The following is a 72,089-nucleotide window of genomic DNA, read 5'->3' as shown; positions in this document are numbered from 1 at the left end:
TGCTTATGCTTTCAAAATGCCCAATGAGCCAAAGCCGACCACAATAACTGCAGAACAGATAAGTTTGGCTCTCAAGGAAGATGAAGCAGCCAAGAAAAAACAAAAGGCTAGTGCACAAGGGGTTCCAGTAGCAGGTTTGGACGTCCCCGTAGCTTACAAATTTGTGGCTGAAGCGGTTAGCCTAAAAAACAACCCTACGTATGTGTCAGAAAAGTTGTTTTCTATGTTGCTCGCAAAAAGATTAGATGCTACAGCCAAAATCGACTCATGTCAAATCTTATTGCATAATGTGCTCCAACAGACTACCAAGTGGAAATCTTAGAATGTTTTCAAAGCTTGGTATGTCTGGCAATTTCTCTACTAGGAAACTACTCGAGATGCTCATTATCACGTACGCATGGCTTGGAGTCAGAAGCCCATTCCAAAGACTAATAATGTTGAGCTCTCTTTAGATGAAGAGGCTCAGGTACTCAGTTGGCTTTAACTGGACAAAAGAGGAAGGCTACATAGGTGGTGGGCAGTAGTTCGAAGAAACCGAAGGCTACATTGGCCAAAAGCAGTGCTTTTTCTTAAAGCAACTAGAACGTCAGGTTAAGTCTTTGCCTACTACAAAACTTTCAGTAGGCCAAACTTCAGCCATACATGAAGAACAGACTCTAGCACACACTTGAAGAACAAACTCCAGTACGGACCACTGTTGGGACCAGCCAGCAGGAAAAGAAGATTCCAGCAGACACCATTGCTAGAAAGGACCAGCAAGAAAGGTCCAGTGCTGATCAGCCTAGCGGTTCATACTGACAAGAAAAAGGGTCCAGAACCTGCCAGTCCAGCCAGCAAAATTCCTATTCCTTTCAGTGAATTAGCTTTATCCTTAGTCAAAAAGGACAGACTACAACAGTTGTTGCAGAATCACACTCTCAAAGGACAACTAGTTCTTCAAAAACATGACTTCGCAACATTACCATACATGGCTCCTGTCACGATTTATGAGCCAATTCTATCTGACCCGGCAATAGTAGTAGATGGTTGCTCAGTGCTTATCCAATCATCATGGAACACAATTGTCAATGCTTTGGGAAAAATGATGGATGCCTCAGCTTCCACTGATGAAGTGACTAAGCTAAAAGAAGACTAGGAAACATCTAGCAGCAAATTCAAAAATTGAAGCAGGATATAAGGGCACAATCTTTGAGGCATAGTATTACTGAAAACCACTCAGCCAGGACAATTCAAACACTGGAAGTGATACTGTTCAAGCTTGAAATAGAGAATAGGCAGTTAACTGAAGACAAGGTAGAGGCTGTCAGAAATGCTGACAGGTTTGAGACTATGCTGAGAATGAAGAGGGTTGATTTCAACGCGCTACTGACTAGTCACACTGCATTGAAAGATTCTCTAACAACAGAGAGGTATATATATAATAACTTGGTTGATATTTTGAATCCAAAAATCAATGTTGCTCTGAATATGGATAATCTGAAGGAACTTATGGAGACCATGCGGAGTGATTTTCAAGATAAGCTTTCTAAATATAATAGTGCTTTAGCAAATCAAGCTATCCTGGACTATATTGATAAGCAGAATGATCCTGATGTGGATTCTGAGAAAGAAAAAGAGCAGGATGAGGAACGGGAGGACGAACCAGCAGACAAAGCTGATGATGATAATGACTTTCCTCCTTCCCCACCTGTGGGTTCTGCTGCTGGTGGATCAGTTGCCACAAGGGGCAGTTAGCCCAACAAAGACCAGCCAAACCAGCAGTCATGAGAGCAGCGGGCTGAGGATCAGCAACTAGGCAATGAACAGACGGACAACACTGGAGGCTATCCAGCACACCAGCCACAACATAGTCTAGATGGGAAAGGAAAAGCCAAAGCTGTGATTGAGACCTTAAAGGGTGATGAGAAACATTCACTACAGCTCATCACATTGAACAAGAGATTGAGACATAAACAAGCTCCTATTACTAGGATCAGTTGCCTTCCACGATCAAGAATTGTGTCAATTTCTTGAGCATCCCAACAGAATCTAGCTGCTGGAAAGGGTACTTGAGTGGGCGCTAACTTTTGATGATTGGATAATCAATCCACACTGGCAGACCGACATTCTCTAGCCCTTGAACTAGATCTACTGCTTGGAAACAGGCCTTCATACAAGTGCATGAAGGAAGTGCGGAATCATTTGAAAGAAGTTTTACTTCAAATGAAAATTGCCAGAGGAGTTTTGGACCAAAGGGTGCCAGATCTCATTGAAGATCAGACTTCTAGTAGTAAAGGACCTCGGACTCAAATGACGGTAGGAGAATAGGCAACTACTCTCCGATGACTCTTTCAGCTAGTCCGAGCTACTAGGAAGATGATGCAGCAGGAGAACCAGGTTGTTCTCAATTTTTTATAATTTGTGTCCGATTCACCACTTCTCCTATATGCCTTGCCTGCTAAAGAAGCTGAACTGCGCCAGATTTTTCTCAGCTCTATATCCTCAGCATCCAGAACCAATGGATCGGCTCACCTACTTCAATATTATGAATGAACTTCAGGACAGGTATGAGCGAGCCACTGTAGAATGAAAAACCTGGCAAACCCTGATCAATGATGCTCTCAAACTGAATGATGTCATGGAACTGCAAGGAGAAATGCAGATAGTCAAACTCTATATGGGACAATGGAAGATCCAGCTCTGTGGTCTCACAAAGATCACAAATCAGTTGCTTCAACTGACTGTGGAATCCTCTAAGGTCCCTGAAAAGTATTTCACTGCTAAACCAGGACTGGGGCCACAGTACAAAGAGATGGTTGAGATCCTCTTTGAAGCAAGAATTAAAACAAATCAGCCTCTTCCGCAGGGATGGATCCACACAACCTCGCATTGTCATAAATTGGCTAGAACCCGTATGACAAAGGGTAGACAAACTTTGTATGATCTCGACACCAAAACTTACAATCCTCTCATGCCTTATGAATTTGAGATGTCCGAAAGGCAAGATTAGCTTGAGTAGGAGGCCATTTAAAGACTTATCCAGAAGGACAATGCTCGCACCGGGACTTCTGAGGCACCAGCACAGAAGAAGGGCAAGAGGAAGCGGTTTCAGTGGAAAGATACTGGGTAGTTCCATCTCAGGATTAGACGGTGGATTTTCCTAGTGAGACACTGGAATTTATTTGGCTAGGCACCCTTGGAATTAAAACTATAGGGGTATCAAGCACTCGACAAGCATGGAGTAAGGTATAAAGCTAGCAATACCAAAAGTGTATTGCCACGAGGAACATCGGCCATACCATGAGGAACATCGGCCAAATCAGCAACCAGAAGGATTTAGGGTTTAGGGTTTAAGCCAACCAGAAGGCCAGATGGTTTCCTCAACAATCAATCAAAATCAAGCCGTGGATTTTTTTCAGAAATTTTGGAGTTATACCAAAAATCAAGAAAGGAGGGAAGGACGTAGAAGGCGAGGACAATCCCGACAGGTGGGAACTATCGCTTAGAAGGTAGAAAAGTGGAACAGTCACGCCAGCAGTAATTATTGCAGGTAGTTACTACAGTAACTCCTGGGAGCTATAAATAGGACCCGTTCAATTGTAATTGGGCTTCTTAGCATCTTAGTTGTTTACTTCTTAGCTTGCTTTGGCTTAAGCTCTCTAAGCATTCTCGAGTTACAAGTTCTTTGCCTATGGCTTCACTCTGTAATCATTGCTTCTGTAACCGTTTGCACTTAATCTCATTATACACTGTACTGGTTGTCCTTGAGCTCTTAATTGGAATGTGCAAATACTCATTCCAGTCTTTCAATATGTCTCTCATTTTAGTATAATCTTCTAGTCTAGTTATCTATTTCAGTCCAGTCAGTTCTCTATCCCAGTCTCGCTAACTGAACTAACAACATAACCAATAGCTTTAAATTCTAACACTTGAATTAGTTGTTTGAAGAGATTAGCTCCAATTCCAATGAGTAACTCCTATAACATCTTCAATAGGAGAATCCTCAATAAAAATTATTGGAAACAAACATCTATTTTGAAGTAATCTTGCAACTAGATTGCATGCATATACCATCTTGATTTGAATCTATCATGGTGAATATCAGGCAAATAATTGATCGATAGGTGGCAGCAATGTCCTTGACCAAGTATCTTGCATTGCATTGGAAGCATAAAAATTTCTTGGGTGGAATTAATTCTACCTTACTGGAATGACTTGCATGCAACTCATAAAGAATAGACCGATAATCCCTTGGCCACAATGAAAAAATCTACCTCTATGATTTAAGTCTACCTTACTGGAACGACTTGCATGCAACTCATAAAGAATAGATTGATAATCCCTTGGCCACAATGAAGGATCTACCTCTATGATTTAGGCAATACTCTTAAGTGGCTTGCACTATCCAAAAATGGTGTTGATGCATTCAAGTACGATTCAACCTTGTTGTACGTAAAATGTGAACTTGTATTGCAATTAGAATGCTAATTCCTTAGCTGCATGGTGTTGTGTCATAGATCCTAAATCAACGAGAAAGTCTTTGGATGTGGCAAAAAGCCTTGCTTCCTATGATGGCCTTCAAAACACCTCACTTAGCAAGTTATGATCCTTGCCAAATTAAAGATAAGGAACACATAAAGAAAATTAAAAATAGGGTGTTGAGGTGTAATTTACCTTTGGAATCCCTTACTATGTATCTTGTAATCCCCTTGGCTTGGTTCATGCCAACACCCATTGGATAGCTGGTTGAGTACAATTGCAAAGCCCCCCAAGTCTGTATGGTGATAGCATATCTCAAACTCTTGAAGCTACCATTTCATATTCGTAAAACCGAAGCCTTGCTTCAAATATTGACAACTCAATAATGAAACCTTTGTCGAACTTCTTTGCTCAAAGCCTTCTCTAAGTCATCATCAAGACGTTCACATGCCATGCATGATAAAACTCTCAAGGGCCAAGCCGTTATAGCCACATTGTAACCAAACTTGCCTTGCTTTCTTTGCTAAATCCAATGCCACAATTCAAAGGTGTTGAAACCTTTAATGATTTAGTATGTCTTGAAAAACATAATCTAAAAAAAAAAAAGCAAATAATGCGATGTACCTGGTTGACTAAGGCCTCTGCCATGTTGTCCTTGCTCCTGTCTTCTTCTTTGACATCCACTTAATACATAGGCCTGGTGCTTGAGTAGCCTTGTACATAGCCTTGATCCTTATAATATCCCCTGGGGAGCTTTGGCCCTTGGTCCACTCTTGCAAGATCTCGAAAGAGAAAAATTCACCCTTGATGTTGCTAAGAAAAGGACAATTGTTCATTGATTGGTGAGTTGATTGATAACCCATGCTTGCTCCCTTCCTCCCTGCTCATGTACACTATGTGGAGAGGAGACATGTTATATGCTCTTCTTATGTAATTGCATGTATGTAGTATTGCTTGAGGTTGCCAAGAGCTGAACCTTACTCCTATATGGCCATGCCAAATCTTTCTATGTACTCAAACATGACACGTCATACCAATTATAATGACATATAGAGAGACTGAAATAAGGGTGATCGTAGCACGAGAAGATTGGATCTTAATTATTCTAGTAGCTTGCAATTGATGCATGTCATAATTGCATTGACAAATCAAACCTTAGATTTCCCAAGGCTAACCGAATATCCAAAGGTAAAGTATGAACTTGTTGTCGAATTTTTTGTCAGGCACCACCTTGCAAAATTGGGTTGAAGGGGCATGTGGTGTTCCCCAAATCCATAAAGTAAAAAAACTCCGTATTTTATATTTTTTCTCCTCTAACATTTCCTTGCTAATATTCACATTGGAGAGTTTCCACAAAGCCTTCCCTTGTTTCCTTTGCCTTATTGTGGATAAGGGTGGTTTGTTTACCCCTCCAAAAGGCCAAAATTCTAAGGTTATTGTCCTTTGAGTGTGAGCTCAAACACCTCAAGAAGCAGCAATGGAAACAATAGAGATGTGAAGGAGAAGGAGAAACGATAGTCCGCATGTGATGCTTGGATGAGAGTGCTATAGAGACGACAGCTTGTCCTCAAGCTAGTGAAAATCTGCCAAGATCACTCGCACTTGAATTGATGTAGGCTGCTTGTGGGGCTTGGGTATGTGCTAGGGATGATACCCACGCACTGTTTCACGAGTCTCGATGAGGATGCCATAGAAGCTTTTTGTCCCATGCACATGCAAGTGTCCACAACCCCCTCTATCCCAAAAACAAAAAAGCTCTAATACCAGTGAAAGCCCATAGGGACTTATGCATCCTCATATCCACCCATCCGTACTCCTTTATAAGCCACCTAGCACCTCTTTTGGAGATCCAATACATGTTTAGCCTAGGGCCGTGCCACCCTGGTCCTACCATTACCACAAGAATATGGATGATGTCTTTTGAATCAATAATTCATAGTATGGATCATCAATGCTATGTGTTATTGATGACATTTGAATTAGGTGGATCCAAAGAATTCATGAAAGCATATTCAATATGGCTACATGATGTTGGATGTATGCCATGGTGGTATGTTTTTTGAAGTATACATGATATTATACGCAATTCATGATTCTTTGATGTCATATAAGCTAGAAGGGTGCTGTAATGATCAAGAATAACATCTTCATTTCAAGACATATGATCCAGGAGGATGCCTTTATGTGCAAAGTCTATGGTAGTTTATCCATATGCTCTATGAAGCGGGGAATCTATTGATTATTGAAAGATTATGTTATGATGGCAACAAATTTTTAGGTTACCCATATTTTCCTGGGGAGGTTTTGCTTACAACAAGACAAAGACTCGATCTTATGATATAATGATGATCCTAACCCATGTAACCACTCCCAAATTAGCATCACAACTGCTCTATCCATACCATCACTTGAAAATTCAAGGATTTCTTAGATCTGAAGAGGTACCCCCTTAGCTTGTGTACCCCACACTTTAGCATCATGGCCATCTAGCTACTTTGTAGTGGTGGGAACTAAGGATGTGGGATATATTGAGATGTTTCACTAACTTGTAGTTAATGAAATTGTGAGATGCTCCATCATCTACTAGGATTCTCACCTTGTGACCGCGGACAGAACCATGCATTCTCACAAGCTCATGTGGGCCAAAAGTCAGTTGCCACACATAGTGGTTGTAATAATGCACTCATCAACCACTTAAGTATGTGTACTTCTACATTAGAATAACAAGAAGATGATTCCAAGGGAAGAAATTACACCATGTGCACAACTTTCTCCTTACCTTAGGCATTAGATTTCCACTTGGGACAATCCTTTTTGCCATTCCCACTCCCCAAACAGTTAAAACATAATTTTTCCTTCTTTGCTATTTCCAATTCCTCACTTGACAGATGGCCTCTAGGCTCCTTGGGCTTCTTGGACACATTAGATGAGGCTACTGCAAATTCCCTCTTGCTATGACTTTGAGATGTACATGCCTTTGAAGTGTCAAGTATTTGTGTGCTATGCAATGCTATTTTATTTGGATCATCATGAATATGAGCTTTCACTATAGCTTCCTCAAGTTTCTTGGGTTCTTAGGTTTTTAACATGCTTCTTAAGCATAGGAGTTAATCCACGGATGAATCCACATACCTGTTGGAAGGTGTCTAGACCCTCTAACTTGAGGATAACATCTATATCCCATGCATTCTAATTTTTTTCCTTCTCATTAGTGAGTATACATTCTTTTCTAAACACATCCTTGAAGGCAATCCATGTGCATGGTACACTGCCATTCACCTTGAGTGACATCCACCATTAATAGGCTTTACCTTCTAATATTAAACTAGTTTACAATGAATGCATACAGATTCCAACGTAGATTGTGAATATCATCCCATTTACTCAGGATGATATTTATTGCATCCTTGTTGTGCTCTTTGTCCTCCCCTCAAAAAATTGGCAGCTTTGTGTTTTTCAACAACTCATCCACCTCATTCTGAGTGAGAATTGGAAATGGGTCTAGATTGGAGCATTGCTTCAACATGCCAAGGGTGGGATTTTTAGGCCGACAGCTAGAAAAAACTTGAGGCCACTCACTTGCAAATACGTTGGCCTATTGATTCAAGAATTGCACTATCATATTAGACATTCTAGTGACATTTTCATTCAAGTGTGCAAACGTTGATTCCAAAAAAGACATGCGTATTTGAAGTTTTCTTAACTCTTGTAGATGAGACAATTCTATGGTGTTGCTTGTGCTAGTTTCCGTGTGGATACCTTCCATGAGAGTATCTTGTTATAGTCGAAAAGTATGCTAATAGCCACAAAGTTTTTGAAATTGAATGCGTGGTGCATGTCTAAGTCTGAATCCATGGTGCAGTGCTATGTTAACAAGGAAAAGGTGAATACCCTAATAGCCACCATGTGAAGCGTTTTTGAAATAAGGTATGCGTTGCTGATAAGAAATCACAAACCAGAGAGAGAGAGAGAGAGAGAGAGAGAGAGAGAGAGAGAGAGAGAGAGAGAGAGAGAGAGAGAGAGAGAGAGAGAGAGAGAGAGAGAGAGAGAGAGAGAGAGAGAGAGAGAGAGAGAGAGAGAGAGAGAGATTGGATGTGTGAAAGAAATTTACAAATTCAAAGAAACTTGGCAAAATCAAAGCGATGCAAATGCCGTTTCCAAAGTCCCTTCTCAAAGAACAATTAGATGACTTGCCTTCAACTTTTGCCGATGTCAAAATGAAGGCCTTGCTCGAGAGTTTGCATGGCTTGACGGTAACCACCTTTACCCTGCCAACTTCAAAATTCCGTTCAAAATGACCTTTTGGAATTTTTGAGCCCAAACTTGAAATCTTGATGAAATCCATTGCCGAAAGTATTTGGAACAAAACCTTGCCGTGAATTCTTAAATCATTCTTGACTATTGCCCAAAGTCATTAGTACAATACACCTTGCAAAGGGTGCAAAGTCATTCAAATCTTGAAAAGAAACACAAAAAGTTTGTAATTTCTATTCTACTTCATTAATTTCAACAATTGCTGCCGATGAATTTGTCAAGAGTGAGTGTTACTGTACTCGAGAATGGTGCAACAAACGATGCTTGAAAACCTTTGCGGAGGAACTTTGTCGATGAATGTCCCCTTGACCAAGTCAAAACTTATGAGATTTGGCCTTGGTTGTGTGAAAACACCTTTGAACCAAGGCTATAGTGTGCATTTGACTGTGTAGGGGAGAAGAAGAAGATGGCGGCCCATAGCATATTCCTCTTCTATCATTGCAAAAACAAGAACAAACCCTATACTGAGTGTGAATCCGTAGTAGGAAGAGAAAAAAGTCAATTTGGTGATGGTCAAAATCTGCCTAAGTGTGCTAGAGACTCTATACATGCCATCTTGCCAAGTCCGATTGCCTTCTTGCTCACCACAATTGTGCCACCACATTTTGTATGCAAAAATTCCCAAAAAAAGAACTTAGACTCAAGCTTTGATACTGCACTAAAGGAAAGGGGTTTGGAACATGATACTCCACCTAGCCATTGCCCTTTCTGATAGGGCAACCCCTTGATCACACAAAAATCACCATTTCTAGCCATTAAAATCAACTATTTTAAACATCCATCCCGATCAAAATGCCACCGCAATCCTGATGATCCTCTGATTAAAATTAGAATTGGTTGGCATATCGATCAAAAATTGTAATGGAAATGGCCTATGAACTTTGAGAATATAGCAGAATTAGGAGAATTAAAGAGAGAATTTTTGTGAGACTACTTTGAGAACATAGAGGGTGATCTTAGTTAGCGGTATCAACTTAGCCATAATACTTAATTAACTTGCCAGAACAATACTTTTGCAAGAGAGAGAGTTTGAAGAACTTGACAATAGTTGAGAACCGGATTTATGTGGAGCCAGCGGTCCCCCTCCTATAGGCTTTCGTATTATAGATTCTCCCATCAAGAGAGACTTGGTAAAATACAATCTTTGTGTTCCTTGTGACCTAGGTGATGCAATGAAGGTGGAAAGATTCATGCATCACGAGCAGAACATAGACTTAGGCATTAACTATCCCCAGCCTCAGTCCCAAGGCCTCAACACCTTCAAAGGTGGAGAGAGCTAGCGGAGAATGAGGACAGTGAAGAGGAAGAAGAAACATTCATAAGAGAAATAAATAGTCCCTCACTTATCATCACTCTTCTTGCAAGTATACATACTAGCATAGTAATGAAGACGGAGAAGATGGAAAGCTTAAGTTGGCTCTTGGCTATGGATTTGCATTCCATAGCCAAGAGTGGTGGTGTAGGCTCTCAACTTCTCTACTAGCTTGGAGAAGGAGATGGATCTCTTGCACTTGCAACTTACACAATGAGTGTGTGTGTGTGTGTGTGTGTGTCTGGGAGAGCATACCCCCCAAGCTTGCTTTGGTTGACCCCCTCTTCTAGCACTTTCTAGCACTTGATTGGACCTCCTCAATCTTGTCCAATCACATGATTAGTGCATATCAAGCAACAAGGGTAGCCTTGGGACAAGTGTCCCCCTTTCCCCTTTGAGAGAGAGGACTTGATAAATGCATAGATAATTAATTAAATCAACTAAACTATCATTGGACCCCTTGGGAGGCTAACCAATAGGCTTTAGGCACACTATGAGGGTAACATGAGGAGGAGGTTGACAAGTGTCATTGCTGCTTTCTTTGTACCAAGGATGCCTTGTGTGAGGGTGTTTGTGTTCTCTCTCTAGCCCCTACAACGAGGGCTATCCCCCCTTTGTAGGGATATGCATTGACTTTTGAGTACCTTAGCCCCTCAAGCACCTTAGCCATGGGCACCTTAGCACCTTAGTCATTAAGCACCTCAAGCACCTTAGTTCAGCAAGCACGACAACCACCTCAAGCTTGGGACGGGTTCCCACCTTGAGCACAACCCTAGCTTGCCTAAGGTCAAATGACTTTTAACACTAACCATTGGAGGTCTTTAATAAAGCTAACCCTAAGGTCTTTAAGCTCCATTAGATAACCTTGCTCTTTGACATATCATTTCTTAGTTGGATCCCTTTACCATTGGCCCCGTGTTGAGATAGACCCATAAGCACATTTATATATTCTAACCCTTGTTCTCAATTATTCTCCCACATTAAATGATCAGTTTAAGATGAGAAAATCATTTGGTTGGTTAGATATTAGATTTTATGAAATTACTTCTCTCTTGAAATCATAGTCGTCCTCGACTACTATGAGTTAGAAGAGATAAAGCCTTAGTCATTACTCAATGTTTCTGAGCGGGTAAAGGATCCCCTTTTACCCTACGACATCATTTCAAGATGGATGACTAATCTATTTGGTGCCTGGGAGACGTAGATGCCGCAAGCATGTCTGCTCTTTAGTCATTTCATTCTCCCAAGTAGAGTGACAAATTCTACTTGGTGTTTGAGAGACGTCGTCATCACAAACATGATTCTAAGCATGCATACTACTTAAATTTGTGCACAACAAAAAGAGAACTAGTCTTATAAGAGAAAACATTGATCATTTAAAAGAAACATGTACATTTTGTTACTATACTAACATAGCATTATAAGCACTGACAAGGTTTATACTATCCTTTAGCTGTATTCCTTGCATCCATCTAGCATCTTCAAAAGGATAATTTTTGAACTGAATAAGATACTGTCGGATAATCTTAACATGTCGTAGTACCTTGTCTTCATGCTGAAGGATAGCTTCGGGTTATAGCACCTCTTCTTGGTCTTCTCTTTTGGGAGGGTCTTCAATAATTGTTCACTTGGTTGCTCTCCTTTGTAGGGCTTAAGTAGGCTCACATGAAAACCATTGTATATGAGTCAATGGTTGGGCAACTTGAGTTGATAAGCCATTTCATTGATTGGATTCAAAATTTGAATCGGACCATAGTATCTTTTTGCTAGTTTAGCATAATACTTTTGATGGCATGTAGGATTTTTGCCCGTTGTTTGCATCAATCGAGCCTTGGGAAACTTAAGTGAGACCCAATAATTTTGTTTAGACGTTAAGGCCCTTCTATGCTTGTGAGCACAAAAACTTTTTGCCTTTGTTGAGAGATGGATATAGCCTCCTTAATCTTTTGAAAAGATTCTTCCAGGTCACGGATATACTCATCGGCAGCGAAGATCTTCCCATGTACTTTAAGTAGCAAGGGAATTTTATCTCTTCCCTCAATGATTGCAAAAGGTGCTTTTCCTGTAGAAGTATGGACAATATTATTGTACGCGTACTCTACAAGAGGTAAGTACTTTTCCCATTGTGAGCGTTGATCTACTTCTATAACATAGGTCTTTATAGATCAAGAATCGTAAGATTGTCTATCTCACTTTGGCCATCCGTTTGTGGGTGATAGGCCAAAGAGAAATTCAATCTTGTACCTAGATTTTGAAAAAGACCTTTCCAAAAATTACTGGTCATTCTAGGATCTCTATCTGACACGATGTATGTTGGCAATCCATGGTGTTTGAAAGTCTAGGATATGAAGAGAGTTGCCATTTTGTATGCCTTAATAGTCTTTTTTGATAGGAATAAAGTGTGCTTGCTTGCTAAATCTATTGATTATTGTCCATATTCCCATATTCCCATGGATATACTTGGATAATCCAAAGATAAATCCATGGATAAACTCTCTCATGGTGAATTAGGGATTGGCAATGGCTGGAGTAATCCAGGTTGCTTCCCTGTATCATACTTAGTCTTTTGGCATACCACACATTTTGAAACATAGTCTTGTATGTCCGCTTTCATGGAATTAGGGATTGGCAATGGATGGAGTAATCCAGGTTGCTTCCCTGTATCATACTTAGTCTTTTGGCATATCACACATTTTGAAACATAGTCTTGTATGTCCGCTTTCATGGTAGGCCAATAGAAGTACGTCTCTTCTCCTCAAAGAGTAGGTTGAATATCTCTATGCCCCACATAGGGAGGAGCATGGGATTCATACATAGCTTTGTCACGAAGGGAGTGGGTAACACATAGCCTATTGCCATGGAGAAGATAACCATCCTGCAAGGTGAATGGCCCCTTCTTTCTTCCCCAAAGCAAGGGTGGACATTATGTCTAACATCAGGGTTAGTAGCATACTCATCTATCATAGAAGATAGATCATTGCGAGTTGCTATAGACACCACATTAACTTTTGGTTGTCATGAAAGTGCATCAGCCACTTGATTGTCCTTACAAGCAATGTGAGTAATATGAAAATAAAATTGCAAAAGAAAAGCTTCCCACCTCATTTGTTTGTCGGAAAGCTTGGTTTGCAGACTTTGGTGGTCAGTTCATAAAATAAATGGAGTCCCCAATAGATAGTGCTTCCATGTGTCTAGGACATGTAGAACAGCTAAAAGGTCTTTTTGATAAATTCTCGAGGCCCGTTCATCCGTATTGAGCCTTCGGCTCTCATATGCTATGGCATGACCTTCTTGAAGCAAGACTGCTCCAAGGCAATCACCACAAGCATCAGATTGGACCTCAAATGGCTTTCAGAGATCCAAAAGCATAAGGACTGGTTGGGAGGTAAGCTTCTCTTTGAGCTTGTCAAAAGAATTTTGCTCCTTAGCAGTCCCTGAGTACTTTAACGTTCTTCTTTGTTAAGTCATGTAATGGTCTTGCTATTTGAGAGCATTTTGCTATGAAGCGTCTATACTATGCACACATACAATTAGAGCTTCTTAGCTCATGTAGATTCCTTGGATTAGGTGATGCTTTTATTACCTCTAGCTTTGATGGATCCATACGGATACCATCTTGAGAGATAATATGACCTAAGTATTGAATCTCTTCAAGGAAAAATTCTCTTTTCTTTGATTGATAAAAATCTTGTTCTCCTTTAACACTAGTTCTGAAATCGGACACTCAAATGTCGTGAGACACTAAAGTGTCCTGTTTTTCTAGCAACTTGTCATAATTATTTGGTGAATCTAGAAAAAAAAATCATAGGTCACATTCATATCTTAGGTCAGCTATGAGGTCAAGAACATAGCCAAATTTTACTTTTGCCAAAATTAATACCAAGTTAAGATTATAATGATAAGTTTTAAGATGAAAAATGTTGGAATTAGGGTTGCAGAGAAATGCACACAGCTTGGAGAAGATGAAGGAGGCTCAAGGCACACAATAGAGAGTGTATTACTTAGTGTGCAATGGAAAGATAGATAGCCCTAGAGTGATGGGCATATATACAATGCACGGGGGGAAAAACCTCCTAAAGAGGGAAAAAATGCCCCGGCGGTCCTAGTATGCTCACACACATCACTACCACATGTATATGGTAACAAATCCCCCCTGGAGTGATGCGTTGAATGAGAGCTGGCACATGAGTAAAGGGAAGTTCCATTCCCTGAGGACATGATCAGTCCACAAAGGGGAGTAAGCCCAAAGCTTTGCGGAAAGCTTCAAGCTTCTCACGAGACAATGCCTTTGTGAAAAGATCTGCAAGGTTGTCCTGTGTTGGCACATAAGCCAAGATGATCTCTCCTGATGAGAGCCTCTCCCTGACATAGTGGTAATGCACCTCAATGTGCTTTGTGTGAGCATGAAAAACTGGGTTCCTCGCAACTGCCAATGCGCTCTGACTGTCAGTGAAGATAGTGTTGGTAGTGTCTTGTCCAACACCCAAATCAACCATAAGGCATCTGAGCCATACACACTCAACTGTATCTGTAAAGACTACCCCGTACTCAGCCTCACAAATCGAAGTGGCCACAGTAGGTTTCTTCTTGCTCAACCATGACATACATGAACTGCCAAGCATGAAACAAAAACCACTTGTGGACACTCGCGTGTCAAAACAACCAGCCCAATCTGAGTCGGAAAAATCATGTAAGTCTGGAGACAACAATGATCCCCCCTTGGGATCAAACAAGCCAAGGTGTAAAGTGCCACTAAGGTAGCAGAAAATCCTCTTGACAGCCTACCAATGCTTAGACCCTGGGCTATGCATGAATCTGCTGACTTGTGAGACTGCAAACTAAGTATCTGGCCTCGTGTTTCATACATAAATGAGGCAGCCAATAGCAGTTTGATAAAGAGTGACATCAGAAGGATCGCCAGCATCATGTAGACTCAACTTCAAACCTGTTTCCATGGGAGTGGCAATAGGTTTGCAATCCTCAGGTCCAAACTTACATAGAAATGTCTCTATGTAACTTTTCTGACACAAGGCAATACAAGCTAATTGAGGGATTTTAAGAAAATATGGAGAAGTCCCCTAACTCACACACGCCTATGTACAGTGAAATAGTAGGGATAACCAAAATGTTTGAGTGATTTGATAGGGTGAGATAGCTTACTATGGCAATTATGGAAAGCCAAAAAACGGCTATCATTAGCACCCCCCCCCCTTAGATAATGGTACATTCATGTACCATTTATCCGACCATACAACATGTAGATTGTGTAACGTCTGTCTTTGTCTACTCTCATCTTTGAAGAACCTTTGTTGTATGAATAAAAAACCTTGTGTGATATGAAAGGTTCTCAGAGCCAATAGCAAGATGTAATGAAGTGACTGACTAAACCTCCTCCATTGAGAAAGTTTCCATAAGAACCCCCCAGGATCAAAGATCTTGAAATATCTTTCCCAAAGAGAGATGTATGGTATGGAATCACTTACTGATTTCGGTTGAAGAAACTTGTAGATTTTATTGTTGTCCATCATTGCATCTATCACTATGAATGTGATATAAAAGATTGGTTGCTCTTCCTCCTGTGTAAAGTTGATGTATCTGCTACGATCTTCAAGAGCTGGTATGAGCAAATTCCTGAACTGTAGCTCATAAAATTCATTCAACCTGGGTAGGCTCATCAAGTAAAAAATTCTATGACCTTCATGATTTATGAAAGCTTGATCCATGCTTCCAACCGCTATTGAAAGATATTGCAAATAGTTTACCACATACGTAGATAATAGAGGAAGGTTTCTATTGCTTTCAACACATTGGAAGAGAATAGAGTTTAGCACTGATTGATGAAATATCTACATGTAGCAATCAACAAGTTTTTCATCTATGATGAAGACCAGAAGCATCACAATGTGCGACCTCCATACACCAAATAACCAAATGAAGAAGGTTTGGAAACATCCTTTCATCACCAAGTATTCATGTCCTCTTCCACTTAAGAAGGTATGGTGCCCCTGATGAAAGGTATATGTGAAGAGAGGAGAAGTTGACTTTGAAGAGGTGAAACCCAATGTGAAGATGATTGGGACTTCAAAAGCTTGGATTTTCTTGCTAAGAGATTGTCCCATGAATGAAGAGCCACCCACTAAAACACCATTGGAGAAAATGATACCCTTATGACAGTTTCCTTTTATGATTTTATTTTTCACTACTCTCCCATGTTCTTCATCCCCTTCTAAGCCCCCCCTTTGACAATGTTGTAACTCCTCACATTGTACCATCTCAAAGGTTGATGGATTACTGTCTGATTTTGTGAAAGCTTTGGCTTCTTGGATGATAGGTTCCTCCATGCTTAACATACATGGGTCATACAATGCTTTTCAACATCCTCAAACACTTCTTGAAGATTATCCTCACATGGATTCAACTTGCACTCTTCTACTTTGTTTTGGAGTTGGCATTCCATGTACACAATCATCTCTTTATGATCAATGTGGTCTATGATCTCCCCACCTATGATTTCATCTTCTTCTTCACTCTCTTCTTTTAGACAAGATACACTTTCAGAACATTCCATAAGATCAAGGTTACCTTCAAGGTCTTCATTCTCCATAGAGTCATGTTGCATAAAAGCTTCGTCTGCTTGGACTAGAAATTGATCCTCTTCCAAAAGGTTGGATGTATGCATTATTGAATCATCAATGCCATTTGAGATATCTTGTGTCGATTTTTGCATGCTTGTGATAAAGGTAGAAGAAAGAGATTCCACTTTTGAATCTTGGCCACACACTTTAGCACTTGAATAATCAGTTGGCATGTAAGTAACTTCTTCAACACTTGTCGGAGTAGAAGGAGACAAGTATGGCAAAGGAGATGACTCCTTGATATAAACACTTTCATGATGGTTGGTTCTTCCAGCATGATGGAAACCATTTTTGATGTAGAAGTACTTGTGAAACTTCCTTCGGGCAATAGTGACCGCTTCTTCAAAGGTTAAGGGTTCACTACAAGTAACCTTAGTCTTTAGGAAAGGAGACAAACCCGAAATAAATTGCTCCATTTTTACAGAATCTGGAAATGTAGAACTAAATCCATATCCTCCCCATTGACGAGAAAAAATATCCTCATAAGCGTAGTAGTCTTCACCATGTTGTTGAAGGCTCCCTAATGAAGCCCATGCTTTCTCCGTTGTTGAAAATTTAGAGAATCTGGTCTTCAAAGCTTTGGAAATTTGGGTATACCCATCTTCAATCTGAGAAGACATACTCCAAAACCATTGCTCAGCGTTTCCTCTAAGGCATAGCAATAGAAAATCCCCTTTTTCAATGTCATCCCTTTTACCAAGGATACAACAAACCATTCTAAAATCAGCAAGAAAATCATCAACATCTTCTTCTAGATTTCCGAAGAAGATTGGGATATCATCAAAGGTATAGCGTGTCATAGTCTCTCAATGCTAGAACCACACAAAGATTAGTTCCAAACAATCATTTTCTCTCATGACATCAACTAACTACACAAAGTTTTGAAAGGTCTAATGAATGCTAGATCCTTATGTGAAAATGTTTTTTCCTTTCTTATGTTATGCTAATCCAAACCATATTCTAGATCAATTTTTGTTGGATTGAAATTAAACTCAGTCATACAAGTTTTCATGATTCATATAATCTTCTTGAGTATGCTAAATTCAAGCATTCATGCAATACAACAACAATAAGCACAAAGTCAGTCCTCAGTGGGGGCACCAATTTGAGGCGGTCCGGGGCGGGCAACAAGAAGAGCGGCCTCTAAACACCCTTGGAGGCTCCCGTGCTGCTCAATTGGGGCTGGGGCAAGCACAATCAGAGACAACAACAACCCACAACCAGAAACAAAACAAGAAAAGGGGCACCACCTAGTTGTAGATGTGAACTAGGACGCACATGATATCTCCTTGTACTCAAATGCACAAAGAGAGGGGAATGCAAGATATCCACACACACCAAACACAAACATTCACCACGCCAGAGAGCGGTAAAGAGCACAAATCAACTTGAGCAACTCAGTCTTAACCTTAAAGACTAGATGCACACAAAGCTTGATGAGAAATAGAGAGACAACACAAAACTTGACCTTGTTGCCAATACACAAATTATCTTAGGGTCACGAGAGCCCTCTCACCGAGCACCCTCTTACAATTTACCTTTTAGGCAAACAATTCAACAAGCCCTCAAACCACCAAGCATGAAATGACACAACAAACTTCAAGGAAAATATACCTTCAACCACCTGATGAGCCAACTTATCAAGTCAATTTGGAGAGAAGAGTGGTAGTTGCACCATTCAATTGCACCCAAAACTATAAATTTTATTTATGCACAAGAGTAGGCTACAAGTGTGGTGAAGAGTATGGCACACTCTACACAACTAGGCTTGAAGAGTGGTGTGTTGTGTTGAGAATGGTGTGGTGTAGTGTGATCATGTGATGTTTTACAAGGGAGAGAAGGGCTCTATTTATAGGTTTTAGAAGCCCCGATTAGGATTAGGCCTAATCAAGTTTATTTGAAGGAATAAAAGATTATGCATATATTTTTTTTTTAATGAGGGTGGGTCTCTCTTGTCCTTTGAGTCACATGGATATGGGCTCAAGGGAAGAGAATTATTGAGGATGAAAGGAGAGAGGATTGAGTGAATAATTGGGGAGTGCCTACTCTAGTAGAGGGTGCATTTTACAATAAGGTTAGTGGTTAGTAGTTAGTAATTATCACTTAAAAATATTTACAAAATCATTCACCAAATGGTGAGATATATGATGAGAAAAGTTAGAGAAGGGATGAGCTTGTAAAGAGAGGTTGAAGCTTTGGAGAAGTTGACATTCACCTCTTTACAACACCGGAAGAAGAAGCGATCAACATGGCGAAGCAGCGCGTGTCGATGAAGCTATGTTATCTTCAAACCTTGGAAAATTCATGATAAAAGCCTTCATTTGCAGAGGTTATCCTGGGATTTTTGCTGATTTTTTGAAGTTCTTTACAAAGCTGAAGAGAGTATGGTAATATGGACATATATGTAGAGAGAAAGGGGGACACATAGGGTGTAGAAATGGAGGATGAAGGCTATGGAGGTGTGAGAGATGTGGCAATGGTGAAGAGGGTGAATTAGGACATGGGAGTTGCAGGTTTGGGAGTGGGAAGGAGAGGGAGGAGTGTGTGTGAAAGAGGAAAATGATAAAGTGGAAGAGGGAGTGTGGCTGCATAGCATGGGCAAACTGGGGTCCACCAATAAAATCATAGCTCACAGCTCGTAGCTCAAAAAAATATGAAACAATTTGAGGTGAAAGTTCAACTCAGGAGCTACAACTTTTGTTTGTATCACCTTTTCAAATTCGGGGAGCATGTGATCTTTAAAAATTCAACAAAACTGACTGTTTTTTCCACTGCACAAGGTCCTTGTGAGGTCCTTCTTTGGATGATTCTTTTGAATACCTCCAAGAGTGAGCTCCCCATGGTGCATGCATGCATGCCACATACCCTTGACCTTATTTGGTAGGTCTATAATTGAAGATATTATTGAGATCATGATATAAATGAATAGTACAACTAAGAAAATCAAATATTGAGGGGTCTAAAAAAATATGTACATGTCAAATATAAATAATATAGGTGAAAAAAATATAAAGGGGTCAAAATAAATCTCTCTCATTATAAGTCTACCATAAAAAGATGAATATTTTTGGTGGTCTAATTTATGAGAGTAATAGAGAATAGATGTAGGAAGGAAAAAATGACAATAGTGAAAAAATATACACATAAATAAAACTAATTTTTTTGGATTTTTATTGGGATGGAGTTACACCAAAAATAAGACAAGCTTGCATGAAATTATTTTTATATGGAATAAAGAGTATGCAAAATGGTAAGAAAAAATATGGTAATGGTGAGTCAATGTACATAGCATAAATAACACACACCTAAGTATAAATATTTAAATAAATACCAAAATAATTATAAAAAATCATTTTATTTAGGCCCTATATACAATAAAATATTTACACACAAATGGGCCATAATATACTTATATTGCTTTATTTATTTTTGGCTCAACTAGCCCAGTGACTAGCTAATTGAGGGTTTTTAAGAAAATATGGAGAAGTCCCCTAACTCACACACGCCTATGTACAGTGAAATGGTAGGGATAACCAAAATGTTTGAGTGATTTGATAGGGTGAGATAGCTTACTATGGCAATTATGGAAAGCTGAAAAACGGCTATCATTAGCACCCCCCTTAGATAATGGTACATTCATGTACCATTTATCCGACCATACAACATGTAGATTGTGTAACGTCTGTCTTTGTATGCTCTCATCTTTGAAGAACCTTTGTTGTATGAATAAAAAACCTTGTGTGATATGAAAGGTTCTCAGAGCCAATAGCAAGATGTAATGAAGTGACTGAGTAAACCTCCTCCATTGAGAAAGTTTCCATAAGCACCCCCCAGGATCAAAGATCTTGAAATATCTTTCCCAAAGAGAGATGTATGGTATGGAATCACTTACTGATTTCGGTTGAAGAAACTTGTAGATTTTATTGTTGTCCATCATTGCATCTATCACTATGAATGTGATATAAAAGATTGGTTGCTCTTCCTCCTGTGTAAAGTTGATGTATCTGCTACGATCTTCAAGAGCTGGTATGAGCAAATTCCTGAACTGTAGCTCATAAAATTCATTCAACCTGGGTAGGCTCATCAAGTCAAAAATTCTATGACCTTCATGATTTATGAAAGCTTGATCCATGCTTCCAAACGCTATTGGAAGATATTGCAAATAGTTTACCACATAAGTAGATAATAGACGAAGGTTTCTATTGCTTCCAACACATTGGAAGAGAATAGATTTTAGCACTGATTGATGAAATATCCACATGTAGCAATCAACAAGTTTTTCATATATGATGAAGACCAGAAGCATCACAATGTGCGACCTCCATACACCAAAGAACCAAATGAAGAAGGTTTGGAAACATCCTTTCATCACCAAGTATTCATGTCCTCTTCCACTTAAGAAGGTATGGTGCCCCCGATGAAAAGTATATGTGAAGAGAGGAGAAGTTGACTTTGAAGAGGTGAAACCCAATGTGAAGATGATTGGGGCTTCAAAAGCTTGGAGTTTCTTGCTAAGAGATTGTCCCATGAATGAAGAGCCACCCACTAAAACACCATTGGAGAAAATGATACCCTTCTGGCAGTTTCCTTTTATGATTTTATTTTTCACTACTCTCCCATGTTCTTCATCCCCTTCTAAGCCCCCCCTTTGACAAGGTTGTAACTCCTCACATTGTACCACCTCAAAGGTTGATGGATTACTGTCTGATTTTGTGAAAACTTTGGCTTCTTGGATGATAGGTTCCTCCACGCTTAACATACATGGGTCATACCAATGCTTTTCAACATCCTCAAACACTTCTTGAAGATTATCCTCACATGGATTCAACTCGCACTCTTCTACTTTGTTTTGGAGTTGGCATTCCATGTACACAATCATCTCTTTATGATCAATGTGGTCTATGATCTCCCCACCTATGATTTCATCTTCTTCTTCACTCTCTTCTTTTAGACAAGATACACTCTCAGAACATTCCATAAGATCAAGGTTACCTTCAAGGTCTTCATTCTCCATAGAGTCATGTTGCACAAAAGCTTCGTCTGCTTGGACTAGAAATTGATCCTCTTCCAAAAGGTTGGATGTGTGCATTATTGAATCATCAATGCCATTTGAGATATCTTGTGTCGATTTTTGCATGCTTGTGATAAAGGTAGAAGAAAGAGATTCCACATTTGAATCTTGGCCACACACTTTAGCACTTGAATAATCAGTTGGCATGTAAGTAACTTCTTCAACACTTGTCGGAGTAGAAGGAGACAAGTATGGCAAAGGAGATGACTCCTTGATATAAACACTTTCATGATGATTGGTTCTTCCAGCATGATGGAAACCATTTTTGAGGTAGAAGTACTTGTGAAACTTGCTTTGGGCAATAGTGACCGCTTATTCAAAGCTAGAGGGTCGACTACAAGCCAAAAAGAATGCGGCAAAGCTTGACTTTTGACCATACACCGTGCCATTTCCGTAAGTGACCTGTTTTTCCTCTCAGCAACACCATTTTGCTGAGGTGTATAAGGCATTGTACATTGGTGTTTTATCCCACGACTCACCAGAAATGCATTAAATTCATGAGACCTCCCCTCCTCAATTGGAATGGAGGGTGCCCATAGTACATTTCGAGAGATTTTCAACCATAGCGAGAAATTGTTTGAACCACATAAAAACTTCGGACTTCTCTTTAAGCGGAAATACCCATGCATGCCTGGAGTAATCATCAATGAAAGTCACAAAGTACAGGTAATTGCCCAAGGACGGAGTTTGCATGGGCCCACAAACATCACTATGCACAAGATGCAACCTGCATGTGGCCCGAATTGAACCATCCTTTGGAAACTTAGAATGCTGCATCTTACCCAAAATACAGCCTTCACAAACATGTTTGACAGGTGCTTCAAGAGGCGGCAAAGAAGCAACCATATCACATTTCTGCAAACACAGCAAACTGACAAAATTCAGATGACCAAAACGTGCATGCCAAAGTTTTGCATCTGAAATAGCCCTTGAATCTGCAACAACATTTGCAAAATTTTGTCCACACTTGTCATACAAAGTGAGCTTATACGACCCACGACACAAAAGGCCAGATGCAACAATTTCATCACCAAAACCGAGATCATGAACTGTACATCTCTCATCCACAAATTTGACTACAAGTCCAAGTCTAGCAAGTGTGGATATAGACAAGAGATTCCTCTTGATCCCAGGTACGTAAAGTGCATCAACAAGTGTGAAGGAACTGCCATTTGTAGTAGTAAGCACAATCTTTCCAACTCCCTGAACCGGATAAGAGGCATTGTTGGCAAAAGTGACTGAATTCCCATGAGGGACAGACTCGAGAGAGGTAAACAATTCACGATGTGAGGTAATGTGCTTTGTAGCACCACTGTCTAAATACCACCCATATGAATCATGGATAGCAGGATTGTAAGTGCACTCTGCGCTAAAAGCCCATTCTGGGTCAACATCATCATTAAAGTTTCCTTTCATAGAAGACTCAACAATGGCTGCATTTGTAGTGTAACCAGCATTTGCAGTGGAACCACCCTCTTTCTTCTTAGCTCTTTGGCCTTCAACTTAGGACATGACTTGATCAAGTGATCATTAGCTTTACAATAATGGCAACGCATCTTCTTTTTGCCCTTATCACTAGAATTTCCAAACAAATTGCTGCCAGCAGAAGCATTAGGAACAAAATTTTTTCCACTCGCAGCAGAACCATAAGAAGTGGCTGCATTACTGTTACCACCCTTTCTATGAGAAGCAATAAAATCCTGTTCAATTGCACGCTGCATAGTCCTATTTTTTCTAGAAAGTGACTCTTGCAATAGCAATGTGTATAATGCATCAAACTTGACAACTTTAGGATTTCCTTGGGTCATCAGTCTCCAAGTACTAACAAAAGTATGGTAGGAATCTGCTAAGACATCAAGAACAGTCTGCACAAGGGAACTGTCTGAAATGACTTCACCTACATAAATAAATTGCTCATTTATATCCTTGACACTAGCAAGGAAAGTGTCCATATCATCTTCCTCATGCATAATCTTCAACTCCAGCTATTTAGCAGCAAAGCAATTTTAGCCTCATTGCGACTTGCATAAAGACTAGCCAAAATATCCCAAGCCTGTTTTGCAGATTTTGTTGAACGGATATGAGGAACAATGGTGCGCTTCAGAGACAACACAATCAATGCACGAGCTTGCACATCCTTAACATCCCAATGAGCTTGTTCTGCCGTAGGCAAAACAACTCTAACAGCAGCAATCCTTGCAGCAAGACCTGCAACATCCTCAACATAGCCTACATCCTGAGAACCAGGACGTACATCAATGCCCTGCACAATGTTCTCGACGCCCTTTGACACAAGAACATGTTGCATCATATAAGCCCACATAGGGTAGTTGTCCCCATCCAACAGGTCCTCAGTAGCAAACATCTTGAGCACATCTGTGTTGTTGTTGTCAGCCATGGTAAATGTTGCACCTGATGTGAAAACTGCCCGAAAATAGGAGAAATAGAGCGGGAACAACACGTGCTATATAGCACAAACCATAGAAGACTATAAGGCACCTGTTATGCAGAAAACGATACTGACAGAAATTCTACACAAAATGACGAAATAGCCTTTGCACTACTACCTATAGTGGAAACGAAGGCCGAAATGAGCCCAAATCAGAAATCTGAGTAGACCAAACTCTACGAGCTCTCTCGAAATATTTGTCGACCTGCGAACGCTCGCCAAAGCTCACTGATATTAGAGAAAATGAGCAGGAGTATACTGGAGCAACTAGCGACTAAGCCCGGGAGGACACAACCTGCTCTGATACCAATTGTTGGAATTAAGGTTGTAGAGAAACACACACAGCTTGGAGAATATGAAGGAAGCTCAAGGCACACAATAGAGAGTATATTACTTAGTGTGCAATGGAAAGATAGATAGCCCTAGAGTGATGGGCGTATATACAAATGGGGGAAAGAACCTCCTAAAGAGGGAAAAAATGCCCCGGCGGTCCTAGTGTGTTCATACACATCACTACCACATGTATATGGTAACAAAAAATCATAGAAATTTAGTGCAATTTTAACAAAAATTTTATAAATTGAATATAACTTCTCATCAAAATAAGATTTTGCATAGATTTCAAGGTGTATGGATAGAAAAAAACTTATTATAGCAAGAAATTGAGCTTCATAACCTAGTTATGAGACTAGATTTTTGTTATAATCAAAACACAAAAATATTGAAAATGCTGACAAATAGAAAAAATTTGGTCTTTCCAAGCGTCTTTCATTAACATGATGAGGTTATGGGACAATACCTAAGGTGTATAATGTATCTATAGGTCAATACCCATCAACTAAGCATTTTTCAAGGGTTCAAACTCATAGGCATCTTGTAGTTTAACCTCATTTTAAAACATTTGTAGTGCGTAATTTCTTGCAAAAAAAAAATGCTATGAAAAACTAATGAAAATGTGTATATAAATCTCCCAACTGTTTCCATATGAGGCATTTGTATACAAATAAGTGAGATGAACAAAAAAATCCAAAAGTGGACTTTATTTTAAGGCTTATATTTGATAAATAAAAAAACATAATTACAACATGCGCAGTTTTTTGGATATGCCATAAATCACCAAATGTGGCTTGCATAACCATTAAAAATTATCACCTTATCTAATGGAGTAATAGATCTAGTATATATGCATCATAAGAAACTGTAAATTATAATGAACTAAATGTTTTCTATGATCGTTAGTTGAATTTGTGAATGTTGCATATTTGACCCACAGGGCTTTCTATAATTAATTCTAGTCACAAAGGATTTTTTTCTTACATGACAATTGCAAAAATATCAAACACATATATAAGTAGTTACCACGGATTATTGCATGTGCCCTGCTCATTTTTTTCTTAGGCTAGAGTATGAGTTTTAATGAAACATTGAATGTTGTAATTTTGCGTAGGTTCTTTTTATGAGTGTAGTTACTATTGAGGTTATGATCAAAAGTGAGGGATTATAATTTCTATGAGTACTTTGAATAACATTTTATAAGTTTGCAAAAGCATTTCTTGAGATGTGTTCTAAATTTCATGTACCATTTTATTTAAATTCTTGACAAAAGGACACTAAAGTGTCCTTTTTGGTACCAAACTAGTGTTAAAGGTTGAAAAATCACGTTGGAGATGTTGCTTGTGTTCCTCCAAGGACTTGAGTAGATAATGATATCATCAAAGAACACTCCATTGAATTTTTAGGAGGATCTAAAGATTTTCTCCATTAAATGATTGAATGTGGTTGGTGCATTAGTCAAGCGAAAAGGCATGACTAGATATTCATAAAGGTCAAATTATAGCAACTTATCAAGTATATCTTCTATCCAAGGTATGGGAAATTTGTTTTTGATAGTGATATGGTTTAGTGCTCGATAGTCCACACACATGCGGTATGTACCATCTTTCTTTTGAAATAAAAGGACTAGAGAACAAAAGGGAGACGAACTAGGCCTATGAACTTTATGAATAGCAAAATTAGGAGAATTAAAGAGAGAATTTTTGTGAGACTACTTTGAGAACATAGAGGGTGATCTTAGTTAGCAATAACAACTTAACCATAATACTTAATTAACTTGGCATGAACAATACTTTTGCAAGAGAGAGAGTTTAGAGAACTTGACAATAGTTGAGGACCCAATTTATGTGGAACCGGTCCCCCCTCCAATAGGCTTTTGTATTATAGATTCTCCCATCAAGAGAGACTTGGTACAATACAATCTTTGTGTTCCTTGCAACCTTGGTGATGCAATGAGGATGGAAACCTTCATGCATCACGAGCATAACATAGACTTTGTAAAAAGCATTAACTATCCCTAGCATCAGTCCCAAGGCCTCAAACACCTTCAAAGGTGGAGAGAGCTAGCGGAGAATGAGGGTAGGAAAGAGGAAGAAGAAACATTCGTAGGAAAAAAAAATAGTTCCTCACTTATCATCACTCTTATTGCTAGCATACATAATAGCATAGTAGTGAAGATGGAGAAGATGGCAAGCTTAAGCATTGAAGCATGGCTCTTGGTTGGATTTGCATTCCATAGCCAAGAGTGGTGGTGCAGGCTCTCAACTTCTCTACTAGCTTGGAGAAGGAGATGGATCTCTTGCACTTGCAACACACACAATGAGTGCGTGTGTGCGTGTGTTTGGGGGGGGGGGGGGGGGGGGGGGGGGGGGGCATATACCCCCAAGCTAGCCCTCTTCTTGCTTTGGTTGACCCCCTCTTCTAGCACTTTCTTGCACTTGATTGGACCTCCTAAATCTTGGCCAATCATAGGATTAGTGCATATAAAGCAACAAGGGTAGCCTTGGGACAAGTGTCCCCCTTTCCCCTTTGAGAGACAGGACTTGATAAATGTATAGATAATTAATTAAATCAACTAAATTATCATTGGACCCCTTGGGAGGCTAACCAATAGGCTTTAGGAACACTATGAGGGTAACATGAGGAGGAGGTTGAGAAGTGTCCCTGCTACTTTCTTTGTACCAAGGATGCCTTGTGTGAGGGTGTATGTGTTCTCTCTCTAGCCCCTACAATGAGGGCTCTCCCCCCCTTGTGTAGGGATATACATTGAATTTTGAGTACCTTACCCCCTCAAGCACCTTAGCCATGGAACACCTTAGCACCTTAGTCATTAAGCACCTCAATCACCTCAAGAACCTTAGTCAATAAGCATGACAAGCACCTTAGTCACCAAGCACAACAAGCACCTTAGTCAGCGAGCACAACAAGCACCTCAAGCTTGATCCGGGTTCCCACCTCAAGCATAGCTCATGTTGAGCTCTTTAATAAAGCTAACCCTAAGTTCTTTAATCTCCATTAGCTAACCTTGCTATTTGACAGATCATTCTCATTTGGACCCTTTACCATTGGCCCCGTGTTGAGATAGACGCGTAAGCACATGTCTATATTCTAACCCTTGTTCCCGATTATTCTCCCACATTAAATGATCAGTTTAATAAGAGAAAATCATTTGGGTTGGTTAGATATTATATTTTATGACAAAAATACACCAATTGAATAAGAAGGTATTAATTTGGCATTCTTGGTCCTTCACCCTATGGTTGAAAAGAAACATGACAATGCTCTAGTGTGACAATTGTTTTGTACATACATAGTACACAATATAGCCTTAAGCCAAAACAAATATGGCAAAGCTTGGATTTCGACCATACATCTTGCCATTTCTATAGTGACCTATTTTCCCTCTTGGGTGTGCATGCTTAAGAACACTTTGTATGGTTTAAATCAAGCTCCATGTGCTTTATATGAAAAGATCCATATGCTTCCTTGGCTTTACATGGTTTTCATAATAGTCCAACTAAGATCAAGTGCTTTGTAGGTCAAGCATACAGATGATGGAATTTTGATAATTTTTCTCTAGGTTGAGATGTTGCTCACTAGACCACATAAGAGACATAGTACTCATTTTAAGACTAATTTGAATGCCTCTTCTAAAATGTCAGATTTGGGGATTTTGCACCGTTATTTGGCCATATAGTTCAATGCCAAGCCTATTATGACTTCTACAAAGACAATTTTGAAGCTTAGTTTGGATGATGCTTGAAACTCCATTGTTGGTACTCTCTATCCACAAACATCTATGCATTGCTGATAGTTAAGTGGATGTTACACTACTTGAGTGGTACTATACATCTTGTGTTGTTTTATCCCAAGGGGATATCATTCTCGCTTGATTTAAGTGATTATTTCAAAGTTCGATTTGGCTTGTTTTCTTTGACACATGAGTGTCTACTAGTGTTTTTTGTTTCATGCTTGATAGCTGGTGCATGTCATGGTTGAGCAAGAAGCAACCTATAGTGGCTAATTCTAGTTATGAGACTTAGTATAGGGTAGCTTTTACAGCTCATGTTGAGGGCATTTTACTCGGATGCCTCTTGATTGATTAATGGGAATAAGAAAAATGAGTACAATAGATGAAGGCTTAAACTCTTAGCATGAGTGATTCCAGGTTTTACAATGAGAGTCGTTTCAAGGATATAAGGTAGCCTTAGGGTTACACTACCTAGATTTGTGTAGGCTAGAAAGACTATGATAACTTTATTTAGAGCTAACTCCTCGATTTTAGGATAATAATTTTCCCTTCATCTCATAGGTGGTTGAGCTTTCAGATAAGGTGAAAAATACAACCAAAATTGATGGCTAAGGTAGATCAAGAAAAGAAAAAATGAGAGGTTCAAAGGTGATTGTCCAACATGGTTCAAAGAGAGTGTTACATGGCGCAGAGCCTGATCAGCTACAAACAAGGCTCAAAAGTAACCAGTCTATGTCTTGGACATTGAATTACATAGCACCATTATAAGGCCTACATGTCCCCAACTTCCCCCCCCTCCCCCCCAAAAAAAAAAAAGCCAAAGGAGCAATGCCCCCTCAAAACTAGACTTGCCGATAAAACCAGAGAATGGAGGGTTAAATAGGGTTATTGATAGAAAACCATGCAAATAATAATCTTACCTTGTATAAAGAGAAATGGAAATGTGGAAACCCTTGAGATAGAATTAAATGAATATAAACATGTGAAAGGGAAAAATAACTAGAGGGGGTCTTTTAGGTTATAGATGCTAATGCAAGGAAAACTGAAAGATCCTTCTGGTTTTTCAAATTTTTAACAATGAGCTTCCAAAAATCTAAAGATTCATCACCACTAAGAAGATCAATGGTCACTATTATATACTCTATTTTTCCTCTTTTGTAGCCTCTATCATTTTGTTGTTTGGAACTACATGATCAACATGTTGCTTCTCTTGTTGTTGCTTGGCTAGATTTTTCGAAACACTGGTCAATTGTGTGACCAAGCCGCTTGCAAAAATTACACTTCTTGACGTCTTTCATTAAGAGGGTTTTTGTGGTGAAATGTTGCTCAGGGATAGTGGCATCCTATCTATTAGCTTCGATGAGGATGCCACTCATTTCCTCATATTAACACTAGGTTGGTAATGGGACACTTTTATGTCCTGTTAAGTGACCATTTTCCTTGAATTATGTCAAGAGTTTCAAAATGGATTTTGAGGTGCTATATATCTAGAAAGTTGCCTCGTGAGCTGAAAAAAACTCGACATTTTTTGGAATATCAATTCCATCTTTAACCTTGTCCTTACACAACATTTCACAACCTAAACTTTGTGAAAAAACAGGTCCTGTTTTTGGCTTTTTTCAACTTTTTGCAACTATACCACTCTACAATTCATTTTTGTGAGGTCTATAATGCTAGAGAACTATCTTTAGTAGTCCTCAACATGTCTTGATGCTTCTAGGGAGAAATAAATATTAAAGTTGTAAGTTATGACCAAATTACAAAAATTGTCAAATCCTGTTTTTTAGCCAATTTTAGCTCTTCTATGATTTTTTTGGTGGATTTCATGATATCCAAATGCATTTTTGAATTTCTATGTCGCATATTGTAACATAAAGCTAATATTCCTTGAGTTTTGGGGCACCTAATACCCTATTTTGCATAGTACACAATGATGGTTGATTTTTCAATTATAGAAGAAAACAAAACATTCTAGTATATCAAGTATAGCTTTTTCAATATTGTTAGTTTCTTGTGACAACTACATGCATTTTGTAGGTAGTAACCATATCTAGTCATAAGGATCAAATTTGGCCAGATATTGAATAGTTTCTATGGGATTCTACAACTCATAATGTTGAGCCCTGTTTTTTTATGTTTGCTGTATTTAGCACTTCATCTTTGTCCCCAAGATTCCCCTTGGTAAGAGATGTATTATTCTTTTGACATGCTCCATGGCTCTTTATGAACATAAAGGACAATATGGAACTAAGAAAACATGCATATAATATTTGTATTGAGCGTGGCTATAGAAACTTTGATGATAGGTTTGCAGAATGGTAAAAATTCAACTTTTTTGTACCTATTTATTTTGGAAAAACAAAAAATAGTGAGTGAGAATCAATCATATGTTCTGATCACCAACCCATTGAGGTTAACTAGGGAATTTATCTCAAGTCCTACAAAAATCCCTAATCTTATTTTTATGCAACAGAACGTAAGAAATGACTGTTTTGATGAAAATGCACTGGTCCATCAACTTTGGAGGCTTGGTGTGACCAAAAGATGATAAATTTTACAAGTTTCTTATTTTTTCCATGTGTAGTAGTCCTTGAACTATAACCTCATGAAAGGATTTTACAAAATGAGTGGATCTACTATGGTTTTGGAGGTTTTTTTCAAAACACTGAAAGGACACTTTTATGTCCTGTTAGGTTACCAACCTAGTGTTAACCTATCTTGAGAAGTAGTGAGGACTTTGACAAGCCTATCCTCATTTGCAAGACTACTAAGGAGTACAGCCTCCTTTTCGTCACCCTTTGGAGAACACTTTAAAGTAGCCAATTGTTGGAACGAAAGACTAAGTACCTTTTAATATTTTTTTTAAAGAGTATTGACACATTGATAAGTAGGAGGGTAAAGATGCATTTTAAGAATTTTTTTCATATTACCATCAAAGGTTACATGGAGAGATACCCAAACTTCCTTCGATGTCTTGGTAAAATCTATTGGAAATAGGGTTGTAGGGAAATAGATAGAGCTTGGAGAAGATGAAGAAGCTCGGGGCACACAATAGAGAGTAGTATTACTTAGTGTGCAATTGAAAGATAAGTTAGCCCTAGAGTGATGGGCATTTATACAATGCACGGGAAAAAAAACTCCTAACGAGGGAAAAAAATATCCGGAGGTCACACACATCACTACCACATGTATATGGTAACAAATCTCTCCTAGGATTGATGCTATGAATAATAGCTGGCACATAATGTGTAGGGAAGTGCCTTGCCTTGAGTGCATGATCAATCCACAAAGGAGAGTAAGCCCAAATATTTGCAAGGTTGTCTTATGTTGACACATAAGCCAAGATGATCTATCCTACTGTGAGTCTCTCTATTCCTTGCAATTGCCAACACACTCTAACTATCAGTGTATATGATATTGGTAGTGTCTTGGCCAACACCCAAATCAGCCATAAGGCGTCTGCATCATTGTATATACACCCATCACTATAGGGCCATCTATCTTTCCATTGCACACTAAGTAACACACTCTCATTTTGAGTGCCTTGAGCTTCCTTCATCTTCTCTCAGCTGTGTGCATTTCTCTGCAACCCTAATTCCAACAATTGGTATCAGAGCAGGTTGCGTCCTCTCGAGCTTAGTCGTGAGCTGCTCCAGCAAACGCCTTCTCACTTTCTTCGATTTCAATGAGGTTTGGCGAGTGTTCGTAGGTCGACAAATATTTTGAGATTGCTTGTAGAGCTTAGTGTGTGCAGATTTTTGATTTGGGCTTATTTTGACCTCCGTTTCCACTACAGGCAGGTTGCACATGCAATTTTGTCATTTTGTGCAAAATTTTTGTCAGTGCCATTTTTTCATAACAAGTGCCTTACAGTCTTCTATGGTTTGTTCTATATAGAACGTGTTGTTCTCGCTTCGTTTCTCCTCTTTTTGAGCAGTTTTCACATCAGGTGCAGCATTTACCATTGCTGACAACGACACAGATGTGTTCATGATGTTTGCTGTTGAGGACAGGCTGGATGGGGAAAATTACCCTATGTGGGCTTATATGATGCAACATGTTCTTGTGTCAAAGGGCGTCTAGAATATTTTGCAGGGCATTGATGTATGTCGTGGTTCTGAGGATATAGGCGATGTTGAGGATGTTGCAGGTCTTGCTGTAAGGATTGCTGCTATTAGAGTTGTTTTGCCTACGACAGAACAAGCTCGTTGGGATGTAAAGGATGCACGGGCTCATGTGTTGATTGCATTGTCTATAAAGCACACCATTACTCCTCACATTCGTTCACGATGAAATCTGCAAAACAGACTTGGGATATTCTAGCAGGTCTTTATGCAAGTCACAATGAGGGTAAAATTGCTTTGCTACGTAAAGAGCTGGAATCGAAGATTATGCATGAGGAAGATTATATGGACACTTTCCTTGCCGGTTTCAAGGATATCAATGAGCAACCTATTTCTGCAGGTGAAGTCATTTCAGACAGTTCCCTTGTGCAGACTATTCTTGATGCCTTACCAGATTCATACCAGACTTTTGCTAGTACTTCGAGACTGATGAACCAAGGAAATCCTGAAGTTGTCAAGTTTGATGCATTATGCACATTGCTGTTGCAAGAGTCACTTTCCAAAAAAACAGGACTAGGTAGCGTGCAATTGAACATGCTTTTATTGCTTCTCACAGAAAGGGTAATGACAACAATACAGCCACTTCTTATGGTTCTACTGCGAGTGGCAAAACTTCTGTTCCTAATGCTTCTGCTGGCAGCAATTCGTCTGGAAATTCTGGTGATAAGGGCAAAAACAAGATGCGTTGCCATTATTGTAAAGCTAATGATCACTTGATCAAGCAGTGTCCTAAGTTGAAGGCCAAAGAGGCAAAGAAGAAAGAGGGTGGCTCCATTGCAAATGCTAGTTACCCTACACATGCAGCCATTGTTGAGTCTTTTGTGAAAGGAGACTATGATGCTGATGCTGATGCAAATGGGCTTTTAGTGCAGAGTGTACTTACAATCCTTTTTCCATGATCCATGCATGTTAGTTGCTGCATATTCACATATATGGTATTTTGACAGTGGTGCTACAAAGCACATTACCTCACATCGTGAATTGTTCACCTCTCTTGAATCTATCCCTGATGGGAATTCACTCACTTGCACCAACAATGCCTCTTATCTTGTTCAAGGAGTTGGAAATATTGTGCTTAGTGCTGCAAATGGCAGTTCCTTCACACTTGTTGATGCACTTTATGTACCTGGGATCAAGAAGAATCTCTTGTCTGTATCTGCACTTGCTAGACTTGGACTTGTAGTCAAATTTGTGGATAACAGATGTACAGTTCATGATCTCAATTTTGGTGATGAAATTGTTGCATCTGGCCTTTGTGCCGTGGGCTGTATAAGCTCACTTTGTATGAAAAGTGTGGACAAAATTTTGCAAATGCAGTTGCAGATTCAAGGGCTGTTTTAGATGCAAAATTGTGGCATGCACATTTTGGGCATCTGAATTTTTCCAGCTTGCTGCGTTTGCAGAAATCTAATAGTGGTTGCTTCTTTGCCGCCTCGTGAAGCACCTATCAAACATGTTTGTGAAGGCTGTATTCTGGGTAAAATGTAGCGTTCAGAATTTCCAAAGGATGGTTCAGTCAGGGCCTCATGTAGGTTGCAGCCTGTGCATAGTGATGTTTGTGGTCCCATGCAAACTCCGTCCTTGGGCAATTACTTGTACTTCGTGACTTTCATTGATGATTACTCCAGCCATGCATGGGTATTTTTTTCTTAAAATGAAGCTCGAAGTTTTTATGTGCTTCGAACAATTTCTGGCTATGGCTGAAAATGGCTCGAAATGTACTATGGGCACCCTCCGTTCCGATCGAGGGGGGGAGTATATGTCTCATGAATTTAATGCATTTCTCGCTAGTCGTGGGATAAAACACCAATGTACAGTGCCTTATACACCTCATCGAAATGGTGTAGCTGAGAGGAAAAACACGTCACTTATGAAAATGGCACGATGTATGGTCAAAAGTCAAGCTTTTCCGCATTCTTTTTGGCTTGAGGTCATCATATGTGCCACTTATGTACTTAACAGGTGTCCTACAAAAGCTTTGCAGTCTATTACTCCATATGAAGCATGGCATGATAGAAAGCCTTCTATTGAGCACATGCGTGTTTTTGACTATTTGGAATATGATTTTGTGCCACAAACACAACGTAGAAAATTGGATGATAAGGCTGCCAAATGTATTTTTGTTTGTTATAGTGCTGAAAGTAAAGGTTACAAGTTGTATCATCCGCAAACAAAGCGTATTTTGGTTTCATGGGATGTAGTGTTTGTGGAATATTCTGTTTAGCCCTTGCTATCATGTACTAGAGACAGTAATATAAGCTCACAGGACATTTATGACACTTTGTTGCCTCTTTTCAGTGGTGGAAGTTCGAATGTAAATTCCAATGAGTCAAATGTACAGCATATGGGGGTTTCCAAAAATGTTACAAATCAGCCTATTACTGATGCAGATATACATGATGTACTTGATGAGGAAAGGGCTAAAAATGAGCATGCTAGAGGTATGCCAAAATGGTTGGTGCATACATTGATAGTAAATTGGATGCACCTTTGTCTAGTTGTACTCATTCAGGCTCTGGCCATGCATCTTATGCATCAGATTGTTATGCTTTGGTTGTGTCTAGCTTACATGATGTTGAGAAACCTCTGTCTTTTGATGAAGCACAAAATTCAAAATTGGATGGCTGCCATGCAATCATAATATGAATCATGCACTTATAGAAAGGGACACATGGACTTTATGTGATTTGCCTCTTGGAAAAAAGGCCATTGGTACAAAGCGGGTTTACAAGTTGAAATGCAAGCCAAATGGTGAGGTTGATCGCCATAACGATTGACTTGTTGCAAAAGTCTATGCACAACAAAAAGGCATATATTATGAAGAAACATTTTCTCCCACCTGTTGTATGAATACTTTTTTTTTTCTATGTGCATTGGCAGCTCATTTTGGTTGGGATGTACATCAATCAAACATTGTTACTGCTTTCTTAAATGGTGACATATTTGAGGAAGTTTATGTAACACAGCCTTGAGGTTTTGTCATGAAAGGACAAGAGGACAAAGTGTGCAGATGTAAGAAGGCTTTGCATGGGTTGAAGTAATCTCCTCGTGCTTGGTATGAGCAAGCTAACACTCATTTGGTCAAACGAGGCTTTTGTAATAGTCCAACAAAAAGCAAATTGTATGTCAAGCATGAGGGCAATGTACTTCTCATTGTGGTTCTTTATGTAGATGATTTGCTGGTCACTGGACCAAATGAGAGACATATTACTGAATTTAAGGCTGATTTGAATGCTACTTTCAAGATGAAAGATTTGGGGCTATTGCATCATTATTTGGGCATATAGTTTAAGCAGTGTGATGGTGGTATTGCCTTGTGTCAAAAAAGTTACATAGAGACATTGCTATGTAAGTTTGGAATTGAGGATTGAAAACCTATTGCCACTCCCATGGAAACAAGTTTGAAGTTAAGTCTACATGATTTCGGTGATCGTGTTGATGTCAGTCTTTACCAAATTTTTGTTGGCTGCCTCATTTATGTATGCAGCACGAGACCAAATATTCAGTTTGCAGTCTCACATGTCAACAAATTTATGCATAGCCGAGGGTCTAAGCATTGGTAGGCTGTCAAGAGGATTTTTTGCTACCTTAGTGGCACTTTATATCTTGGCTTCTTTTATCCAAGGGGGATCATTGCCGCTAGACTTACATGCTTTTTCGGACTCAAATTGGGCTGGTTGTTTTGACACGCAAGTGTCCACAAGTGGTTTTTGTTTCATGCTTGGCAGTTCATGTATTTCATGGTTGAGTAGAAGCAACCTACTGTGGCCACTTCTAGTTGTGAGGTTCAGTACCGAGAAGTCTTCACAGCTACAATTGAGTGTATATGGCTCAAAAGCCTTATGGCTGATTGGGTGTTGGAGAGGACACTGCCAACACTATCTACATTGACAGTTAGAGCGCATTGCCAGTTGTTGCGAGGAACCTAGTTTTTCATGCTCGCACAAAGAACATTGAGGTGCATTAGGGAGAGCCTCTTAGTAGGAGAGATCAGCTTGTCTTATGTGCCAACACATGACAACCTTGCAGATCTTTTCACAAATACATTCTCTCATGAGAAGCTCAAAGCTTTCCGCAAAGCTCTGGGCTTACTTCCCTTTGTGGACTGATCGTGTCCTTAGGGCATGGCACTTCCCTTTATTCATGTGCCAGCTCTCGTTCGACTGCAGGACTCCAGGGGGGATTTGTTACCATATACATGTGGTAGTGATGTGTGTGAACACACTAGGATTGTCGGGGCATTTTTTCCCTCTTTAGGAGATTTTCCCCCCCGTGCATTGTATATACACCCATCGCTCTAGGTCTATCTATCTTTCCATTGCACACTACATTTTGTGTGCCTTGAGCTTCCTTTGTCTTCTTCAAGCTGTGTGTGTTTCTCTGTAACCCTAATTCCAACACACTTAGACCCTGGGCTATGCATAATTTTTTTGACTTGTGAGACTACAAACTGAATATCATGCCTTATGTTGCATACATAAAGAAGGCATTCGACAATAGTTTGGTAAAGAGTGACATTTGCAGGATCACCAACATCAAGAAGACTGGATGCCAACCTATTTCCATGTGAGTAGCAATATGTTTGTAGTCATCGAGTCCAAACTAACATAGCAATATCTCTATGTAACTTGTTTGACACAAGGCAATACCACTATCACACTACTTAAACTGTATGCCCAAGTAATGATGCAAGAGTCATAAATCTTTCATCTTAAAAGTAGCATTCAAATGAGCCTTAAATTTATCAATATGTGTCTTATTGGGTCCAATGATCAGCCAATCATCACCATAAATAACGATGATGAGAAATACATCACCCTCACACTTTACATACAAAGCGCGTTATGTTGGACAATTATGAAAGCCTTGTTTAACCAAATGAGTGTCAATTTTCTCATACCAAGCACAAGGAGATCGCTTCAATCCATACAAAGCTTTCTTACATTTGCACACTTTATCTTCCCGCTCTTTAATGAAAAAACCACGAGATTGTGCTACATAAACTTCCTCAAATATATCACCATTCAAGAAAGTAGTAGCAATATCTGATTGATGTATCCCATCCAGAATGATTTTCCAATGCACATAGAAAATGCACAGTAGTCATACGAGAACTTGAATAAAAAATCTCTTCATAATCTATGCCTTTCTGATGTGCATAACCTTTTGCAACGAGTTGAGCCTTGTAGCGATCAATCTCACCATTCAGCTTAAGTTTCAACTTGTAAACCCACTTTGTACCAATGGCCTTTTTGCTAAGAGGCAAATTTCATAAAGTTTGTGTGTCATTTTCTATAATGCATCATATTTTGATTGCATGACAACCATCCTAATTTGAGTAATTATGTGCTTCATTAAAAGATAGAGGTTCCTCTACATCACATAAGCTAGAAATAGCCAAAGCATAATAATTTGATGCATAAAATGCATGGAAAGAACTTGAATGAGTATGAATAGACAAAGCTTCATCCAATTTATTGTCGCACATAGTATGCACAAGCCATTTTGGTATACCTCTAGCCTGCTCCTTCTCAACCTTTTCCACATCAAGTACATCATGTACATCTGCATCAGTAATAGGCTGATCCGTAGCATTTTTTGTAACTCCTGTAGGTTGTATATTTGCCTCATTGGGATTTACATTCGTGCCCACCATTGAAAAGAGACAATAAACTGTCATAAATGTCATGTGAGCTTACATTACAGTCTCTAGTACATGACAACAAAGGCTGAACATAATCTTCCACAAATGCAACATCTTGTGCAACCAAGATAAGTTTTGTTTGCGAATGACATAACCTGTAACCTTTGCTTTCATTACTGTAACCAGCAAAAATGCATTCAACAGCCTATCATCCTTTTTTCTTTTGATGCTTTTGTGGGACCAAAGCTTAAGCCAAACAACCAAAAACGTGCATGTGATCAATAGATGGCTTTTTATCATGCCATGATTCATAAGGATTCTTAGATTGCAAAGCTTTTGTAGGACACCTGTAAAGTACATAAGTGGCACACATGATAGCCTCAAGCCCAAATGAACGTGGAAAAGCTTGAATTTTGACCATGCATTGTGCCATTTCCATAAGCAATCTATTTTTCCTTTCAACAACACCAATTTGATGAGGTGTATACGGCACTATACATTGGTGTTTTATCCCACAACTAGCCAAAAATTCATTAAAGTAATGAGACATATACTCCCCCCCTTGATCTGAACGGAGGGTGCCAATAGTACATTTAGAGACATTTTCAGCCATAGCCAAAAATTTCTTGAAACACATAAACACTTCGGACTTAGATTTAAGCGGATACACCCATGCGTTCCTGAACTATTCATGAATGAAAGTCACAAAGTAAAGGTAATTGCCCAAGGACAGAGTTTGCATGGGCCCACACACATCACTATCCACAAGCTGAAATATGCATCTAGCCCTAAGTGATCCATCCTTTGAAAACTTTGAGCGCTGCATCTTATTCAAAATACAACCTTCACAAACATGCTTCAAGAGGCGACAAAGAAGCAACCATATTAGATTTTTGCAAACACAGCAAACTGGCAAAACTCAACTGCCCAAAACATGCATGCCAAAGTTTTGCATTTGAAACAACCTTCGAATCCACAATAGCATTTGCAAAATTTTGTCCACACTTGTCATACAAAGAGACTTGATACAACCCATGACACAAATGACAGATGCAACAATTTTATCGTTGAAACTAAGATCATGAATTGTACAAGTATTATCCATAAATTTCACAACAAGGCCAAGTCTAGAAAGTGCAAATACAGACAAAATATTCTTCTTCATCCCAGGCACACACAATGTATCAACAAGTATGAAAGAACTACCATTCACAGTAGTCGGCACAATCTTTCTAACCCATGGATCGGATAAAAGGCATTGTTGGCACAAGTGTATGTATTCCCATGAGGGACAGCCTCAAGAGAGGTAAACAAGTCACGATATGATGTAATGTTCTTTGTAGCACCACTGTCAAAGTACCACATGTCTGAATCTACAGCAGCTGACATACATGCATCATGGACAGAAGGATCATAAGTGTACTCTGCACTAAATGCCCACTTTGCATCTACATCATCATCAAAATCTCCTTTCACAAAAGATTCTACAATAGCTGCACTTGTAGTAGAACCCGTCTCTTTCTTCTTTGGCCTCTTTTGCCTTCACTTTAGGACACTACTTGATCAACTGATCATTAGCTTTGCAATAATGGCGACGCATCTTCTTTTTTGGCCTTTTCACAAGGATTCCCAGACGAGGTGTTTCCAACAAAAGCATTAGAAACAAGAGATTTTTCACTGGTTCAAGAACCATGAGAAGTGGCTACATTACTTTTCTTTGAGCAACAATAAAAGCATGTTCAATTGCCTGCTGTTTAGCCGTGTTTTTTCTTGAAAGTGACTCTTGACAACAATGTACATAATGCATCAAACTTGACAACATCAAGATTTCCTTGGGTCATAAGTTTCCAAGTACGAGCAAAATCCTGATAGGAATAGGCAATGTATCAAGAATAGTCTTGCACAAAGGAACTGTTTGAAATGACTTTGCCTTCTACAAAAATAAGTTTCTCATTAATATCCTTGATACTAGTAAGGAAAGTGTCCATATCATCTTCCTCATGCATAATCATTGACTCCAACTCTTCACACAACAATGTAATTTTAGCCTCGTTGTGAGTATATCCAAAAAAATTCACCATCTCATCCTTGATTTCACATGCTATATGTACACAAATAACAAGATCTTCCAAAGAAAAAAAATTAATTACATAAATCAGAGTCTTCTTTAGGAATTCCCTTTGTAAATTTCTTCATTCATAAAGTCATAAAGCAAAATACTGTGAGCACATCAGTATCCCTTTCAGTTTCCTATTGTGCAGATATATGTCCTTCTCTCCCATAGTCAAAACACTTTCCCATTTTGAGGTATTTGAGTTTCTGTTCCTCTGTCAATCAGGGACTTGTATCTTTCTTTCCTCTTCTTTTGTTATGACTTGTTGAAAGTTGACATGTTGGATAAGTCAAGCTACCTGAATGCATAATAAACCCTTACTTAGCATGTTCCATCAATTGCTGTATAGACTCAAATTTTTGTAATAAGTACTAATCGCGTATCTCTTTGGGAAGTGCACAGAAAAACTGTTTGATTTGCTCCTTAAAACTGATCTTTTTAAAAAATGAGGCGGGTAGAAAAACATCCCAAAATCTCTTGCAATAATGTCCAAAGTATCTCCCTTGGTCATTCCAAGATGATTCCAAGCGGTAATCACATCATTTTAGTACTCTTGAGTGAGCCACAAGGAAATAAAAAGTTGCTTGAACTTTATCTACTTTGTCAATGCTTCTTTTTGTAACAAAAGAGTGGAGCACCATGTGTGTGCATTTTCTTTCAAATAGGATGCTGCCCTCCTGATCTTGGAGTGCTCTAAGTAGCGGCCTCCAAAAAATGCTATGTCAAACTGTTGAATAAAAGCAAGGGCTTTGTGAGCAGCTTAGAAAGGTATCAAATTTTGGTACTTGTCCACCCCCCTTAAATCCTTTGGTCTTCTTGATCTTATCCTCGAGAAACTCATATTGATTTCCCTATAAAAGTGCTTCCTCCTAGAATAAAACATTTGGTCATCAGAGTCTGAACTCTCAAAAGAGGATGAATCTTCCTCACAACTATCAAAAAAAATTGAGATCTTTGATGTATTTTACTTTTCTTAGCCTTCTTCTTGTTCTTTCCATGTCTTTGGTTCTTTTGTCATTTCTTTCCTCATCACTTGAATCAGAAGAGGAAGAGATGTTGGAACTATTAGAAGAGGATGAGGACAAAGTGGACACATCCTCAAAGTGAACATGCTTCTTGGATTTTTGTGCATTTGAAAAAGAAGACTGTAGACCCGAATAACCACGATAATTTTTTCCCTTGCTGTGTCTCTTTGAATCTTCATGGTGTTCAATATTTGGTTGACTTGTCGTTCAATCACATCATCAAGTTCATCTTCAGTGTACATCCCCGAGGCAGGTGGTTTGTCATAAAATTTAATATCTAACTTTCTCAAATGATTTTTTCATCTTAAATGGGCCATTTAAAGTGGGGAGATTCATAGACCAAGAGTTAGCATATTAATATGTGTGTTGCTAGACCTATCTCAATAAGGGACCAAGGAGAGAGAAATTCTACCTAAGAGCAATGTGAACCTAATGAAGCTTAAAATGACCTTAGGGTAAGCTTCATTAAAGCCTCCAAAGGTTAGTGATAAAGTCCTTCACACCTAGTATCAATGGGAAAGACTATTGCCAACACTAGGTATTTACGAACTCTTAATACTAAATCTAAGGTTGCAAGGGACCCAAGTGGGTCAAGTGGCAACCCCCACTTGCATTGGGCAAGCCCTAAGTGTAGGGAAATGAGAGAGAACACGCACACACTAGGGAGCTCACCTTTTTCCTTAATGCATAAAGGACACATGTCAGGCTTTTAGCTATGTTGCCCACAATTAAGTCTGAATCCTATTGGTAGCCAATATGAAGGATCAACGAGAATTAAGATTTATAAATCAAGATTAAACCTCATTAGGTAGCCCATGAAGAGAACCAACAAGATCAACTGATCTTTACATGAGCTAGCTTAGATCGTATTGTATAGTCTACCAAGGGGACCAATAAGAATTAAGCAACCCATGAGCAAGCTTAAATCCTATTGGCTAGCCTACCTTCAAATCCAATAAGAATTTAGCTTCATTTAATTAAAGAATTAAGATCTCTTTTCAAAAAGGGAATAAAGGACACTTGTCACAAGACTAGCCCTCTTGCTTGATATGAAGAAAGCCATTCATTGGCTAGCCCCTAGTATGGACCAATAGCCTTCAATCTAGTGTATTCTTAGAAAATCAATGAGAATACTCACTCTTGCACCTCACACAAGCATACTCACAACGTGAGAGTCTCCTTCTCATGTGTGGGAAAAGTGGAGAAGCCTACACCAACGACACATGAGCATGGAATGCAAATCCAAGCAAGTGCCAAGCTCCAAGCATTCTCATCTTCTTCTCCATCTCCATTACTAAGCTATGCTATGCTCTATGAGCGAACTAATGTGAGAGGAATACTTCTTTCTCAGAAGAATACTCCTTCTTCTTCTTTTCCATCCTCACTTCTTTCTAGATCTCTCTACCTTTGAAGGTGTTTGAGGTCTTGGGGATTGAGGCCAAAGCCAAGTTTTATTTGTGCATGAAGCATAATTGTGGTGCATGAAGCTTTCCATCTTCATGGCACCAAATGGTATTAAGGAACACAAAGATTGTATTGTATACAAGACTCTCTTCATGGGAGAATCTATAATACAAAGTGCTTTTGGAGGGGGGACCACCGGCTCCAAGTAAATCCGATCCTCAATTGTTGTCAATCTCAATTCCTCGCTCTCTTTCAAGTTATAGTTCATGCCAAGATAACTAGTTATGTTGCTTCTTGTTACAGACTCCAATCAAGCACTCTCTCTTTCTTAATTAGGAACCTCCTTAATGAAATTCTCTCTACAGTCAATATAATTCCGCTACGATTAATGATATTATCACAATTTTGCTACATGGTTTCTTCAATGTGGACTTTAATGGTGAATTGATGACTGTACACCGTTAGGAATGCATCTCATCAATCGGGTGCCGAGTCAAAAAAATTTCATATTGCGGATCCTTCAAATATCTGCTTAGCATAAGCATCAACATGATGTTGACGTTGCATCTCCATTCATTCATACTTTGTAGGTTGTGGTGACCCGTACTCTTCTTCTGATTGTCCATTTAAATTTTTTGTACTTTCACCCGATTCGGAGACGTTGTAGCGTGGGTTGGTCTGATTCTTGCAGGATTCATCGCCTAAATCTATGTGTGTCACAGTAAAAAGGATCAAATTTCTTGGTGGAATGAAAATCCATTGTTGCAAATTTGGACACCCCAAGTCGTAAATGTGGCATGACGCACAAGAGAATCACTTAAAACACCTAACAAACTTTATCATAGTTAAATAGAGTCAACACAACCCGACGTAGTTCCGTGCCCAGAGGTACTGGCCGCAAAGTCTGGTGCCCCTTCTTGTATTAGTTTTTATATTCATGCTTGAGAAAAGTACAAAGTCTGAGGGTCCTCTCTACTTGACTGTGCTCATCAGAGAAAGTTTGAGACGGGGAGTGCCCCTGGGTTCATATTTAAAGGCCGATGGCCTTTCCAAAAGCATTACATCAAAAAGCTTCAAGCTCAAAATCTCTAGGCCTAAATATGCCAGCATAAAACAAAAAACCCGTACGCTGCCACATCAGCACTATCAAGGCATTTTGCGGGATTTTGTATGGCTGTCCATGTCAGCATGTCAACACAATTTGTAGGCTTTCAATGCGTACAACTATCCATGTCATTGTGAATTTTGAGTAAACTACCACATCATTAGTTTGTGATAGTTCCCTAGCAATCAATGATCAACAGACTGCTAGGGGGTCCATTTACCCCTATAAAAGGGCACATTGTCCCCCTCTCCCTTTTTCTCTTTCACTCTCACACTCTCCCACCAGGGAAACTCTCTCAACTCTCTCAATCTCACACACTCCCACCAAGGAACTCTCTCCACTCTCTCACTCTCACACACTCCCTCCAAGGGCACTCTCTCAACTCTCTCTCTCTCTCTCTCTCTCTCTCTCTCTCACACACACACACACACACACACACACACACACACACACTAAAACCCCTCTCGCTCTCACTGTCCCTCCCATTACCCTCTATCCCTCCCTTCCTACCCCTCCTCCCATTACCTTCTATCCCTCTTCCCATCCCTCCCATTCTACTTTATCTTCCATCTTTCCTCCCATCCTACTCTCCACCCCGTTCCTCTCTTTTCATCTCTCCCACCCACTTTATCACTCTTTTTCTTAATGATACATTCTATCCCTCTATTTTTTCCTCTTTTGCCAAATTTTTCATCCGCTCTTCTCTCTCTACCTCTACCTCACATACCCACCTTCTGTTATTCTATCTCTCTCACTTGACACATTCTTACTCTTTCATTTTCCACTTTCATTATTAAAAAATGCCAATTCTTACGAGAAACCAATCCAAAGGAGTCAACTGTTAGGAAAAATTCCCAATCAACATGAATCAAGAAAGCGGTTCATCCTTTGCAATGACATGTGCAATTGTTGCGTCTATGGTGATGGTTGCACACATAGATCCATAGATGGGTGCAACCACTTCCACAACCATAGAGCCACAAAATATTGGTAATGACCCATTGAGTGATCTCTTTGAATCCATGGGTGATAGTCATATTTTCTTGGGGTGGATTGATGCAAGTATTATTCCATACAATCACCTCTTGCCAAGGACTCCTCTTTGTCATCTTTTGGCCAATCCGGTCATTAGAACGAACATCAATTGTGTGGTAGAACTCATTACTTCTATAGATGAAAGACGCTATCAACCCATGATGGTTCATTTCATTGTATTGGAAGCTTTCTCTGGGAAAAATTTTGTACCTTTCAATAGCATGGTATTTATGGTAGAGAGTTGGTGATGTCTCCCACATTCCATGATTAAATTAGAGCCACTTGATGCATGGTTTTTAGGACCCCTTCTGAAGATGCAATAAAGGCACAGTCAGTTGTTGGGGAGATGAGGATACTCTAATCCAAGGGATCTCGAAAGAGAAGAAAAATCTACTTCACAAGCACCAAAGAGTAAAAAGTGCCATGGACAGAAGATACGTGGGAACGAGCTCTTATGCATGCCTACAACCTATATCTTACAGAATAGCCCATTCTAGGTGTGAATTTCTAGTGAAATTTACACGAGGATGTTCGTGTGGACTCACAGCACAACATACTCCGTTTTCACTTTTTTACCGACAGTAAATATTTTTTACCACAGTAAATACTTTTTACCTACAGTAAATATTTTTCACCGACATGGTAAATACAAATCACTTTTTACCTACAGCAACTTCTTTTACCCATGGTAAATATTTTTTACTCAACCATAAGTATTTGGTAGGTAACAGTTCACTGTTACTAGAAGCAGTGATTGGGCATCAACAACGCAGTTACAGGAGGAGAAAAGGGGAAAATCTTATGGTAAAGGTGAGTCAATAGGGATAAAGACTTTTGAGTTGAAAAGAGACATGCTGATTTTTTCAAAGAAGCCATGGTTGAGGATTTTTTGAGAATTTGATATTTAGGAGGATCTAGCTGACATGTGCAGAACCTCCAGTTTCAGCAGCCACCTTACCTGCTCTTAAATGCTGGTCAAGGCCTTATCCCCATGTGTCACAATCAAAAAAATCAGCATTTACCCTCCCCTCTCACATCACTCTAGAGAATATCTTGATGGTGACATATCAGGTGACCTCAATCTGTTGACCACCCTAAGCAAAAAGTAACCCCAATCAACGGATTTAAGCATGTTTATCCCTAATCCTAAACCCTCTCAGAAACCTATATAAGGAGGCCTTCTCTCACTCAAAACACAACACTTCACCCACTTCACCAAGCAATGAAGCTATGACGACATTGCTCACAACGAGGAGCTATGGATGGAGCTCTACTCTCTCTCCCTCTCTCTCTCTCCCTCTAGTATGCTACATTACTAGCCCTAAAACCTAAATAAGGAGTCTTCTCTCATGCTCCATGGCCACCATCCTCGCCATCATTCTCTAAGGTATTGATGTGTTGCTAGTAGGATCATACCTACTTGCTGGGTTGATTGTTTTTGACAAGGGATTATGCCATCCTTGGCTTGCTTCTCTATATCCTTGTTATGTATGATCAGATGTCGTTGTATTGTTAAGCTGATGTCTTGTGTATATATATGCTACATAAGGTCCCTAAGCTTCGTTTCTATGTGTTTTGCCATATGTTTTGATTCCATCATAATGCCAGAAGTCTCACTTGCCTATGTGCACTATGTGTGAGGTCCCTAAACCTCTTAATTTAGGGTGGTGCCCCTCTTTGCTTGTTTGCATGAGGCGTGGTTTGTGGAGTGTGCACGAGTGGAGAGGCCACTCGATTGCATTGCTCTTTTTCCCGCCATCATTTTGGTGCCCCCACGGAGGAGGGCTACACAGACCTTCAGTCCACAAACAATGAAGATGTGCAATCTACAACATGGACGAATGGCGTGAGGAGTTTGCAAATTGGAGAATAGAAGAGGAGGAGGCTTTAGAGGCCTTAAAAGCTTTCATCGAGGTCTTGTTACTAGATTGAAGTGTCATTGAAATTCAAGAAGTAAGTTCTTCTGCATGCCTTGTTCGTGATCGTCGCCAACGAAGGAGAGTGAGAAGAAGAGCTTGATATACCTCTCCTCTCAACCTATGAGTGCTCCAGAAACCTCCAACGCACACGAGCTTGAAATATTCTACATCAACATACATGAAGGTACTGTGACACACATTAAGGGAAGAGAAAGCATCAGCAGACCTCTCTTTCCTAAGGAGCCGACTAAGAGGAGGAAGATCACCTCTACACCTAAGTGGCCCAAGGCCGCAGCGCGTGCTCAAGCGTAAGGTAACATTTGGCTTAATCTCATTAATAAGGGATTACATGACCACTACAGGCAAGAAAAAGGCTAGTGAGCAACCAACTTCAACCTCCAACTTACAACCACGACTCTCACCCCTAAATCCTCCTGAAGCAAAGAGGCGAAGGCTTGCCTACAAGATTGCCACCCGTCTGCGAGTGCTCCCAGTGCACTTTGTGAATCCAGACACCACCAATCCCAAGCCAACCTCCTATCCGCGTGAAGATCACTTTGGATATTGTCCAAAGTGCTTTGGAGACCGGGTGAAAAGCCTCCCTGCCCTACCTTTGCTGCTAATTTTCAAGAAGTTATCTCAATCTAAGGAAACTATCTTAGTTGATGATGTGCTGCACATTAATGGTGTCACTTTCATTCGTCATGCTGATTATGGTAATAGCATCCAATTGTTGCTTGATAAAAGGTTCAGCATTGTACAAAGTGTTGCCATCACGCCTTACATCTTCACAGATGCATCAGGAAGAGTGGAAGTGATCCGAGGTGCTGACCTTCTGTGGCTGATCAGGCTCATTGGTCCCAAGGTGGTGCAACTAAGCTAGGCTCTTGTGTGTAAGTATGGATGCCAATAATGAGAATGATGATCCCCACATGTTTCCTTTCCATTTTGTGCGTCATATCCGTGTGAATATTTGTACTGATAGAAAAATCTTTTATCAGCAAAGAATAGCCCTGTTGTTTGGAGCCGAGAGACTTGGGGAAATCTTGCGCTCTCCTCATCCTGTCATTCTACCCTTACTAGACTATTACCATTCCTTTGATCTGTCGATCTTCATCCTATTTTGAGCTAAGTTGTGCTAAAGCTTCAAATTGTAATTACCATACTCTATTTTAAAATAAATTGGAGCTGTTTGTGTAAAATAAATTGGAGCTGTTTGTGTAATTGTTTACTCTCTCACTTATGGCCTTCCCTAATTTTTATGGTAAGCCTGGGGAGGTTGCTCCAGACTTTTTGGATAATTTGGAAATGGCCTTTCTGGTATCGGGAAGGGATGACGAAGCTACTAAGTTAAGGGCCTTTCCTTTGGTCTTGAGGGAAGGTGCAAAATTATGGTATCAAACTTTGGCACCTGAAGAAAGAAGAGACTGGGAGTCCTTAAAGATGGCCTTCATCGAAGAATTTCGCCGCCATGAGCCTCCAGAGGAGATATGGAGACAGCTCTTAGAGCTACGCCAAACATCACCCAATGACTATAGAAGCTATGAAGGAAAGTTTTCCAACCTGTGGGAGAAATGGTGTGCATCACTAGGTGAAGGAGAAAGGGCGCCAGAATGCCTAAAGAAGGACTGTTTCCTGGCAGGGCTTTACCCCATCCTTCGAGAAAAGGTAAAAGGTAAATTCCCAGATACCTTTGATAAAGCTATGACTTATGCAAGGGAGAAGGATAGGAAGTTAAAATTCCAAGCTCAACTACAAGGGGGAATGGAGCCTCCACCGCTAGCTCAACTTACGGCAAGGGTAGTAGCAGGGACAGGAGCAACAGACCAAGAGTCCTCTCAACAAGAATTACTTCAACAAATCACCAATCAACTAGAGAGCCTGTCCATCAATCTGGTTCGAGGTGTAAGGGCTCCCCAGCCAGGAAATGAATGAAATAGACAAGAAGGACAAAGGCAAGCACGTGAGTACATTTGCTACAACTGTGGAGAGGTAGGTCACGGCATGTATTATTGCCCCCATCCACGACTCTATCAAGGAAATGGTAATCAAAGACGACCTCCTCGCCAGCAAGTCACTCCTCCTCGAGCTAGGCCACTAAATAGACAAAATGCACACGTGGCTCCACCAATCCAAATATAGAGACCCTCCTCCACCACCACAAGCACCAGCAGAGATCCCTCCACTACCATCGGGAGGGGAGGACAGGGCTGTCTCTGTCATAAGTCTTGACAATGGTAAGGATAAAGGGAAAGAAAAAATGGAGGAAGCTATTGCCATGCCAATAAAGAGAGTTAGGAGACAAAGAACTGATGAAATGGAAGCTTCAGAGCCGGATAAAGGGAATGAGGGTTCCTCCCAAGTGATAGGAGACAAGAAAAGGAAGAGTAGGTCAAGGAGGCACATAGGAGTAGAAGACTTTCCACTTGGGGTAGGATCCATACCTTACGACTTGGTAGCAGATGTGAGTAAGCAAGGACCAAAGATTTCATGGCAGAAACTCCTCCACCTTTCCCCAAAGATGCGTAGAACCTGGTCTAAGATGGTCAGCACCAGGAGGGCTAAGGCAAAGTCAGTTGGGTCTATTAGTGCAAGAGGCATGAAGGATATCGTGCCAGTCATTGATGCAAAGATTAAGAGTCATCGAGTCTCCAATGTGTACGTAGATGGTGGAGCCAACATTTGTGTTATGACAGAGAAATTAATGCACAGGTTGGGTTTGGAAGTAAACGAGCAAACTTCCTTACAAGCTAAGATGGCAAATAATGTAAGGGTGGCTTGTGTGGGAAAGGTTAATGGAGTGAAGGTTTCAGCTTTTGGTGTGGCAATCTCAATTGATGCTTATGTGATCCCAACTAAGGGGGAGGGCTATCCGCTAATCCTTGGAAGACCTTGGCTTATGGCTATGAAAGCTAGGCAAGATTGGGAGACAGGTTCCCTTGAGTTGCGACCAAATCATAAGGTAGGTGGCAAGCAACAAAAAATTTTGTATGACATGAAGCAGGGTAGACAACAAGACCTAGAGATAGAGACTTCTATGGATGAATGGAGCACAAGCAGTTTCTCTTCATCTGAGGAGGATGCTAGCTCTTTGGAATTCATGGGTATAATACCGCGAAACCCAGAAGGAGAAGGTGGTCAAGACTCTTTAACAAGGAAGAAGCCACAGGCTTAGAGGAGATGCTAGCTAAGGACCTACTAGAAGAAGAGAGAGAACCCTATTTGCAGGTACTAAAGAAGCATGCTGGCCTCTTTATAACTGATTACGAGCACATTAAAGGAGTGACGGTAACCCAACACCATATCCAATTAAAGGAAGGTGCCGTCAACCTTGTTGGTGATGAGGTATTTGCACAGGTTGAAGCTCTAGTAGGTCATGTTTCTGAGTATAAAGAGATGGTTGTGGAGACGTTTACAGAGGGTTGGATACAGGTTTGAAAAGTGATCAGGTTTGCTTGGCTATGCAGCAAGTGGAGGCAAATGGCAGGGTCTTGCTATGTTATGTGATGCTATGGATACATGTGTTATTGGAGGTTGCTTTACATATATTTTTGTGTCAATGGCGAGGTTTTTTTGAAGTGGACTATACCATGGAGGGTTCTGTAGCAGATGGTAGGATAGCTGCTTATGATTCAGGTTTCTCAAGTGATGGCAAGTATGCTTATAGTGGACATGAAGGATTATGGATGCAGGGTGACGAAGCTCCGTGCCATAAAGAGCTGGAAGGGTGGCCTGTCTATTGGCCTACAAGTGCAAAGGAAGGCTTGGATATACATGTTTTACAGGTTGATGGCAATGAGCAATGCTTTACTTTTGATCCACGTGGATTCTACACCATGCCTGGGGGAGCTTTGAGCTTTCCATTTGACCCTGGAGGGTGATGCAGTAGCAGATGCTTTTTTCTCTATCTCTATCCTATCTATATAGCCACTATACTATCATTTTTCTTATACAGTCTATAGATCTATGTTATATAATTCTCTCTATACAGTCATCTTTTACCTAAATAATACTATGGTTGAGCATGAATGCTCAACGAGGGGTTGGGCAAAAAAAAAAAAAAAGAGAATGCTACCAGTGAAAGCGGATATTGACAATAGATGGGGTATGGCTTTCAAGGGTCTAAGAGACCAGTTGTTAGTCATGGATGGATACAATTATTCATCAGAAAGGACTAAACAGGGTGCATCAGCCAAGAAAGCAGTAACATGGCAAATTCAATTGGTACCAGGTGGGTAAGTATTCAAGAGAACCCTATTGTAGCACAACCTACATCTAGAGGCATCAAATACCTCTAGCTTAAGGGGGAGGGCTATATGATGCATGGTTTTTAGGACCCCTTGTGAAGATGCAATAAAGGCACAGTCAGTTGTTGGGGAGATGAGGATACTCTAGTCCAAGGGATCTCGAAAGAGAAGAAAAATCTACTTCACAAGCACCAAAGAGTAAAAAGTGCCATGGACAGAAGATACGTGGGAACGAGCTCTTATGCATGCCTACAACCTATATCTTACAGAATAGCCCATTCTAGGTGTGAATTTCTAGTGAAATTTACACGAGGATGTTCGTGTGGACTCACAACACAGCATACTCCGTTTTTACTTTTTTACCAACAGTAAATATTTTTTACCACAGTAAATACTTTTTACCTACAGTAAATATTTTTCACCGACATGGTAAATACAAATCACTTTTTACCTACAGCAACTACTTTTACCCATGGTAAATATTTTTTACTGCACCATAAGTATTTGGTAGGTAACAGTTCACTGTTATTAGAAGCAGTGATTGGGCATCAACAATGCAGTTACAGGAGGAGAAAAGGGGAAAATCTTATGGTAAAGGTGAGTCAACAGGGATAAATACTTTTGAGTTGAAAAGAGACATGCTGATTTTTTCAAAGAACCCATGTCAAAAGAAGCCATGGTTGAGGATTTTTTGAGAATTTGATATTTAGGAGGATCCAGCTGACATGTGCAGAACCTCCAGTTTCAGCAGCCACCTTACCTGCTCATAAATGTTGGTCAAGGCCTTATCCCCATGTGTCACAATCAGAAAAATCAGCATTTACCCTCCCCTCTCAGATCACTCTAGAGAATATCTTGATGGTGACATATCAGGTGACCTCAATCTGTTGACCACCCTAAGCAAAAAGTAACCCCAATCAACGGATTTAAGCATGTTTATCCCTAATCCTAAACCCTTTCAGAAACCTATATAAGGAGGCCTTCTCTCACTCAAAACACAACACTTCACCCACTTCACCAAGCAATGAAGCTATGACGACATTGCTCACAACGAGGAGCTATGGATGGAGCTCTACTCTCTCTCCCTCTCTCTCTCTCTCTCCCTCTAGTATGCTACATTACTAGCCCTAAAACCTAAATAAGGAGTCTTCTCTCATGCTCCATGGCCACCATCCTCGCCATCATTCTCTAAGGTATTGATGTGTTGCTAGTAGGATCATACCTACTTGCTGGGTTGATTGTTTTTGACAAGGGATTATGCCATTCTTGGCTTGCTTCTCTATATCCTTGTTATGTATGATCAGATGCCGTTGTATTGTTAAGCTGATGTCTTGTGTATATATATGCTACATAAGGTCCCTAAGCTTCGTTTCTATGTGTTTTGCCATATGTTTTGATGCCATCATAATGCCAAAAGTCTCACTTGCCTATGTGCACTATGTGTGAGGTCCCTAAACCTCTTAATTTAGGGTGGTGCCCCCTTTGTTTTGTTCTTTTCTTGTTTGCATGAGGCGTGGTTTGTGGAGTGTGCACGAGTACAGAGGCCACCCGATTGCACTGCTCTTTTTTCCGCCATCACCACTCTAGAGCAGTTACATGGAGGAGAAAATGTAAATTTTGTGGGATGGGGATCATCGGCTTCACGCTTCAAAAGATTGGGCATTGCGCAAGTGGCTGTAAGAATTTTCAACCTCGAAGGCTTGAAATCATGAGTGTAAAATATGACCTTAAGGAGATGACATAATTTCTATTAGTGTGCAACATGATCAACAAGTAAGGTTTTTAATTGTATTTTTTTTGCACTTAAATTTAAAATTGTTGACAAATTGTTACCATAAAATCAGGGTCACACGAGTCCATGTGCCTCACACCACTGCCCACAACATCTTCATGATACAAAAGTTACCACTTGTGGGTCCACAATCCTTGTTGGACAAGCTCAATGAGGAGGACATGGAAAAAGCTAAGAGGTTGCTTCATGGTACGACAATTAACTAATCAAGATGGCTTAGACTACCAATGTCTTTGCTAGCACAACTATTGTGGAAGGTGAATGTAAGTTATAATACGCATGTATTGGATGAATTCATTGTATTTTTTTAAAACTTAACAGTTTGTCTTTATGTTGTATAGTATAGGAGGATTTTGATGTAATGTATTACCATTAAACGCAGAATATGCTTGCTATGGACAATAGAGAGTACTTTTCAAGAGAAGAGAAGTACAAAGGAAGCTATGACATGGCTCTAAGAGAGACTAAGAAGTTCTTCATTCGAAAGAGATTTGAGACAACGATCATCACCAATCCTGAGAATGGCGCGAACTTCTTTCAAATGTGTATTTCATTTGTGGGTTGGGGAGAGAAAGGATGCAAAATGACCCCCTTCAAGGTTTCAAAGGCTACACATTAGTGTTGCAAAGTAAGTATTCTTTGCTTTTGAACGCATTGACTTTTTTATAATTATCTAAGTTTATATCCAATGAAACATTGTAGGAAATGTTGTTTTGTTGACATACTGGCCAAGAGTGATGTTTCCAGACCGAGACATCTATTCCAACTCAAGAGAATCCATTCTCGTATTCTATTCTCGCAGTAGAATGCACGTCTACTGGTGGTAGGTAGAAAGGTGGATATAGTAACATTAGAGTACAGGATCATATATATGAATGCAATATTGCTAATTCTTGAAGTGCAGGGGTTTATTCAACTTGGTGAAGAAGATGGAGCCCAAGAATTCCATATTGAAGAAGCTCCACTCACATGTTGTATGTGATTGTGGCCTATCTCTTGGAGAGGCACTGTAAGCTTTTTGACAAAACCACTTTGGCAAGGCATTTGTGCGGTGGAAGGCAACCATATAAGCCATACACAACAGAAAGGAGCAACCGCACTTTGCATGCACTGTGCAACACCTACTATTTGAGTATTTGACTATTAAGTTTTATTGGGGCATATGATTCATATTGTATGTTTTGGTCAATGGAGTCAATATTGTAATTTATAGATGGTGATTGGATTTCCTCAAGAAAGGTTTGCATAGTCCATACCTCGAGCATCTCGACAATGCATGGGTCAAGTCTAACAGAGAGGAGAGTGGGATCTATCTCGAGCTGAGTGGATATACAAACTCCATGGTAAGGATGTGTGGAGAGACTATCCAAGGTTCTTGAACTATGTCAATGGGATTTTTTGTAGTAGAATTATTAACATTAAATTGATAACCTAACAATATATAAAGTCTCCTTTCAACTTTTTGAAGAAAACTTTGATTCTCTTAGTAGACTTGTTGCTTTTGAAAAATCCTATGTTAAGCTTGAAGTTAAGAGATCACTACTCTTGAATGAGGGGGTCACTTAATAATTATGTGACTATCACGCGAGTGCAGTAGGAAGTGTTATTAAATTTAATTTTTTCTCACATTTTCACATACAAAAGGGCACCGTAAAATGGAATTGGGGGAAGAAGTTATAGACTAAATAGAAAAAGGGTGTATTCTATTTGTCAAAAATTCATATATAAGGAGCTTTATAAATAGTCCTTGAATGCATGCAATATACACAATTTGTATAGAGTGGATCCCCCCCCCCCCCCCCCCCTCCCGCCCCACCACCAAGCCACTACTTATGAAAGAAATGAGTAACCTTCAAAATTATTCATCATTTGGTAAGCCTCCAAAGGTGATGTACTCTCACATTTTACTCAAAACAGTAATTTCTTGAGGTTAATCACATAATAAGAATGTTAGGGATTTTTCTAGGCCATGAAACTACTTTCTCCATAAGCTTCAATGGGTTGTTGATCACATGGTATGGTTATCTAAGCCTCACATTTTGTTTTCTAGATGTAGAATTAGGTACAAAAAAGCTACATTTTTAAACATTTTGTTGATATATCACGAGAATTTATATAGCCACAGTCATTACTATCACTAATTAAATATTTTATTGATTGAAATTTGGGCTTATAGATATATAGGTAGCCATAAAACTTTTCATAAGAATAAAAAATCTCATACCTATGAGAATATTTGGCACAATAAATAAATACAAAAACAACAGACATGAAAAATGGGTTCCACTTTATGTCCTTTACAATCCCTTCGAGCCCCATCTATATATAGCAAATTTGAAATGAATGATTAGATATTCGTATACGCTACAAATCTAAGACATTTTTTTCTATCAAATTAGCAATGTTGAGAAAACTATACTTGCTAACTTAAAATGACTCTAATTCAAATTGAATCAAAATATTGTTCTATCATTGTATGGGTAGCTATATGGGTATTCCTAATGGATTCAAAAGAAATATATTCACTACCTACATAGTGCAAGGACACTTCAAAGAAAAGAATTTGCTAAAGGAAAAATAAAGGAGAAAAAAAACACAAATGCCACCAATTTGAAGAAGACTACCTCTTTAAAAGGACACAAATCATCTTTTGACTTTTCACCTTAGTAGGTCTTTTCATTTCCTAAACTAGTCTTTTGACTTTCCACCTTCATAGATCTTTCCATTTTCTAAACTCACCCTTCAACTTGAGGTGTTTTGAAAGGCTATGTATTGGCTTTCTAAAAGAAGCCTTAGCCATGTGTTGGGTTAGGCATACTTTCAATGTTTTGTGATGATTGAGACTTACCTTAAATGTTAATTTCATTTTAAAATATTAAATGTATATTTTTATTTCACCTTTCATTTCACTTCCTCACATGGCTTGACTTCTCTTGCATTCTATTCTTTTCGAATGATAAAGTGAATCTTCACCTTACATAATTCTAGTAAGTTCTACACACACACACATACACACACACACACTAGTAGTTTAAAACCCCTAAACTTATTGGTTACTCACTTCATAAAGCTTCAGTTTGTTGAGTCTCCACCATGGGACTTGGCCCTTCTAAATTACAAGGGACATATTGTGGTGGTGGTTTTTTCTGCCTGGGCTAATAGTCACACACACACACACACACACACACACACACACACATTATCACCTACCTATTAAGCAATCTTGAGCTTATTTAGCTCTTGAGATTCTATTGAATCCTATCTCCTATGGTCTCCACCATGAAGCGTGGCCCTTCTAAAAACATGAGTGCTACATCGTGGTACTGCCTCGGGTTAACCCAACCATGAGAGCACTTGGGTTGCCTCTTCATTAAACCTTGCAGGCACACTCACCATCTCAGCTGGGGATCTCTCCATTCATGGCAATCTGCACACTATGCAGTTATTGGCGACCTCCCTCCCTCCTCTATTTAAAAGTTGAGGGTGCAATTCTACCCCTCAATTAGCTTTGTTTATGCTCCGTTTTTTTGCATAAAATAGGACTGCGTGTCTATATCTCTACTGCACCGAAGTATGGAGCTCACAACACAAGTAACAAAGGTCGGCTACTTTTAATGATGGTTTTTTTTGCACCTATGTTTTTAGGGCAATATACATGTACTACTTTAAAAGGCATGACACCTTGAGTAGCTTTCACAAAGTATAATAAGGAACAATGGGTTATTTTTTCTGCAAGACTTTAATCACAATATTGGGATTCTGATTGCTATTTGTTTTGTGTTAGTTCTGTTGAGGATCCCATATTGGTGGTTCTTTTTTATGGCTTACTACCTGCTGTTGCTTTTAAAATCTGGTTAAAAGGAAACCTACCTACTTGCTACTGTTCGGTTGACTAACCACTTGTTTGGTTATGAATTTGCCCTGATAACTTGTACAAATAGACAATTTTTTGGTGCTTGCTAATATGATTGTAGGTTGGCATGCTAACTGGTGCCTTTTTTGCATGGGCTTTGGTTCTATGACTGGATCAACCTTATGTTTTTTTTATTTTGTTGGGAGCTTGAAATGGGGTGGTGTCTCCCACCCTCTACCTCTGCACACTGATAGTAAATATTTTTTGTGGATAATTGGGCCAAGTTGCACGCTACTGCTGTATCTGAACATTTCTTTTGGCCAAGATAAAGGGTAATACATTATAGTTTCTTCTTACTCACTAGCGGTTGATGTTCCCTTTGGTGCTTGGTAACTGTTTTGATCTACTGCCTATCACTGCTTAGCTTGGTTTTGTGAGCAAAAAGGGGTTTTACCATTACACAATGATATTTGACATCATTATGGTATGGGAAGTTGCCATGACTGCATTCCATGACGAATTTTTGGACTGTTCCCAAATTCTGGTTAATTTGCTACTTATCCGTATTTACATGGGCAATATGGTTTTTTAAATTATGGTGAAAAAACGGCTTGGCCTTGCTGCATACGGGTGATTGATGGTTTTTTCTGGCCCTACTTCTTTAGTTACTGGTTGAATGTCTAAATCCGTCGTTATAAAGTACTACAAGGATCCCTTTCTTTCATTCACTGATAACTGTATAGCATAATTCTTTTTCAGTTAGACTCATGTTCTAACTTGATTCGGCAAGGGTATCTTGCCACCTGGGTTGGCCAAAATGATATATAAGGTATATGACTTGCAAACTGGTGGATTTGGATACCATGGTAGGCCTAAAATTTACTCGACTTAAAACAAACATTGAACTATCCTATGGCTGGATTGGAACTATTTTTTTCATAAACTTCATATGATGGTGCTTTCATTAATCTAGGAAGATAAAAAATATGATAACAAAAGTGGGGGGATTCAGAAACTTGGATTAGACGGGGTGATGGCCTTCTAATCAGAATGATATAAAACTAAATCAAAAACTTTGGGTTCTTTTGTGAAAAACATTTGTCCACATAATTACTATGGACTTAGCTTGTAAAAGTTTTTTTTAAAAGCTTGTAAGATGGACGTGGATAACAACTGGTATAGTCCACTGATACCTATAAAACACATCCAAGGCTAAAATATATGTTGTCTTCTTTGGATGGATGTAGGTAAGGACTCTATCTTATCTTGGAAGGTTTTCTTTAGCTTTGGCAAGCTGTCCTACACTGGATTACACGTTCACTTACTGCTTGGGAAGTTCTTATGTTATTTGTATAATGGAATGAGGCCTCATTCTTACAAACATTCTACAAAAATAATTCTAAGATTGAGTTGTTTTTGTACTTATCATTTCCTTTTTTCTAAAGCCTGAATGTAAAAAGTTCAATTATGTCGTATTATTTATGGTAAAACAGCTACACACACATCCTACATAAGGTTTTTCTTTTTGGAAAAACCGGGATGCTGGCTTTGGAAACTAATCATGAAATGTAGCTCTAGGATGGACCCACAGTCTATAATCCCTTGACTAGTTGAGTGGTGTTAGGTGGTCCTTCATAGACGATTTTTATGGTCTCCTACTCACGGCTATTATAGTCTTTGACTTTGCCAGTTTAAGGTTTGCAGGCCCAATTTACAGAAACTAATCATCTTCATGTTTCCTTTCAGGACCACAAACCTTTTAGAATGACAGCCCGCATGAGTGTAAAGCACAGCCCCGGGGGGTTCACTATATTTAAGGCCACTATATCACGTGCGTTCAGGCTCTTTTTCTAAAATCTCTATTCTGTGAATTTTCTAGGAAATATAATGAACCCTTTTCTTTTAAATTCTGTAAATTTATTTTAGATTTGTAAAAAACATATCCTTATGTAAATTTATTTTTGTAAGTTTTAAGGGATTTAAATACCCTTCTGTTGAACTCACGTGATAGGTTACATACTATGTAAGGTGAACCCCCTGGGAACACATCCTTGAGAATCATACAAAGATTCTCGAACATAAAAGTTGTACCTTAAAGATTGTAAACAAAAAAATGCTTTGGCAGTTAGAACCACACCCTTCCTTGCTAGAAAGGGCAAGGATTGTATTACTTACTACTGTAAGTAATTATAAACGCCACTAAACGTTTTTGGTATATTGCAGACTCTTGCTCCCTCTCAAGGATTGGAATTGACCTCTGAGCCCCTGTCTGTAGCCACGTCTCTTGTTCTCAGATGTATTAACAGCTTGGATCTTATCAACTAATATATGACTCGGATCTTACCTCAGACAAGAAAATGTCTATCTTGCACATGTTATCTTTTAATGATTGGGTTACAGTTTTGGCTACTTTAGACAAGGACTCCAAGGAAGGAGTAAATTTGATCGCCTAGTACATAGCCCAACTTCCCATACTCTCTTTACAATACCAACAAGAGCTTGCCCTACTCTCTTCCTTTGGGGCTGATCTGTCTAACTTTTTGAGGAAGCTGTGTGGCCTCAATCCATCATTTTTTTGTACACCAGCTACCCCAACTATCCCTCAAACTGGTGGTATCTTTTGTAGGGGTACTACGACTCTTGAAGCTGTCAAAGAATTTCAAAGTAATCATTGTTCCCTCAATGACTAACATCTTGGAAATGATGCCGAAAATGTGAGGTCCCCAAACCCGAGAAGATTGGGGCGACTTTGATAGACGGCCTTTCTTTATTCTCCTTTTCCATTGGCGACACCCTACTTTGTTTCCACAAAGTAGAGATACGAGCAACAGAAGAGAGGAAGTCCTCTATCCATCATTTACATGGTTATAAGGGTCATACGCCACAAGCCAGGTTGATAAATCTAAGATTCCAATGAAGCTCTTTCCGAACACAAAGATAAAATCCCATTGACATATTTAGAATCCATAAACAATGTCTTTTTCCCCATATTTAAGAGGCACGGCCGCCATCCTTAAACCATAAATATGATATGAGACTTAGTTTAACTAAATAGTAATCTTGTGTCAAGTAGATTTGGGTCATCTCGACTCTTGGCACAATGAGTCTTTAATTTCACTTCTCTTAATAAGAAGGAGTGGAGAGTTTCTCGACTATTAGAGACCACCCATCCTTGACTGGCAACCTGAGCCATCCCCACGCGCACACTTTTTATCACACGGTTTTACATATACAAACAGTGTTCCTTAATTAATTCCAAACACAGGTTCTTTTATATAACCCTTCAAACAATACCAAAACAATTAAAACAAAGCCTAATGAAGAAAGTCCTATATTTTAACAAAAATAACTTTTCCAATTGCTCATGAGTTTGCCGCTACTCGCGGAATTCCTCTGTTTAACCAACAGAGCCTTTGCAAAGGATTTATTTGCTAACCGCGAATTGTGCAACCTTTCTATCTCGTTAACCGCGAGGCATCCCGCTAATCGTGAGGCATCTTGCTAACCGCCAGGCATCTCGCTAATCGCGAGGCATCTTGCTAACCGCCAGGCATCCCACTACCCGCGAGGCATCCTGCTACCCGCGAGGAACAAAAGAGATCCGATAACCTCAGCTTAATCTCCGCTAACCACGGAATCATCTCGCTACCGCGAGAACAAAATATATTATTTCGACAATTCTTCTCTTTAATGATTCTTCAAACATGATCAGCCAATTCTTCATATCAATCAGAATCTACTGATAAAACAATATTAGTTTATTAAGAAATAACAATTCAACAAACAGTGACAATTTATCAAACAATTCTTTCACTAATCTATGAAAACATATGCTTGTTTCTTGTGATAGAACCACGTTTCTTGGACGGTTTAAGGGGTTCCCTATGCTTAGCTTCCCAAGTCATCATGAATAGCAATGCATAACTATAAATTTGTCTTACCGGATTAGCGACATGTTCGATTACCTCCCGTGTTTGAGGTTGGACGACTTCGACTTCTTCCGCGGCTAATACATCCGCTTCAGCAACGTTTGGAGTAGATGATATCTTCTTTTGTACCTTCCTTGGAGGTGGAGCGACATGAGTGTCCTTTGAGCTTCGAGTCACTCGCTTCAAGGCCATCGTATCAATGTAGAGAAGAGAGAAAGAGAGAAGAGAACTTCAAAAATTCAAGGGCAACATGACGATGGTAGAGAAAGACTTGGAGATGGAGATGGCTTGAAGGTAAGAGCTCGAGGGAGAGAGGTTGAGGGAGACAAGATAACTTGGACATCAAGGCAAGAGAGCTTCCACTCTTCTGAGAGTGTGTCTCAGTCTCCTGAAAGTGAGGGGAGAGGGGTCTTTATATAGGCTCTCAAGGCCAACTAAGAATAGAGGGATAAGTTCACGTACGTTCGCGTCTCCAAAAAATAATAATAATATTATTATTATTAATGATAATAATTTTATTATTTTTGCGGACACGGATTCCGATGCACGATTTCGGTTCTCCAATTTTAGAAGAAGCTTGGGCTCCAAGACAAGAGCTCTAAACTTAACTCCCTCCTTTTTTTTTCCTAAAAATACTTCTCCTTTCCTAAAATTGCTCCCTCTTTCCCAAGAGTCAACACTTATCTCTAGATACAATCTTGAAGCTTAAGTTTTTCATCAACCTTATTGTTTTCAAGTGAATAAGGCTCATAATTAATAGTTATGAAGTCCGATTTTTTTCCGATCGTTCCATTAGAATGCTCTTTGACTTAATAAAATGCAAATCTCAATTATTTGCAAAGTGAATAAAATCTTTTATTGAAAAATGTTGAGTACATTACAATCTTCCCAACTTAGGGATTCGAGATGTCCTCATCTCGAGGAAAAGTGAGTATACTCCTACTCTAATTACTAACAGCCATCTTTATGTCTAAAATGGTGATGTCCTTAATCTTCTTCACTTGCTACTACTGCTCCATTAGTTAGTCGTGGACAAGTGTTTCGATAATGTCACAACTCTCCCCATTCAAAGCATTGAACATTCAAGCGTCGAGAATCTTGCGCATTAGCGGCATAAGCTCCTTGTGGTTGTCTATCGTTGAATTTTTTATTCTGTTCGATTCTTCTTGTAATCCCTTATTCCTTCATCAAGGGCTTAGCTCGTATTAAAGCATCTTGTACTGTGGTAGGCTTCAGGGCTTCCAATCGCGAGCTAATTGGTTCTCTTAAACCTTGACAAAAGCGAGTTACCTGTTGTTCTATGGTCATTGTTGGTGCATAACGTCTAAGCCTTACAAACTTTGAATAGTTGTTAGCGGTTGGACACACTCAAAGGATAATGATTTCCCGGCGGGATATTAATGGTTAAATTGGAACATTAGGGTTTGAGATTGTAAGGTATTTATACCACTTTTGACCTTAATGCAAAAACACCCTTTTGTCATTTTTGATAAGTTTTGTCTGCGTGAGTTGAGCGTACTCTATGTACGAGAGAAAGTGAGAGTTTTATCTTGACGCTATGCGCACACTCGTGGTCAGAATTGAGTGCGGAGAAGTGCAGCGTGTTGTCGCTAAAGAGAGCTATGCGCCAATACCTACATTGCAGGTGTACGGCCCGGCTTTGCGAGATCGACACACGAGCTATATCTTGTGATTCGGTGAGCATACATTGTCCGTTTTTGCATTTTAGCATATCCACGCGTTCGCAATGAGTAGAGCTACACATTAGACACTTTAGTTTTTAGAAACGTCGACCTGTAAATTTCAACCAGACATCCTACGTGATTTTGCACCGGGTGTTTAGGGTTGGAGTTTTTGTTCATGGACCTTAGGGAGAGCGACCATTGGTGTTAATAGAATTTTCCTTAAGTTCCGTAGCGTTTTGAGAACGTATGATGGGTATTTGGCTCTTGAAAGCGTTGTAGGAAATCTCCTCTTGTTACTCTTGAAGGCTGTAACTTAGACATTGGGTAGAGACCTCTGTAGGAAGTAGTCAATAGTCGGTCGAGTGTAGGTTGACACCCTATGATTGCTTCCACGCGCGTGCGGGTCGAGCTTCGTTCTTAGCTTAAAAATTTAGTTAGGTAAGTTCTCGCTGTGCTGACGTCCGTCGCGGCGTATCCGCCAACATTGGCGCCGTTGCCGAGGACAAAAAATCTAGGAAGGTGACCAAGACTAGTCCTTCAGGATAGGGATTCTCTGGATTTCTAGAGTCTTGTTTTACATTTAGATAGGATCAGAGGGTGGGGACTCTCTAGGTCTTAGGAGGAGTCTAGGGAGCGTGTGTCTGGCCTAGATCCTTCGACTTAGGTAGACTTAGGTAGTTTTAGGTATTAGTTAAGTTGTGGTGTAGAGAGTAGGAGTTGGAGTGGTAGAGGAGGTGAAAGGATAGCTTGAGAGTCCGGGGAGGCCGGGAAGCAACCGAGACACAAAAATCACTATCTCACATGATGAGTAGGAGTAGGGTAAGTAGGACATCATGATTTATGATCTGGAGCACTTCACGCTGATGGGGGCTTTTCACAAGCCAAGCTCCCATACCCCTCTTCTCTCGTCCCCACCCCATGAAAACCCCCTCTTGGGAAGGGAGTGATAAAAGGCATTGGAAAAAGTAAGAAAAAAATAAAGTATGATTATGTAAATATATAAGAAAGGTAAAATAGGCCACCTCATGCCTGCGGGGTAGCCCATCCCCACCTTGCCTCCTTTTTTCTTCACTGTTGCCCCGCCGTGTGCCCCTTTTCCTCTCCTCCACTCAAAAGGTCAACCCCCTCTCTCTTCCCCTTGTCCTTTCTCCTTTCTCTCTCCCCTCAAGCTACCCCACCTCTCATCAATAATGCATTATAACTCACCAATAATGCACCCTAACTCACATGCAACTTACCCTATCTTCCAAAATAGTATACCCCACCCCCTCTTTCTCTCTCCTATCATATCCCATGACCCAAATATCCCCCTCTCTCTCTAAAGGGCGCCATGTCTCTTGTCTTGTAGCTAAATAATCTCCCCCACACTCACACACACTCAGTTTCACTAAAAAAGGTGCCCACAGACCCATCCCCACCCGGTGGTTACCTGATTTTTCTTGTGTTCACACACATCTGCACACAGATTCACCTCTGAACACACTCCCCTCTCTCCCCTCTTGTAATTAATTTATTCTCCATGTCACCTCTCACTTTTTTTTCATCCACCCATCTCTCTCTCTTAGTCTCTCTCTCATGAGACTGCTGTTCTCGCACATATACACACAGCCAGACAAGTGGGGCCCACAGTCACATGGCCTAATTTTTAAATTCTAGAATTTCTCCCCCCTCCTCCCCTATATAAAGAGGGGTCACCATCACACTAAATACACACAAAACATCACCAAAGAACACACTATGCAATGTGTGTGCCTAGTGCACACACACACACCCACACCATCACCATCACTACAATCACCATGCTTGTCTTGAGCATGACCTCTACACCCTTGGCTATGGAAGATGAAGGGCAACTAAATGAAGGATGATGGCCATAACCCTTGTGCGATTCTTCGCCATCAACTCCCACCTATCCGTCATGTGCTCTACCACTCTCTTCTTTCTCATTCCCCTACCCTATGCTCCCCATTTCATCGCCTTATTCTCTAAATAAAGCTTGAGGTTTTGTGAATATGATTTCTTGCAATGTTTTGCTCATGTGAGGTGTGCGGAATCGCCACCCAATCTTGTGTTTGGAGTGAGATTGTGTATGTGTGAAGGGTGTGCGGATTCGCCATCCTTTTGTGGTGCCTAAGTACTAAGCTGCTATACCCCCTCCCTCGCTCTCTCTCTCTCTCTCTCTCTCTCTCTCTCTCTCTCTCTCTCTCTCTCTCAATGTCATTCCCTTTCCCTCTTCATCATTACTCCCAAGCATCCATCTCTCTTGGATGAAAACTTTGTTATGGTGGTGTGTTGTTTGTGTCCTAGCCGCTGAAGCTAGGTGGTGCCCCTGTTTGCTTTACCATGACAGGCTCGAGGCGCTCCATTCGGTCCCCGGTGTTTTAGAGGCCGTCGGGGGTTCGGGGTTTGCTTTGCTCCCGTCATTTGGTGCCCCCACTGAGGATCTTTTCATGAAACCCTTCAGTTTACAAGACTGAAACCCCTAAACTATTGTGAATGGATGAATGGCTAGCAGGATTTGCTAATTGGACGACAGAAGAAGAAGAGCTCCAAGCACAACTAGATGAACTCCGCATCTCCATCGAAGCTTGAGTGCCAGGCGTAACGGTAATCGATTTGCAGTGGGAGAGTCAACCAACATGCCAAACCCAGTGGATACACATAGGCCAAGTGCCAAGAAGAAGAAGGAGAAGGTCGAAACCATGTCCGCAACCTACAACCAACCCACAACAACAAAATGGAAGGAGCTCTACACAATAGAGAATCAACACTATTCTACTTTGAGAATCGGATAACTCAAGTCACCGAGGTAATTATCACAGTCAATTTTCAAGTCGCACCTGATGCTGCAGCACAGATAACGGAATCATTGGCTCACACTCTCACTAGAGAAACTAGGGATCTACTGAGTTTGTTTCAGGAAAGAGCACCACCCTCTCCCACAAGTTTGGACAGTGACTAAGCACCTCTAAGATTCACATGAATCAGTACAACCTACCTCAAGACAGATCACACATACCAACACGTGTATGCTCAATCAAGGTAATACTAGATTTGAAGGCTCACTACCAGCACGTCATTGACACCATGCTGGGTGGGGAGCGATTTTTTGAGGTTCTGGCATCAGATCAACCATTTGTCCTACCTTTGGTACAAGGCAATGTACCGTTTGAAGTTTTAATGTATGGCCTAGTATAAGAGGGTATACACGCCTCCTTGTAAAGAAGAAAAAAACTTTTGCAAGTTAAGCAGTGTGTCTTTCTAGCTCTCTCTCAGTAATCATGGCAAGTGTAGCATTTCCAACATTTAAAGGAAAGAAGGGGGAGGATTTGGTAACAGACTTCCTAGATGACTTTGAAGTAGCATGTGTAGTGAGCAACAAAGATATGGATGAATCCCGGGTTAGAATCTTTAAGCATCTCATGAAGCTAGAAGCTAGATCATGGTACAATGTACTTCCACAAGCAACCAAGGATGACTGGGAACCCTTAAAAACCACTTTTAAGAGGCGCTTTGGGGGAGATACCACTTCAGAAAATTTGTGGGAGTACAAGTTGAGAGACTTGAAGCAGGAGGGTCTTTTAGAATATGCCACCTATGAGTCCAAATTTGTGGATTTGTGGGAACGGTGGGTTGAGTCAATGGCAAGGGGGGAAGCTGCACCCGATTTCCTAAAAAAAGATCGGTTCACGCATGGGCTTATGGCCGCTTCTCAAGGAGAAGGTGAAAGGTAGATTCCCGGCTACGTACGAGTTAGCCGTTGAGATTGCTCGCCTTAAGGACAAGAAGCTGCGAATGAAAGCCAAAGAAACCGACTCAACAGAAACAGCAACATCACGTCGACCAACAACTACGACAACCACCATACCACCACCACCGGCTCTTGGGGTAAGAGATGACCAACAAGATATGTTGGCCCATATTACTGACCAACTGCAGAATTTGTTTGTCCACTTAATATAGCAAGGGAGGAGTCAAGAAAGAGATCAAGACCCTGGAAGAACACGACGACAAAACAGGGAGTATCATTGCTACAACTACGGAGAAGATGGTCACGGTATGTACTACTGTCCCAAACCACGACAAAACTATAATAGAGGAGGTAGGAGGAACCAATTGTCACCCCCTAGAGAAAGAACACCCCCACCCCGAGCACCACCCCCACCAACACAAATTCTACGTCCACCCCAGACACCACTAAAAGCATCCATCCCACCTCTTCCACCAGTCCCACCACCTGATCGCCCTGTAAACATCATAAGGCTAGAAGAGAAAGGAAAAGCCGTAGTAGTGGATCCACCCAGAGCAAAGGAGAGTGACAAGGGTAAGGAGAAGGTAACCTTTTTAGAACCACTTGAGGCCATGACTGTGAAAAGAGCTAGGAGGGAGAAGGCTACACAATCAGATGATGAGAGAAGCATGAGAGGAGAAACTAGCAAGAGGCCATCCAGGCCACGACGGAAATTGGGCATCACCGACTTCCAGCTAGGGGAAAGTTCTAAGCCCTATGATCTAACATTGGATGTGGCAGAGCAAGGACCGAAGATTACATGGCCACAACTGCTACATCTTGTACCTAAAGTAAGGCGACAATGGTCTAAAATGGTAAGTACAAGACGCTCCAAAACAAAGGTAGCCGGAGCAATTTCGGGATGCAACATGGATGACATCCTTCCAATTGTCGACGTAAACATAAAAGGAAAGAGGGTTGGAAAAACCTACATTGATGGAGGTGCACAAATCTGTGTAATGAGCGAAGCTATGATGCTTCGATTAGGGCTCGAGGTTGACAGGCCTTCTCCATGCAAGGCAAAGATGGCAAACAACGCAAAAGTAAAGTATGTGGGTGTGGTAAGTGCTGTGAAAATCAAAGCTTTCAACACTGAGGTAGAGGTAGATGTTTTTGTAATGCCTACTAAGGGGGAGGGCTATCCACTAATTTTGGGAAGGCCATGGTTGATGGCCATGAAGGCAAAACAGGACTGGGGTACTGGCCTTCTACGCATGACCGGTAAGAAAGGGGAGACAATATACTACGACATGAGGATTGGCAAGCAGAAGCAAATGAATCTGGAAACATCGGCAGATGAAACCACTAGCGAATCTTCCAGTTCTGAGGAGGAGACCACATCCATCGACGAAAGTGACAGTTCCATTGATGTGATGGGTATCATTATGAAGGATCCACAAAGGGTAAGCACAACTGGTGATCCATCACCAAAAGGGAAACCCAATGAAGAGGAGAGAAAATCACCTGGCCTAGGAGGAAGTAGGTTGAAGGGTATGTTGTCTACGGAATTAACATTTGAGGAGAAAGATAGTTTTTTGCAAATGTTGATGGGATTTCCTAACCTGTTCATTGACAACTATGAAAGAATCACAGGCATTACAGTGGTGGAACATCATATTAAGCTGAAGGAAGGGGTAAAACCAGTTGTGCAAAAGCTACGACGACTGGGGGTCATACAAGAAAAGGCACTCTTGGCCGAGGTAAGGAAACTGCTGGAGGCGGGATTCATCTATCCTGTAGAAAACTCAGAATGGGTGTCACCCGTAGTGGTGACGCCTAAAAAGAATGGTAAGTGGAGGGTCTGTGTTGACTACAAACCACTAAATGTAGCTACAAAGAGAGACCACTTTCCTCTCCCTTTCTTGGATGAAATTCTGAATGAAGTAGCGGGTTTTGAATGCTATACCGTATGTGATGGTTATTCAGGATACTTTCAAATACGCATAGCCTTGGAAGATCAGCTAAAAACCACTTTTATCACGCCATGAGGTTGTTTTGCATACAGGGTTATGCCATTTGGTCTCACAAATGCACCTGCCACATTCCAAAGATATGTCACATATGTTTTTCAACCGTTCTTTGGAACATCCATAAGAGTGTTCATTGATGATTTTTGTATATATAGCTCGCGTATTTCACATTTAGAAAAGGTAACTGAAGGTTTGGCCAGGTTGCAGAGCCTAGGTGGGCAATTAAATGTGGATAAATGTCACATTGGGGAGAGTAAAGTCATTCTACTAGGCCATGAAATTTCAGCAAAAGGTATCAACGTCGACCCAAGTAAGGTGTCCGCACTCATAGCCCTACCTTCACCAACGACCGCACGTCAATTGGTCTCTTTTCTACAGAAGGTGAGGTACTTAAGTAGATTCAACTTGTTCTACCACTGCAACAACTCACTCAAAGATCAACTTTCACTTGGGACGAGGAAAGCGAACATCACTACAACAAGGTAAAGGAGGTCTTAGCCACTCTCCCAACTATCTCACCACCTAAGTGGGATGAAAAATTCTATGTCACCTCAAGTGTTGATGATGACTCATTGGGGGCTGTGCTACTCCAAAAGGATACGAAGACATCTTTCATGAGGCCAATCTACTTCTCTAGTCGAATGATGACAGCAGGAGAGAAAGGTTTCACCCATGTGGAACACTTAGTCCTAGCTCTTAGATTTGCAACTACAAATTTTAGGTCATATTTGTTGCCTAAGCAATTTGTGATTCTAACTATGGATGAAATATTTCCCTATGTTGTACAACACATGGATGTGTCTGCTAGAATTACTAAATGGCTACTTCGTCTGCAAGAGTTTGACTACACGGTACAGGTAGAAAGCACGACAAGGGAAAGTTTGGGGGGACTCATGACCTACCAAGTCTTTGAAGGGAAGGAGAATCAATCTAAGGAAGGAGAAGTCCGATTACCTCCAGTACCACCGATGGTAGAAGGAGCATACTCTCTCTACTTTGATGGAGCCTACAAGCGAGCGTCTGACAAAGCAGCTGCAGGCATAGTGGTCTTTGATGACAAAGGGACAAAGGTATTTTCGTTGGGCCAATTGTTAGATTCACATTCTAACAATGAAGCTGAGTATGCAGCACTAACCAAGGGTCTACAATGGTGCGTCTCACAAGGTGTACAACGCCTTAATGTATTTGGGGATGCTCTACTTCTGGTAAGGCAAGTAAATGGAGCATGGACATGCAAGAATCCTTGTTTAAGGACTCACTTAAGGGGTGTAAAAACCTTCTTGGGTAAGTTTGAAGAAGTTCAAATACACCATATCCCAAGGGCTCAAAACCAAGAAACAGATGCCCTATCAAGTGAAAGACTACAGGAAGTGGTGGTTGGAGCAATAAAACTAAAGCTCCCTCTATTTCAAGGCAGTGATGCCTTGCCTGACATCATGCATTTTTTGGAAACAGGGGAATGCCCATCAGATTTAACAAAGGGACAGAAGCAATGGCTGACTCGGAAGGCCACAAGGTATCGACTCATCAATGACGGTTTGTACTGTAAGGGTAAGGACCAAATACTCAGGAAGGTCCCTCTCTCTTAGGAAATCACGAGAGTAATTGCTAGTTGTCACGACGGGGTTTGTGGTGGTCACTTTGCCCTAGACATAACAAGTAGGAAAATATTGCAGGCAGGCTTCATATGGCCTAGCCTCAACCGTGATGTACACCACTGGTGCAAAACGTGTAAGTTGTGTCAAAAGGCCGGCACTAGGTCACTTATTCCTGAACCACAGACACCTATTCTCTCATATGGCCCATTTGAAAAATGGGGTATCGATTCCATTGGGCCATTACCTAGGGCTAACTCAGGAAAATTCTACATTATCATGGGGGTCGACTACATGACTAGATGGGCAGAGGCTACATCCACCACTAGAATCACAGCGGTAGAGGTAGCTAAATTTATCTACGAACACATATGCTATAGGTTTGGCACACCTTTAGAGATCATCTCTGATAGAGGGCCAGGTTTCAGAGCAGACTTGGTAGGAGAATTAATGCAGAAACTGGGCATTACAAGGAGGCACTCTTCACCATATTACCCTCAATGTAATGGCCTAGTTGAAAAGGTAAATGGAATGGTTTCTAAAATTATTACCAAGCAGGTAAACAATCATCCTGGAGATTGGGATAAGTATCTACTACCAGCTTTATGGGCCTACAGAACTTCATTTTGTACATCCTTGGGATTCACACCGTATCATCTAGTATTTGGTAAGGAAGAAATCTTGCCCATTGAAGTGCAACTACAAAGTCTCAGAGTAATGGAAAGCCAGCTTCAACAGCCCAACATGGATTTGAGAGATCACATCATCAACTTGGAAAGACTGCAGCTGGACAGAGAAGAAGCAATAAATTATTATGCAACACAAGCAGAGCATAGACGGCTTAGCTTTAACGAGCATCTCCGAAAAAAAGAATTGAAGAAAGGAATGTTGGTGCTCCGCTACGACAATCGCTTCGACACGCGCAAGGATAAGAAACTCCTACTTCGATGGGAAGGTCCTTTCATCATCAGGAAAAACTATGCCAATGGAAACTACCAGCTTATGGAGGCTGATGGAAAAGTTCATAAAACCAAGGTAAATGGTTGGCGACTTAAACCTTATTTTCTTCGATTTGACCAGGCTCCACCAATTGACATTCCAGATGAGGACACACCATCAGCCGCCACCTCCGACGATAATGATCAAACAGATGAGCTAGAGACATGAATGCCTCTAGCCAAAACGAGAGGGCTGATGATGGGGGCTTTTCACAAGCCAAGCTCCCATACCCCTCTTCTCTCGTCCCCACCCCATGAAAACCCCCTCTTAGCGAGGGAGTGATAAAAGGCATTGGAAAAAGTAAGAAAAAAATAAAGTATGATTATGTAAATATATAAGAAAGGTAAAATAGGCCACCTCATGCCTACAGGGTAGCCCATCCCCACCTTGCCTCCTTTTTTCTTCACTGTTGCCCCGCCGTGTGCCCCTTTTCCTCTCCTCCACTCAAAAGGTCAACCCCCTCTCTCTTCCCCTTGTCCTTTCTCCTTTCTCTCTCCCCTCAAGCTACCCCACCTCTCACCAATAATGAATTATAACTCACCAATAATGCACCCTAGCTCACATGCAACTTACCCTATCTTCCAAAATACTATACCCCACCCCCTCGTTCTCTCTCCTATCATATCCCATAACCCAAATACCCCCCTCTCTCTCTAAAGGGCGCCATGTCTCTTGTCTTGTAGCTAAATAACCTCCCCCACACTCACACACACTCAGTTTCACTAAAAAAGGTGCCCACAGACCCATCCCCACCCGATGGTTACCTGATTTTTCTTGTGTTCACACACATCTGCACACAGATTCACCTCTGAACACACTTCCCTCTCTCCCCTCTTGTAATTACTTTATTCTCCATGTCACCTCTCACTTTTTTTTCATCCACCTATCTCTCTCTCTTAGTCTCTCTCTCATGAGACTGCTGTTCTCGCACATATACACACAGCCAGACAAGTGGGGCCCACAGTCACATGGCCTAATTTCTAAATTCTAGAATTTCTCCCCCCTCCTCCCCTATATAAAGAGGGGTCACCATCACACTAAATACACACACAACATCACCAAAGAACACACTATGCATTGTGTGTGCCTAGTGCACACACACACACATCCACACCATCACCATCACCGCAATCACCATGCTTGTCTTGAGCATGACCTCTACACCCTTGGCTATGGAAGATGAAGGGAAACTAAATGAAGGATGATGTCCATAACCCTCATTCGAGTCCTCGCCATCAACTCCCACCTATCTGCCATGTGCTCTACCACTCTCTCCCTTCTCATTCCCCTACCCTATGCTCCCCATTTCATCGCCTTATTCTCAAAATAAAGCTTGAGGTTTTGTGAGTATGTTTTCTTGCAATGTTTTGCCCATGTGAGGTGTGTGGAATCGCCACCTAATCTTGTGTTTGGAGTGAGCTTGTGTATGTGTGAAGGGTGTGCGGATTCGCCATCCTTTTGTGGTGCCTGAGTACTAAGCTGCTATACCCCCTCCCTCACTCTCTCTCTCTCTCTCTCTCTCTCTCTCTCTCTCACA

The sequence above is a fragment of the Adiantum capillus-veneris genome, chromosome 30 (assembly GCF_014529385.1).
Source record: "Adiantum capillus-veneris isolate H3 chromosome 30, ASM1452938v2, whole genome shotgun sequence".
NCBI lineage: Eukaryota > Viridiplantae > Streptophyta > Polypodiopsida > Polypodiales > Pteridaceae > Adiantum > Adiantum capillus-veneris.
The sequence above is the reverse complement of the archived record's forward strand: the minus strand, read 5'-3'. Positions refer to the sequence as shown.